The following is a 72,089-nucleotide window of genomic DNA, read 5'->3' on the forward strand; positions in this document are numbered from 1 at the left end:
CCTGATGGTGCCCACCATGCCCAGTGCACATAGGCTTACAAGAATTTCATTACATATCCAAGCACGATGCAAAGAGAACAAGCAAAAAATGCACAAGCAACACACATGGTACTGTATAGTATCCACATGGGCCAAAGCATTTAACAAATTGAACCAAGTGAGCCATTGAAATGGTCTCTTGGGGGGTACCCTGGTAACATATGGGTCCATGAGTCAACCATGCACTGCAGCTGCTCAATCCCAACTGGTGAACTCTCACCTGTCTTGTGTCAGCTATCCAGTAAAAAGAATAAAATATTCATTTGAACTGGAATGATGTTTAAGTAGTTTGAATGTATGAAACTTGTCCATTACAGAATGAATTCGCTGTGTGTTTAAATCTAGTGAGAAAAAGCTTCTGTCTCTGTGCATGACTGTTTCTGTTTAAATATTAATCTTGGCCACATGACGGCAGTAGATGTTTAGGAATGACAAAATAATTTCAAAGAGTAAAAATCCAGGGTGCCAACTAAAAGAAACATTGTACAGGAAATATAGACCAGGGATTTAAAACATGTAGCTAATAGCTGGAAAAAATTGAGCTATTTAGGAAACCTTTCTTCTCTGTGATGGATATCTAAATATGCTGACTAGACATGTTTTTCATGAAAGACATTTCCTCTCTATTAATTATGATTTTTGAGATATGAAACGGCTGTACATTAAAAAAAAAAAGAAAGAAACTCAGTTTTGCAGCTTTAAACCAGTTCGAACCACCTTTGTAAAACGCTGAATGTGAAATCATGCAACAAATAGTGGGGATAAAAAAAAAATGTTTCCAGATTCTGGCTTGCCATGCAGCTCTCTGTACAGTGTTAAACAACAAACAACTGTTATCTGTACTGACAGGCTGTGTTTGAGTAATGGCACCGCTGAATCCCACACTGAACCACAGGACAGAGGAAGGGAGGGAGAAAGAGAGACAGCAAGGGAGAGTGAGGGACCTTAGTGTGCTGGCTTTAGTAAGACACCTATTTAAAGGGGGAGAAACACCTTGGGCGTGTGGTTATGCGCACATTTGTGGGTCCATGTCTGTGTGTAGAGTGTATATGATTCTAGATTGGCAGCCTCCTGTCACAGTCTCTGCCTGATAGGTTATTTAATTCTGCTAGTCTTTGAACATGTGGGCTGGATCGTCTGACAGAATGATTCTTTACCTGTCACAGCACTCGAGGTGTGATGGGTAATCTGACCACACCTGCACTCACAAACACATCCATACACACACACTCATAGACACTCATATACTACCATAATATTGCTCTGCTGCTGTGCAGAGATGCTGTTGTAATGCCCCAGTGGCTCAGTGACAGTCTGTCAATCAATCACCCTCATCCCACCCCGACTCACCTGTAAATGAGTGTCTGTCCGTCTCCAGGGCCGCGATAGGCTGATTGGCTCTGTCAGTCACAGTGTCAGGCACATGTAGATCAATGGGAACCATTCAGTACAGTGCCCTGTAGATTCAAACAGATTTCTCCACAGTCATGCACTGCTGATGGCAGATGTCACTGAAGATGGAGCCAGCTTCAGTGAGCTTCTGATGAATGCGTGGGTACTGGGGAGCTGACCGAGAATGGCGTGCATGTATCAAGAGAAATAAATATGGATATGACCAAATATAACAAAAACAAAAAGCATGAATGAAAATGACCAAGACAAATGAAGCTGTACAGAAACACAAAAATATGTCCAACAAGAAAGCTTAAACAAAACCATGTCACATGCTGTATATACAGTAATATAACATAAATCAAATCAGGTTTTCAAAATGCTGTATATATGCACAGATTGTGCTGGGATGGGTCTGTGCAAAATATTCTGATTGCATGATTGTATTAGTTCATGTATGAGCAGATAAATTAATCACATTAATAAACTAATATATTTTTCTCATTAAATGTGTTCAGCACCACTGCTAGCACTCAGTGTAACAACAGAAAAAGTGACAAGTTTCCAAGGTCAAATTGTTCTGTTTTTATCACCTACTGTATAAGATGGCATTTAATAATGAATGTGCCATATTTATAGAAATGTGTTCAGATGTTCAAATGCTGACTCATGGTAAATGGTGGTGAGTACACAGAAATGTAATGACATAGGTGCAGAACAGAAGCTGAGGCACTATTCCAAAGCATAAGCTTGCAAAATATTAACTCAGTACAGTTTGTAGGCAACAGCCTCCAACAAACACCTGCTTTGTCAGCCGTGCCATGTATTATTCTACAGTCCAAATAAAGCACACAGTGGAGCTGAGCTGAGGTTCAAGGTGCTCTGTAACAGTATCAGCTTCTCATAGGAACAATGGCATAGGCATTTTCTGAGTTGTTGTGCACATCCTAATTTGTCATTATAATTAGAGTCAACTTAAAGTGTGAAGTGACACCAGTGGTTGAAGACACCAATGAGGTAAAAGAACTGATGTCACAATCTAGAAAGCTTTATACCAAAAACTTTACTTAGATAAAGGAACAAAGTATCACCATCTAAACGTAAAATATCATGCTGAGTCATTATGATAAGTATTATATTATTAGTGTAAATATTATAATGCAGTGGTGGAAGAAGTATTCAGATTCCTTACTTAATTAAAAGTAACAATACCACAGCATAAAACTACTCTGTGACAAGTCAAAGTCCTGCAGTCAAAATGTTAATTAATTAAAATTACAAAAGTATTAGCATGAAAACATACTTAACTGTATTAAAAGTAAAAGCAGTCATTATGTAGAATGGCACATTTAGCATTAATGTATTTGATTAAAATTCTTAAAGTGTTATTGTGTTCATCACTCTGATGTTGCAGCTGGTAAAGGAGGAGTCAGTTTTAACCAGCTTATCTGCTTATAATTTGAATTACTGCTGGGTAACAAATGAATTTTCCACCAGAGATCAATAAAGTCTCATAATCATACTGCATTTATTAAATTAACTGAAAAGTAACTAGCAACTAAAGTTATAAAATAAATGTAATGAGGTATAAAAGTACAATATTTGCCTCTAAAATGTAGTGAAAGCGAAGTATGAAGTAGCACAAAATTAAACTATTCAAGTTACAGTATGTTCAGATACCTGGAAATTGTACTTAAGCATAATATTGGGTAATCTCAGTCTACAGGTTTGTACTGTTTGTACTATATTTATATAAATTACTGCCTCATATTTTTTTGTACTTGCCTCAAAATATGGTCTACTCTGTCCTTTCTTACTTGCATATAAACACTGGAGTGTTTTAAGGTGCTGTTTATAGAGATTTACTGGAGATTCGTTCACAGATACTGTAGTCTACAGAGAACTGGAGCTCCATTCATTTTTCAAAATTGCCTTTGTTCCATTAGCTCTGGCAAAAAAAAAAAATTTTTCCACAGATGGGTTCCTTTCACTATTATTTCTCTGCAAAGCTTTTAGATTTCTGTTCATATTCTAAACAAAATTGATATTTACTACCGAGTTTGACAATAAAACATGGGCATCTCTAAATTCAGAACACTTATTTTGATTAGTATTTTTCACGTATGTTTTTATACAGTTTCCTACTGTTTTTATTGTAGTTCAGAAGCAGTTGGACTTTGTCATTGTTTCTAAAAAACATTCACCTGCTGGATGCTACCAAATAGGTTTATATGTGGTTTTCAGTCCTCAGCTACTGTAAGCCACCAAGGCTCACATCAAATGACCAAAAAATTATTCAACACCTCAAGGTTAAGTTACTAAACCCAGAGACTTGGGCTTCATGCTGTGTGCACAGTGAATTTCTCTCTTTTTTTTTCTTTCTTGCACTCAGGATAAAAATCAATGAGTCTCAGTCCGGTGAGATATTAGCTGCTTTTCCAATTCATTTATGATTTGCAACACTTGATGCCATAAGACTGCATGATACTCTGAGATACTGAAGCGATAGTTGCCCCAGCTTGCACTGTCACCACATATATTTCATCATTTATTCTGAGCAATCACTTTTACTCAGAATCTCTGAAGTTGAGGCTTTTGTTCAAGGGCGATGTTAATTTAATCAAAGCTTTTCTTTAACTGTTACTGTATGTATTCAACTTGACTACAAAAGCTGTGTTAACACCAAGTAAATCTGGGCAAAGACAGCTGCTGTGACATAAATCAATCTGTTCCAGAAATGTTTAATCAAATTGGAGCAATTTTTCTTGAAGTAAAATGAGCGTGCTGCTTAACTGGCTGTATCTGTATATAGCTCAGATAGTAAATAAGTAGTTGCTTGGGGCTCTTAATTAAGGCTCTTAATTAGCAGAACCATAACATAACATTCCTTAGAGTGAATAAAGAAATATGTTAATGCAATAGACGCCAGCATGATAAAATCTGCAGCAGTGCTTAATGGACGTTATCGGCATATCTGGAACATGTCTTTGACTAATCTGGATATTTGTTTGAAACTACCTGTTGAATACTACGCCGTATTCAGCAGTGTGTTGTATTTGTGACTGCAGTAGTGCGTGGGAGGGTTATACAACCTCGCCATTTTGAAAAGTACATTTTTCATTTCTTTTATTATGACCCAGCTATATCAAGCTACTGTACCCATCAGATTTCATGTATTTTTAACCATACAGTCTGAGATGACAGTAATATAAACCTTCTGTGTCTAATTTAAAGCTGCATTAATCAATATTTTTTTATAAACAGCAGCTAAAATGGTTATAATGTATGAATGTGAATGGGTTTGTTTGTAGTGATAAACCCACATAGAATTATCAGCTAATCCCGCTCAGTTCCCCTCAGCTCTATGGACCCTTCTAGCATCTGACCTTCATTGTTTTTGTAGTACTGATCAAATCATATGAGATTTCAGGTCCCCAGAAACAGGACTCCAAATTAATGCAAATGTTGCTCCATGTCTGCTGCATCACCTTAGATGTATAGTATGTAAAACATGAGACACGCTCAGCTAAAAAGCTCTAATGAAAGAAATTTAAAATTACATGCCGATTTAATGTAGGAAAATGAAAAGTGAAACTATCCTCTAAAAATAATACAATTTAATCTACAGCTAAAAGAATCGTAAAGCACTGCACTATGCAGCAATGAAACATATTAAAAATCAGGTTGCAGAGCTTCCTCTGGTGACTCAGGTGACTCACTCTGGTAAACACCAGACAGGGTTTGTTGCCACAGGCTTATACAGTATGTGATGGTTGTAGGTGGAAACCTCATCATAAATATGTCTGAGTTGCCATGTGGTGCACATTATGAGGTCATCTGCCTTGAAGCAATGGATGACAGATTCACACCAGCTGAACTGTGCCCCTGAAGAAACTCTTACAGTATGTGAATCACTAGTTTAGACCCAATCTCTATTCTCCATTTGGACTAATTGCCCTACTTGGCCTAATCACACAAACATGGATGAATACTAAACATCAAACCCCTCCTTTTCTGTCCTTCCCCTTCTTGCTCTCTCTTCTTAGCCTACACATCCAGCCTGTTTCCTTACTGGTACCTTTTATGCTCTTACCCACTCAACACTCTGCTCTTCCTCTCTTTTGGATGCTTTCTCCTTTCCTTTCATACTTACTCCAGCTCCTTGCTTGTTTTTAAGAGGGAGAGAGGGAGACTGACTGGCCACTTCAGGGACCAAAGGCATGAGGTAATCTAGGCAGAACTGTAGGCCTCCTTTGTCCCACATCTCAAGACTTCCCACAGATCCATGTGGGAAAGTAAGACCACCGGTCTGCATTCAGAGGGAAACACTGGACTGGATAATCATGTTGACAGGTGAAGAGGAGTTCTTTTGTATTTGCAGAGGAAAACATGGTATAAAAATGTTTTGTTGTTGAGCACCCTTGAAAGAGCTGCTGCTTGCCAGTTCTGCCACAGCTAGTATGTGAGTGATGAGAACTCCAGTGGGCATGTTTTTAGCTTGGCTACAGCAACACAAGACAAATGTAATGTAAAAAGAAACAATGAAAACAAGTAACCGTTGCCCAGTGCCCTTGCTTGTAAGCAGTGTAAAAAAATCTCAAATTGAAAGATGTGCCTAGATCAAAGTGTAGGACTGTGTTTTGAATACATAAAACTGTATCTTTTCCTTCAATTCTACTCAAGCAATGCTCTCTTTGTACTTCCTTTGCTCCTATTCAGTGCAACACTTTATTGAGTGTTGTCGTATATTAATGCGCCCTGATGTGGAAGCTGCACAAAACACTTCCAATATCAGTCCTTTTTTTCCTGTTTCTTTCTCATCCCTGAAAGTCATTATTTTACAGAAAAATTTACACTGACTTAAGTCAAATTAGGTCTCCAGAGAGGAGTAAATAAGATGCTCTGGTTGCCCTCCTATGTTTGTTGCTCTATCTGCAGACAAATGTCCCCGCATCCTAAAGCACATACAGAGGTGTTGCTGGCAGCTCTCAGCTATGCCTCATGCCTATTGCATCACTTCTACTAAGTCGGTTTAATCTTCATTAAAAGTAAATAAAAGCAGCAAGCATCTGGTCAGCAGGTCTGTGTTGAGACAGTAGCTTCTTTCAGATGTCTGCAGCTTAGATATTTGAATCAGTTGGGGAAATACAAGACAGTCTGCTGAATTCAAAATTGGGTACTGGGAGAATAGACAGATATATGATATTGAATGCTAAATATTTTGAATATGATATGAATTAAGCACAAAGGAATAAATTGAGTGGGGTGAAACTAGAAGGATTTGATGTGTCCGTACCACATCATGCCTGCTATATGAGATCATCCATGTCTCTCTAATTTATTTCAAATTAAAATTTTCACTATATCCCTATCCACATCCTCAGCCAGAGGAGTTACTGAGTCCCATTATCACTGATTATAATACACCAGACTACAATCACTGTGACGCATGACATAATATTTTCCATAAGCATAATTATACTGTACTACTGACTAAGCCACAAAGCTTTCTTTAACAGTCTGCTGCTATTATTCTAATTTATATCATGAAACATCTATGTTTTTTTGTTGACACAGCTTAAGTCTAATAAGTCTAGGTCCATCTCCTTCAAAGCTGTAGGACCTTTAGCAAGCTGGATCACAGCCACTGGGCCAAGGTACACAAAGAAATCGGGTCAATTTAGCAGGATCCTAAGGAAAAAGATGAATCACAATTGTAACTTATTTCTATGGGTTTAATGATAACACAATGTCTGGCATTGCAGCACATGGTAAACTGATAGATTCAGTGTTGTTTTCATGAACTATCAGATTTAGTAAAAATCTTGAGATATTTTGGCATCATTTAAAACTGTGGTTCACAATCATAACCAGCACTGGAAATAAATGGCAGGAAAATTCTGCTACGCAAAATTTCCCGGGCTTGTTTCCAGTCTTTGTTTTTGTCCTTATGAAAAAGTATATTGTGTTACCCCTTTTGGCCTCTATAAATTGTTAAAAGAAACTACAAAGTAGCCTTGGGCTCACTGACAAATGATTTCAAAAAGAGATCTCTTTACTACGTGGTCACAAGTATGAGAACCTCTGATTTCAGGTAAAGAATAGAAAGATTTATTTTATCACAATATCACAGTCCTCTAATGTCTCTTACTTTTCATAACAGCAGAGCAGGACTTTTATCTTTGATGATCCCTCATGTGATTCCCCATCTTGGCTAAGTCTCACTTGAAAAAGAAATCTTGATCTTAAGGGGACTTCCAGGTAAAACAAAGGTTAAATAAATCAAATTTAAAAGAAATGTTAATGAGAGAAATATAAAGTTACACTTTGAACTTTAAGTGACATGTTGAGGGAAGACTTAATGGTGTTTTTGCATTAGGCAGATTAAACCAGTTTCATTTTTTACTTATAGCCTGTCAGTGTTAAACAGAATACACTATAACCCTCAAAGTAAATCACATGAAAATACGGTAGATGCTGCCACTTCTGTAGCTGACCAAATATATTCATCTTTTCCATGCAAGTGTACATATATGTGCATGCTCTGTCCTAATCTCCTGTATCACCAAAAGATGGTGTCACCCCTCCCCATTCTCATCTGTTAATCTGGAGCCTTATCATCATGTTCCAGCAAGAGTGCTGACACACTAAATCCCAGTCAGGGTTGTTTTAATGTCAGTTTGAGGTCATTTCACCGGGTATAGTGTCATGGAACTCCTGCTTGCCCAGTAGTTGCCTGGCGTCACTCACCTCAATCATGGGCGAATTTACGATCCGAGGAGGAATGGTCTCCCGTATGCTACTGAGCCTCTCCCTGTGTTCAGTCTGCTAATCCCCCCAGGAGATGGGGAGCAGCAGACCATGGTAATATGGATGGAGAGAAAGAACGAAGGAGAAGCTGGTGAAGCCGGTGGAGAGAGAGGAGGGGAGATGGGAGGAGACGAGAGCATCAGTGTCAGCAGTGAAGGTGGCCCTAACAAATCAGTGACAGTGGGGTAGAAAACTCAGCCACAGCACTTTCCTGAGGTGTCTGCTATCAGATAAGCTGAGAGATTTTGTTAAGACTTCATATTTAGAGCGTGGCTTAAGCTGTGAGACGAAGTCTTAACTGTGGTGATGCCAATGTCACATTGTGCCTGCTATGCTCCATTTGTCAAACAGAATTTTATCTGCATTTTTACAGCCATAATACTGCATGCCGTTGCTGAATTATCCAAGACCACACGCAGCTACAACGCTGATTTGATGATCCCCGCTTCTATGTGCAACTGATGCAACTTGTATGAAGCACCCCTCCTTAACATTTCCACAGTTATCACTAATATTCAGCTAGTGGCAGAGGCAACTGTTCTCATCCACAAGAAAATGTCACTTTGTGTCACTAAATTAGGGCCTGAGTGCATCCAAATTAAGTCAAGCACATATCACATCCTTGCATGACTTCGATTCACTTTTCCCGGTACAGTTGTCATCATCATTAACAACAATAGCTGTAGATTGTCATAAAGAGGTTTCAGAGAGAGAGTCATCAAGCCAAGCTTTAATCATTCTCCACATGTCTGTTAGTAATAATGCTGCCTATAAACAGCTACATTACAGTATAATCATCATTATGCAGCTCCTGTGGATCAGGATTTTGAGTGCTATTAGACACTATGCTCTCTTTAATATAGAGCTGTTGTAAGACTCTAAAACAGAGAGACAGGGTGTCTTTATGTGATTCAGGTGGGGCTCCCGGTGCTGAGGTCTGTCTGTTCACTGAGAAAGGTTTGGTCCTGGTCCATTCCTGTCTGTAATACATTATTTTTTTGACACCAATACCTGAACAAACTCTTGGGGAATTATTTATTATTACAAAATGTTGTGTACACAAACTTTTTTTTTTTTTTGCGCATCTTAATATATGATGACTGCTGTTTTGAGACATTCTAAAATGGCAGTGATCATACCAAACCTTGATTTGCTGTTGTACTAATTAGGACTTGAAATATGCACAGATTACCTTGCACAAGAATTGTCATTGTTAAAAGCTAACTTGAACTAACAATATGTTCATCTCATTGCTAACTTTGATCAATATGAATAAAAATTCTGAATGGGTACAAACGTGTGATAATCACCATTCAGAGGAATATTTATTTTTGACTTCAGTATAAAGTGATGAGTGCCACTCAAGTGTATATACCTATTCATTCATTCATTCATTCATTTTCTACCGCTTAGTCCCTGAACGGGGTCACGGGGGTATCATACAAACTCCACACAGAAAGGTCCCGGGTGGGGCCCAAACTGTGAGGCAACGGTGCTAACCATTGCGCCACCGTGATGCCCATGTATTTACCTATTTGTAATTAAATCTTCTTAGGTTTAATTAATAGCTACAAATTCAAGGTACAGTATTAAATAATTACACTAAATGTCACAAAGTTATAAATAGGTTTAGTATATGTAGTATATGTATTCCATGTATTCCTAGGTCAAACCAATGGCGCATTTCACAATGATGAAGAGTTCTCGCCTTTCCCTCCAAGTTGTTGATGCCAGCTGCGAGAGTGTTGCAAGTGTAATAATAATAATAATAATAATAATAATAATAAGCATAATAATAATAAGTATAATAATAATAAATGTTTTTGCGAAAAAGGTTTCAAAACAGACTTAATGTAAAATGTGTAGCTCTATAGATCAATATGATAAAGAAATGCCGAAAATGACTGAAATAACGTATAATACAAGGTCTCAGTAAAGTATACTGCTCTTTCTACTGCTTTATATGCAAACAGTCACACACATGCTAATGTTTTCTCAACACACAGAAGCACCCACTGATGTTTAAATCTATTGCATGTTGTTTCACTTGTGTTCCCTGTCAGGTGAGGTTTACGCTGGTCATCTTTTCTTAAATTGCTCTTTAGCTTCCTGGCAATGGCCCACTTCCTCCACATGCTTGAGGCCAGTTGAAGGTTTCCCTGTAAATGAACAAGCAAGACAGGGCTTGAAGTGACGGATGTGCAGCATGCGTCAGAGGTAGACAAATTGATTTTTTCGGGTGGATAGTTCTGGTATAGTCGCTGCCTTGGGCAAGAGAAGGAACAAGAGATATGTCAGAGGCACTTGGCCAAATGGGCCCAAGAAACGAGAGGACATGTAGGCTCAGCTCTGAGGTGGTGGTACTGATGCCTGTCTGTGTGAGGTCTTATTGGAGAAAGCTTCCAGTTATCAGTGAACACTTCTATGTTTTGCATTTGCTAAAGAGGAAATGTTGTGTATAGCTGTGTCTCTGGCCTTTATTTCGCCTCGAGTGCCTTGTCTTCTGTGGTTGGCAAAGGGGTTGATGAGAACCTTGAGACCATATAAAAAGTGAAGATGGAGGTTGTAAAACAATAGCAGTAAGGTAAAAAATACTAAAATGTTCCTTAAACTGAGAGGAACAGAATGACTGGAAGATAATTATCTAGATTTGTCCCTAGGAGTGGCATCTTTTACATTTCAGTTACCAATTTGACTCATGTTTTATATTTAAATATTGATGCTTGCATCTTTAAAGAGTATGAAAATTAGAAAATATGATACCTATACCGGATATAATTCCAACCTCATAGACCGGGTGTGCTTTAGTTCATAACATTTGATTATATGGTTTGTGAACTATTGAAAAGTAACTGTGGAGCCAATTCCACTATGTCACCCTTCCTGTAGGATTACAACTGCTTGGCAAGGTACAGAAAGTCGAGAGTTCAAAAAATGTCACTCCAGTGGCGATGTTTGGGTAATTAAAGCTAGCAATTATAGCTTTTGTAATCAGCACTCTCAGTGAACTGGTGCACTAGGATTAATGTACAGAGTTAAATTTTAAATTGCTGGATACATGCTCTGTCAAAGAATGTTTTTAAAATCAGCTTGAAGAAAAATGGAGTGACTTACAGTACAGGAAACAATGGAGGGTGATGAAGAATGATGGAGAGGATGGAAGCTGAGTGTTTGCCTAGATCTATCTATGCAGCATATCCATGTTTTTTTTTTTGTGTGTGTGCCCTTGTGTTTCCATGTCTACATGATAACATGTAATTCATCATTACAACAAAGGAGAGAACAGAACGTGTCTAAATCTGGTTTCTAAAAACATAACCAATACATCATGATATATCCAGGCTTTCACCATATGGCTTGGAGGAGCTGTGATGCATCACGTCATCTCACTAACAACACTCCAGTGTGTCCAGGCCATGAGAGAGTCCTCCTTAATGGCTAGAGTGATAATGCATAATAAAGACACATAAAAGTGAGATTTAACTTTCTCTATATGGTGCATCCCAAATAGATGTGTCTGCAGACCTTGGCCAAGGGGAGTCCTAGCAGAAAATAATGTTGTGTCTGTGTTTCCAATAAAACAAAACAGTAAATTATTTACAGCAAGCCACTGAGTGCATACCCACCTCATTTGTATTCCTGTCACCACAGTGATAGATGTGACATCATGGTGATGAATGAAAGCGTAGGGATTTTAAAAAGCACTTCCTCTGAAGCCCAAGGACAGATGGTTATTTTTTATGAGAGCTGCAGAATAATCAAACCAAATGAGCAGGACCATTTTGGTAGACAGATTTGCCAGACATGAAGGTGGCTGTGTAAATGTTTTCTTCACAAGGTTTGAATAGTCACATCAGAATAAAAAGCAATATAAAGTGAAGTTAGAAACTGTAATGACATTCATGTGGGATGATTGATTAGACATTTTGATTACAGTCGGCTATGTATTGGGAAGTCACAAATCCCTGAAGTTCTCCACTATGTTAGAAACCGAGCTGAAGTAAATTCATTTCTCCACCTGCTATATTCAACTTAAACTGCATCTCTGACCTCAGCTTTTTTTTAGCAGATTTTTCCCCTTTTTGTTAGCTGTGATGTGATTCCATACAAATTAGTTCTTTCAAAACCAAGGTCAGCATATGGGTCTTAAAAAAATAAATTGCCTCTGAAAGCTTTCCCAGCAGATGGCGGCCATCTTGGCCTATCAGTGCACAGGTTTGATTTTTGAGCTGAGTTGTGCTCCATCTCAGCCTCCCTTTACTGGCTGATTGAACACAGGTGTAATGGCTGAATTACAGTCTCACTGTTAGACATTAACTCCCTATATCTGGACTGAAATAGTCATTACTGATGACACCCATTGTAATTGCTAATTTTACGCCCCAGCAGGCACATTTTCCACTAGTCTTCTCCCCATTCAACTCCTCTTTCTTTTCTATACCAGTCCAGGCTTAAGTTACTCACCCCTCTCTCACTATATCCCAGTCATAAGAGCAGCTTATACATGTCTTTTTTACTGAGATGTCAGTCAACAACCTCATGGGTAAAACTGCAAAGAACACAAAAATTTCTCAGCCCCTTTTTGTGTCTCTTCTCACATACAACTGTCTAAATGGTAAGAGTAAGCATTCATCAACTTTCTGTACATGCTTATCATCAGCATGTGCTCAGAAAAACACCCTGGCTACTTCATGAGCCTACTGCTCACATTTAAACACATGGCCTTACACTCACATGAGTAATTAAAAGTTTCCATTCAACTGTTTTCAGCTAAAAGAAGAAGACTTCAGCTCAACATCCACACACAAAGGGAGAAATAGGAACAAAATTAAGAACAAAAACAATCGAACTGTTGAACCATGCAAATGAATTATGCCCCTGTCTCTGTTGTATTACAAATATTTACATTTATTTGCTAACTACTGAGGAGAAAATACTGGTAGGGTTGGAAAAATACAACCAAAGTCCGACTCGCTTTGTTGTAATGAGCTGAAAAGAAAAATCATTTCCTGAATGATGAATTGAAAATGATAAGTTTCTCAGACATGTCAAAGAATATTACAGACTTCCTCAGTGTCAGAGGATTCAGGAATTAGAAACTAGTCATGAGTTTACACTCACCTATTGAACCTATTGAAGCTATTTGATAAAATCAATGGAGACGTTTAACTGCCCTTTCAAACCACGTTTCATACTGAATTTGGCTGTGGCAGGGGGAAGCATGTACACTAGCTGGCAGTGGTTTCACTCGGGTCCTGAGGCATACAATATAAAGGAATATGCAAAGAAGCTCACTTGATCTAGTATTTCCTAAAATTAGAGTGACTATTTTCAATGCTTCTTTTTAGTACAAAGGAGCAAAGAACACATTGTCTTCTGAGAAAATTTGCTTTCTGCAGTCTACCATCAGTTAATATAATGGTCATTTAATGGGCAAGGCTGTGTTTACTTGATTCAACATTTTTAATGTCTACAGGTACATGTCAGCATATCCCCACTTGCAGTAACACAGCAGGAAAAAATTGTATAAACTGCTGTTTTTTCTTTTTTGAATTACTTCTCACTTGCAATCAAACAGGGCTCTTAAATGATACATCACTGTCAACTCTGGCATCCACCTTCCCAGTATTCCTCATGTCACTCATAATTGTACATAGGTTACCTATTTCGCTTAATCATTTGTGTAATTCCCAGATGATTCTCCTCTCTGTCCCCCATAACCAACAATGTGACATTAAACCCATCATTATCATATTGTGCTGTGGATGGTGGATGTACCATACCATTGAGTACAAAGGGGCTGCTCTTAAAAAGTACAGAAATAACCTCTGCATTTCACAAGTCCTGTTGTTACTGCTACTGATACTAATAAGCCCAAGAGATTTAATTTGTTTTAAACAGCCATGCAGGCACTAGAAGAACATGCAAACTCCACACAAAAAGGACCACGAGGTTCGAACCCAGAACCTGCTTGTCATGAGGTGACAACGGTTACTACTGCACCACCATGCTGCCCCATGTTCATCTTATTTATTAAATAAACCGAGTAATCACTTGTTAAACTGTATTAGTAATTTGTAGGAGACACAACTGTATAAATATCCAGTTGGCACTATTCACTGTCTTTTCTACTGCTAGCTGCCAATTTAAAAGACTTTATAGAAAGCCAGCAAAATTCAAACTACATCTTCAATATATTAGTTCACATGTCAGAGTGACAACATAGGGACATCGATATGCAGGAGTGTTAGTAACGGACAGCTCTTTTCAGCAAGGTCAGTGTGACTTCTGAACTTGGCGACTAACAGAGTGCTGATAGAAGACAGATGATAGGCAGAAAACGTATAAACACATTTTCATACTGAGAAAACAAAAACAGTGACTGCAGGTGCTAAAATTAACCCCCGTGCTTAAACCAAAGGGAGCAAAAGTCTGGATCTTGGATTGGCACCACATGCTCATCTGCATTTGCAGTGAGGTCAGCGCTGCTCACCAGGGGGAACACACACGCCAAGATGAAGCATGGGTGGGTGGACCGCCCTTGAACGAGATGGCATGTGGCCATAGATAGGACATAGCTGTTGAGGATAAGAAGTATGGTGCTAAAAACAAGAGGTGTTTACTTAAACAGATAAAAGAGTTTGTTTGGAAAGGCCGGATAAGGAGAACAAATTCAATTTAGATATGAAGAGAAAATTTATCAGCTTAGAAAACAAAAAAATCTTAAGAGGAGGTCTAGTAAGAAAAACGTATGACCAAAGCATTTAAGAAGAAAGGAGAGTTTCTTCTTGCTCATTACCTTTGCTGGTATACCATTTTAATGATTTCCTGTATCCTTACTGAACTGTGTATTGATTGCATAATGCACTCTCATAGTTTCTCTGAGCCTTTGGCCTAATGATAATATGGAAGTTGACAGAAAGCAGAAGCTATAAATTTATTTAGTTCACCTTTAACTACGTGTCAGTAATGTTTACTTTATCCGGTGAAATGACAATATTAACATCAAAACTAAGAAGATAAATGCTTAGATGTCATCTTGCTTTGATGTGAAATGGTAAAATGAATGGTTAAGTGACAAAAATTAATATAAAAACACACATAATTGACTTTGATGGTGACACACGAAACAGACAACATTTGAATGACTTTGAGATGGTCGTTATTCGGTCTTGATTCAGTTTTCCTTTATCATTATGTCCAAGTGACCTACTTACTGAAAAAAAATCTATTCATAATATATTAGTATACTGTATAATAATTCAATTTTCAAATGGAACAAGGCAGAAAATAACAAGGTCATATTAGATGGAGAATAAATGATACTCATTAAAGCCGCTATCTAGAAACCTGTGTGCCTGCGTGCACTCAAAATATGAGCATCTACTGAGCATCATTACTGAGAGACAATGCTCACATCATCATGACAGGTGAACACCCTCAAAAAATGCAAAGAGGTGTTTATTATAAGGTACAAATGACAAAGTGACATACAAGAAGAAGCGTTGTCTGTGAAATAAAGCTAAGTAAAATAATATATTTTTATATTATTTTTCAGTGACCTTAAATATGTTGGATTACATTCTTCTTCTTGTTACTTATTCTTTAGCAGCTTCAGTGCCTCCAGAGCAAGTAAGGGTGAGTGTCTTGACAAAAAAACACTTGAGTGGCGTGACTGCAACCAAGGGTAGAACAGATCTCATTACCAGCGCTGTTATTACTTTAGTTACACGGCTTCTTTATGGCACATTTTGCAGGTGGAAGTGCTATCTGAATTCTGTAGTTCAATTGCCACCTAGATTTTTATAGTAGTATTGTCCTCTTTGGAAGCGAACGAACTGCAGCATAGCGTAGCAGCACTGAACAAACTGCATTCATTCAAATACTTTAGAGTCATGAGGCACAGACTCTTCTCTCATCAGGCACTCTCATATAAAGTTTAAAGCTTCTACAATATAAACAAAGCAAAAATACTTGATGATAACAGGGAACTGTTAGAATATTCCAAGGCAGTAACAATACTTACATGTTAGTTTGAAATGGACACAGTTGCCACTCTGGATCATTTCACTTGACCCTCTTTGCTTACAGACATGTGCTTCTTCTGAAACTGCCTACATCTCAACTTTGTGGCATTTTTTTTTCTTGCTTTTTCTACTTAATGACTAAATTTAACTGATTGCACAGAGGTGATCGACTGAGGTGATTAACAAGGGAACAAGAGCCGAAATGGCAGCAGCTAATGAGGCTCACTGGGACTCGGAGGGAAAGGCTCTGTTGCTGCTCCAACAACAACTTCAGCAAACAACATGCTGACTCATCCAATGACACAGAAACAGGGTTCTTACCACCTCTTTTACTGCATTCTTCACATTTAAATACATGGCAAAGTATTACACGCAGTCTGAAACTGCACATGCACAAACTAATATTTGAAAAATCAACAGTTTCCTTTCTCCCTCTGGTCAAACTTCATCTTCAGCTCTCCACCTTTCCCTTCACCCTTTGATAGAGGGACTGAGGGCTGTGCTGGCTGACTTCCATACTGCCTCTGGGAGAATGAGGCTCTGAATGAGTCTGGCAGATGTGTGTGTCTCGTGGGTTTCAACCTCCTGTGGTGAACACTCGCTGGTCCAGCTGTTAACCTCTCTTCTGCTGCCACTCGAAAGACAAATACCTTCACATAGACCAGGGCAATAAAATTTACATCGGCTACATGCATTCCACATCAGTTAGACATCCTGAATCTCTCTACACTGGTCTTTTAGCCTTGCTGAGCGACATGTGGATAGATGTATATCTGAGAAAGGACAGGCTTCTCACAACCTGTGCATGTGCAAATGACAAACAGGTCACTTGTTTAATTACACAAAGCTTTGGATTTGGAGTAAGCTGTTAAAAAGAGAGGAAGGGATTCATTATTTACTGCAATCTGAATCATGCATTTGTTGACAGACACCTGAAGGTATCTGAAACAGCCTATTGATTTGAACATGGGCTGGGAACAGATTTATACTTTGATTTCCTAGAGTAAACACAATGTGTTTAGATAAGGATGTAAACCAAAGCCCAGCCTGTTGACTCCATTTGTCATATATATTCTCTGTTCGATAACTCAATAAAGTGTTTGAGACAGCAGCTGCTGAGGGAGGAACTTCAAGGCGAGCATGTCTCAGTTAATGTATTTCTGTCAGCAGGATGAAGGGACCGAGAGACAGAGGACGAGAAGGATGGGTAGATGGAGGCAAGAGGTATCTCTGCATTGCTATTTACACCGCGGACCTTCTTTTTCTTTCTGAATCCCCCTCTTTTCTCCCTTCTTCTTCATTCTTTCTTTCTCAACCCAGCCATTAGAGTTTGTATCATTAAAAGATATATGCTTGCTACTTTTCAAAAAACATCCTGCATTTATAGTCCTATTCAACAGGAACACTAACTATGGTGGCAGTGAAGGTCATAAATCATAATAAAGTGTCATTCTCCAATTATGTTCTGTTTGTCTCATAATGGCTTGTTTCATTGATTGCAGAAAACTAACAGAGTTCTTGTTGACACACATGTACTGTATATCAAACAAGTTTTCCAAATTGGTTTTGTCTCTGTTCCCTTCCTCCGGTTTTCAATTTCAGCTTGTACCCATTGGGTTTTGAACATCAAACATGAATGCTTAGAAGTCCATAACTTTCGGCTGTGACGCACATCTTACATACCTGTTTTGCTTTCCGGAAACCATAAAACATCATTGGGGTTTTGTTGGCTGAATTAGTTTGTCATGAAAGAGACAACCTGTCATCCAGGCCCACCAGCTTTATAAACTATATCTCTTTGTCGTATTCACAACTTTTATTGTCTGTATATCAGACAAAGTCTTGGTCAATTGCTTCCTGAGAGATTATAAAGATATGACAGCCCATCACAGCTGTTTATTACATTACCTCACATTTGATCTCTCTAATCTCTCATAGGAGAAATACGGGGGGAGTATCTGAGATTAATGTACTGACAACCCAGCAAACCTCAGATTCTCCCATCCTCATGAATATGGATGAATAAACCCACCAGGAGAGTATACACAGCCAGCTTTAATGCTTTAATGTGCATTATGGCAATAATAAGAGAGATGCTACTGAGATCACATAAATTTTCCAGTCTCATCATAAATAACAGGTTACATGTAGTTTACTTAGATAAATAATAGTCAGATGGATGTGAAGGATGGGGCGCCTACAAGCACTCATGTTTAGGAGATTTTTCCAGCCACATGAACTTCAGCTGCTCACAAATCTGTACAGCATGTACATATGCCACGTGCGTGTGCAGGAGAAATAAAAATGCTAGGGCAATCACATCTCCAGAAAATGTCATTGACTCCCATTACACCCACAAAGCCCTCCATGCCATTACACCACAGGGCAAATTAGTCACTATGAAGATGAATGGGTCCACGAAAGAACAATAACTTACCATTTGGCATGAAAGCCATAGGAGAGGAGGTGCACAGGCCTGAATTCCTCAGCAAAACATCTTGAATACTTGACAAATGTCTTCATGGTGGATTCCTTCCTTGCACACATGACCACCAAAGCATGTGGACACATGGTAAGACACATAAGCACACACAAATGACAGTACATCATCACCACACACACTGTATCATTCATCGGTGTGAACACACACGTGCACTTGCACACATTCACATACACACATTCCATATCCTATTCATCCAACTGTATGTTGAGCCATACATTATCATTGTTTTGACACCAGACCATTAGTTACAGTTTCTCATACAGCTATCAGATGACGAGTCCTGGCTGGAAATGTTCTACATCACACCGACAAAGGTGATGCCAACCAAAGGGTCTTTCACACACACACACACACACACACACACACACAGAAAAAAGCACACATTCACGTTTACATTTAGATGGAATTTGGTGTAATATATAATATTTAGTTTTCCCAATTCTGTAATTGGTCATCTTGAACTTTTAAAGTAGTAGTAGTAAGCTCTGCTTCATCATAATAGAGAATTATACCCAATATTTTTTAAAAGACAGACATGGAAAGGTGCAGCACTTGCCTGAGTGTGCTGCTTTGACCATGTGTGTGCACGGTGTAGGGAGGGTGAGGATTTACTGGTCTTAGCCATGTGCTGTACAGAGCATATCAGGTTTAGGTGAGGTAGGTTTGCAGGGGCAGGACCATTCAGCTGCCTTCCTCTGCCGTCTGTCAGTGAAAGATGCATCCGTAACGAGGTGACGACAGACAAACTACGTAATGGGAACCCAACCTGTGAGACAAGCCATTAATCTCGGTAAGGCAGAGCTGACCGGTGGACCTGGTCTGCTCACTGTAACAGTAATGGTAACATTAGGATTTCATACCTCCCTGACTCCTTCCAGGCATGTCCTGTGTTCTGGCTTTTTGAACAGAACACTACCTGATTTCCCCAAGGATCCAAGCTAAAAGATCATCTCTGGTTTTGTACAAATGAAGCCTCTAAGAATAGGACAATTGAAATAGGTCAGGTCACAGGACCATTAAACAATTCTTTGTCAAACTATAAATGTAGCACATAGCAACTAAAGTTTATTTGGGTCACAGTGTGGCAGAACTTGTTCACATGCATTTCTCTCGGTGTTCTGGTTTTCTCCTGCAATCCATAAACATATAAGTCAGGTGAACTGGAGACTTGTGCATTAGGCATGCATTTTTAATGATCTGTTCATTTTATTGTATGCTGAGATAGGCACTATCATGTCATTGTCTTAAAAAATAAATTAACTGTTTAAGCAGTTCTGTCAGTGATCCAACTACAGCTGCAGTATCTCATGATGCACTTTATTCCGAATTGTAATGGATAGGTGTGATTCTTGCAAAAGCCATGGCCAAAACTATTATATTATAGTTCACTTTGGGAGAGATAGTGGAGTCAGTCATAGTTGTGATGACTGCCTGAAAATTTCAGACTTGTGCTGAGATATGCTATTTTAATTAATAGTTCCAAAAGATATGGTTAAAGCACAAAAATAATTAAGAAAGACTGCTTACATTTAGTCGTTGTTTCATTAGTTAGTCTGTTTTTAAACACAATTTTATTAACTCAGAATCAAAAGGTAAAAACAAACTTTCCTGTAGTAAATCCAATAACAATCAATCTTTTAATATATAATTTGATTGATTTATGATTCCTTTTTATTGTTTGAAAGGCCGAAAGAAAGTTGGGGGCAAATGTTCATGGATTTCAATGCTGCTCGTTTTAAAAAGGAGGTTCATCTGAATCGAATGGCCTACTTGTTGAATAATCCAACGCACCTTTCCGTACCTTGGCGGTTCACGGCCTGCTCACGCTTTTCCCTGCTGTAGACTCACTACGCGGACACTAACTCCGCACTGGCGCTGCTGCTTTTAATGGAGCATGTCCTAAGTTATCTGGCCTTTCAAAAGCCCGAACATGTTTCTTCGGGAGGAGGAAGTGATCTGCGTCCCATGCAGTCCACTGCTGCTGCACTCCTTTCCTTCATTACCATCACCGAAGTGCCATCAAACGTCACTATAACCAGAAACCAACTTTCCAGTCTGATTGTCATCCAGGAAACCTCTCCCACAGGGCGACACACCGCGGACCATTCCTTCACTTCAACAAGGTAAATCCATGCTTCTTCTGCTAAGTTACTGCTATATGCTGAGTAGATGTCACGCTTATTTCCTGCGTGTTGTGTTTCTGTGCTTGGCTGATGCTGCAGGCTGTTTGAAGGCTTTCCTGTGAATCTGTTTGTCCTGGTGATGTCCAGACTGATACTGTGGGGATAGAGTTTTGATGCATTTCTCTAGCCACATTGTGATGCTTTTATGATGGTGATTCACTTGTAAAGAATATTTCATGCCTGAATATTACAGTAATAGTCTATGTGTTATGGGCTGAAAATGTTTTGTGGCATGTTTTGTTCTTGGTTGTTGTTTGTGGTGTTTCATATCGGCCCTGTTCATTTTCATTTTCTCTAGTAGAGTTCAGTATATTGTGCTATATTTGGCTTGCATACAGCACACTGTTACTGTATGTACTTGTAATTTTGGCTTCTTCAGAAGCCTTATTATGGCTTTTGCATCTCCTAGGCAGTCATATGGCATTTTCTCCACATACTTCAGATTTTGTTGGCGTTTGTATGCTCCAAGTATGGGAATAGGTTCATTTCTTATTCTGCTGCTGAATCTTAATAGTGAAATGTTCCTGAAAAGGTACGTTCTGCAGATGAACCCTTTCAAGGCTTTTGGGAGTGGCCTTGTCATTGTACGTTTCTTGTTTTATAATGTGAGTTCATCATTTATGAATGTGCTCCTCACAAACAGAGGTTAAATGATCTTGTTTTAAGAGGTTCAAGGGTAACGGCAAACCAATTGCCTTTGAATTCTTTTGTATTAGTTTCTGAATCTCTCCAGGTAAACATTCATCTAGATCGCTGTGGAGCTTTTATGAGTGCCAAACCAACCCACAAGACCTTCTGTACCAAAAATAGAGCCGGTATAATTCAGCAAACAAAACAGAACAGAAGAATAGCACACGGCACAGCACCTCTGCCAGCAGGGCGACAGGGCATGGGCTGCGATGATTGATGATGAGAGAGAGGAGCGTCCCCTCTTCGCTGTAATAAAGGGCTAAAGGAGCGAGGAGAGGTGAATATAAGGATTAAATGAAGCCATGAAGGTGCAGCGGCATAGCCACCATCTGAGATAGACACTGTTTTATTTACACTTTAGATACGGCTCATTAAACATAAAGCACATCTCGTCCACCTCTGCTACAGCACGAGGGAGCGAAAGCATGTGTTAGTGTAGAAAGTATGTATTTAAATATCTGCATGGTACACTATGCATACATATGGACAGTTGGAGGAGCAGGAATACTGTTACAGGAGTTTCACTTAGGGTTTAGATTGGGAGGACTGGATGGCCCTTTCCTTTTGTTTACTTATCTTTATATTATTTGAGTTTTATATTGCTGCATAGTTCTTCTACACCACAAAGACTTGACAGAAGATTTGAGGACTGAAACATTAGTTCAGTGAGTGCAAGTGATGGACAATGTGCTGGATTTTTTTCACATCACATCTTTAAAATAAAATCATCATCTTTTCTAGGGAAAGTGTCCATTTCAGTGAGGAAAGAAATGTGTTCATAAGCCAGTTGGAAAGTCTTGTTACATCTAAACTATTTTATGAAAAAGGATTTAGTAAACATAGCTAAATTGTAGATATACAAGTATAGTCCTGCAGCATGTAAAACTGAAATGGTAATGATGTTAATAAAGAAAAATCTTCAGTGTTTTCTGGTCACATGGAGGCAGTGGAAACAAATTGGAAAGACAGCACTGACATGTCGCCACCTTTTAAAGTTGATATGTTGAACTTGTTAGCAAACAGCTGCTTATTTACACAGCCAGCGGTTATGGAGCAATACTGTCATCCATTTGAAGTTGTGTTTCTGATACTTCATGAATGTAAGCCCAGTAATCAGCCCCTTTTAGCTTTGTTTTTGGATGCTACCAACTCCAGAGGGAAATATCTGGCTCTTTAACTGCTAAATGCTTCACTGTGTTCACCAGCTAGTCGCTGACTGTGTCTGTCTGCTGTCTTGTAGCGTGCAATGGGTTTTTGGAGCCGTTTTTGGGGAAAAGAAAAGAACTGCTTGCTGTGGCTGACAGTGGTGCTATGATAAGCAGTGAGAGTGAGTCAGAACAGTAAAGATGCAGGTCAGACAGTTAAACAATGAGCTGAAGCTCTCTATAAGGCTCCATAAATGCCAATGGGACCTGAAAATTTCAGTGACTATTATCTGTGTATTATCAGAATGCACCTATAGTTATAATTAAGTTAAAATAATTATCAGAACAAGCAATGCCTTTCACTCTCACATTGTTTTCACAGTTAATGATACGTTAATATACAAATGAAAAATATGGTGCCTTAAGTTTAGAGTAGTTTGAAACAGGTTTGGCATGACACACTCAACTGCTTGGATCCAGGAGTTTTTCATGGATAAAAAGATGTACTTGTCATCATTTTATGGGCCTAATATTGTGGATTGCATGCTTGTTGTCAGGGTTTGGAAGGTTACTTTCGAAATATAAGAGGTCACAGATTACTAGTTGCCCTGTTAAAAATGTTACAAGTAATGTAACTATTTTAATTATTTCATCAAAGTAATATCATTTATTACTTTGATTACTTTTTAAACCGGGCAATAAAGCTGAAGCGTCCTAACATTAATTTAACCTAGGCAGTGTAAACCTCACAACAACGCTCAACTTATTACTTTCAAACTTTTATTTAAGGTCTTTCAAAACAGCTTCAGTTACATAATATATTACTGTTGAAACATGTAGGCTACTGAACGGGCACCAAGCAAAACCCTTTTCAGATGACAGAAGGAAAATACTGTTGAATTTCCAGCACTGAATAGTGTTCATGTCTGACAACATGACCACCCGCCTCGACATTGTCGGCTGGTCACAGGCAGACTGCTTGGAACAGTGTGTGTTAATGTGAGTGACAGAAGATAGAAGGTGCAAAGTCAAACAAGAAAACCAATCAACTGCAAGATTTAAAATATAATGCATGCTGCCAAATGACTGGAGTCTATCTAGATGTAAATACAGTTCCTTGTTAGTCTTCCTACCCTGATGGTGTTGCCAATATGAGGGCTAATGCGAGAGTATACTCTGCATGCGTGTGTGTGTGTGTGTGTGTGTGTGTGTGTGTGTGTGTGTGTGTGTGTGTGTGTGAAGTTCAGAGAGACTAAGCAGTTCTACAGATTCTCATATCTCAGTTTTAGAAGAATCCTGTTCTTGCCCTTCTAGTATGTGTGTGATCATTATCATAGACTGTTGATAATTCTTTGCATTGTATAATATCCTTTCACTAAGCCTGGCCATTTTATTCTGTTTGTTACTTCTGTTTTGTCAAATTAGATTGATTTCCCCCCTCGGAGTTTGCTGTTAATTAGAACCATTGAAACAGATGGGATTTAATTCTTTTACGTAAATTTTGCAGCTCGGCCAAATTGCTGTGGCCACATCTTGCTCCATGGTTGATCTTCACAGCTTGAGCCCACGGCTGAGATAGCAGACGTTTGACTACTGGCTCAGTCTGATAGTGATCACTTGTTTATCTGCAACACTGTTTCTTCCTTTTAGTTCAGTAAAAAGACAAAGCATTGTATTGTAACACTGAACCAGAGCAAGGAGTCTATCAATAGAATTTACATTTTCCAAAACACTCTGAAAAAAAATGATACTTGTTCTACCAGTTATTCCACAAACGATGTGTTCATCCCAAAAAATGACCGAGGAGATCTGATTTGATAAGACTGTCAAAGTTGCAACGTGTTTTGCTGCTGTTTTCCTCCCAGTTGCTCAATTTTTTCAAGGTGGTTTTCTGACATCTCCCTCTGCTTGACTCCCATGTTGTTGTTTTTTTTTTTTTTGTCCATGCTTTACTGTATGTGCATGTGTCTCATCGGCTGTGGCACAAAGTCGTATATTAGCAGTGATCGGCTCTTTGACAGATGGCATGTCCTCACTTCTAAACTGCCTGATATTGGCTGGTGGCTGTGACTGGACAGTCATCGTAAACGTGCCATATGTTGCAATATGCTGCACAGATTGAGGCAGGGGGAAAGGGTATTTAAGGGCACAGCGTGGCAAGATGAAACATTCATAGAAGGGCTGAGCATATGTTCATATCATCTTCACTTTATTTCAGGAACTCAGACTCTACCCCAAGAGAGGAGCAGTTGTTTTAGCATAAGGGATAAACTCTGTACAAGAGTGAGAGCATAAAAGGTACTGTTTTATGCGTCGACTCTTTCAGGTCACAACAGTAACAGATATTAACGCATGGCCCAAGGCCATCCTGTTACTCATAAGATTTAGGAACTTCAATCACATAGCAGTTAAGTGGAAATTATCACTGACACATTATCTGATACTGCTTATAATTTCTATATCATAAATCTGAAGGCTCCAGTCTGAGCCGTGGTTGATTTTTAGCTTTGAAAGGCAATTTTTGACCATTTCTCACAATCGGAAAGTGCAACCAAGAGAGGATCTTCTCTCCAGACCTGCAAATAGTTCCTTTCCTCACTGTGAATGAATTTTTCTCTGTGGTTTGACAGGTGATGCAGCAGAAGAGAGCAAATGATAGAGAGAAGGGGGGATAGAGACAGAGAAGGAGAGAGAGAGTCTGTGTATGGCAAAGTGGCTGCAGGTGTCAAGCCTCTTGAAATTGGTTACCTTCCCTCCTGGAGATGGTGTATGTGGGTGTCTGCAAATGCTCATAGAGGCACACGCTTGCCTGAGTTTTGTGCATTTGACTCGCTAAGGGCAGTAGTGTAATGATTCGTCTTTGGCATCCCTTGAGTGAACACAGACTGTCACCCACCTAACCACAGGAATAACACATTAAAGAAGATAGGCGAATAGGATGCGAATGTGAGATGGAGGGAGAATAGCCTTTCTGACACCGCACTGTATCAAACTTGCAGCTGTAGCCTGGGGACAAAGCCAGCCCTGCAGAGACAAGTGCTTGTGAAAAGTTAAAGTGACATTTCAGTTTGGTGGGTTGATGCTGAACCAAGTGCCAGGGCAAGGATGGATCAGTGCCTCCCACCAGGCCAGATGGACAGTTCTACAAAGAGAAAATGGAGAAAAGACTGGTTATTCCATCTACTACAAGGGCTCTACTGTATGTGCAAAGAGTATAATAAACCAATTGCAGCTCCTGCAGTGAACTTGATATTATTAGCTCTTTATGTGAATAGAACAGACAGTGAAGTTAGAACAATAAATGCCTTTCAATCACTCTGTCTCTCCCTGAGTTGAAACGCCACTCATAAATGAGTGCTAGGGGCAACACTGAGCGCTGATCACTCAAACTCTGTTTGACCAGTGATCCGTAGTCTTGTTACGTTTAGATGTATGCCAATGAATTCTGACATATGGCACATCCCAAGTTTTGACACAATGATATTTTGAAGTAGTTCACCAACCAAATAACTTTGAATTAATTCAGCAGCTAATTGGACTGAATAGACAAATGCGACTTGTCGTCTCCATTGTCAAAATTGTGATTAAAAAACAGAATAACCAGTTGTTAGATTTATTGCTTATTCATTTTCTGTCTATCAATTAATAATTTTATCTCTAAACATTTTAGTGCTGAAAAGAAAGCAGGGCAGAATCCCTAAACAGAAAAAGTATTTGCACTGAACAGCTGTCACCATACAGTCTAAAACTGTGTGCTTCTTTGTCTAAATGCATGTGCATTGCAAAGACAATCCATGTCCCTCCAACGTAAAAGCTAAATTGTATAGCCTGATTGGTTGATAGCCAGGATTCCGGTAAAATGACGATGCTGGTTTATTTTACTCAGTCAAAACAAAATCCATTTTGGCATTGAGAAGAAATCTTATGTAAATCTTTTCCCACTAGAGAAAAAGTTTGAAAACCACATAAGCAAGCATTGCTTCTATTGACCCGGACAGGCACTCGGAGTTCCTGGCCACGTGCCACGCATTACTGCTTCTCCATCACCGACCAGAGCACTGCTGGGAGATACTTGTTGTTCACCCACCCTGGCAACCAATTAAAAAACAGCTGGAGTTTTGCAGAGCCATTGAAGATAAGGGCCATTCTCCGGGGTGCAGCATTCGCATAACTACACCACGTTTTCCTCAAGGGATAATCAAGAGCCAACAGTAATACCATGCAAATCAGAGTGAAAGGAAGAGCTCTCCTCAAACTGGTATATGCTTTCAGAGATCAAGTAGTGCTAGATCTTGGCCTTTATTTTCGTTGTGGTAGCTGCTATTAATAGGCACAATGTTGCATCGTATTAGCATGTTATTAAATCAAAGCAATATACAGATCACATTTGAATTTAGTCAAGGATATAAACAAGTGCAGTACAGTTTGACATGTGTATCTGAACAAAGCATACTGCTACACAGACCATGGTGCTAGAGCCATAGCATACTTGGTCTGCGAAGACTGAACTTTTAACACACTTACAATTCCTTTTGGGCCTTGACTGTTACTTAAGGAGACCCTGCTAGACAAGCCATCAGGGAAACTCTCATACAACCGGCAGCTGGCTCAGCAGTGCACACTGGTGATTAGAACAACCACATTAATGATGATTGCGGCTCTCTTGGGGTCATGGTGTTTGCATTACATCTGCAGAGCTTTGTGCACACAGTCACCTCATAGGACTTATAACAAGACAATATATTGGAGGTAATAAGGTAGTTTTAATGTTTAATGTCAGCTGCTGTAAAGGCATGCTTTGGTTTAAGCCAGTTAGGTTTAGCTCAGTTCATGCTGTTAGGAATTGCTGAGTTGTTCAGGATTTTGTTATTTAGAGAGAACAGTGTGTAGCCTGTTTAAAAATTAATTGTTTGATTAATTGATTCATTTTTAAGATGTCATTTTTTAATGGTCTCTTATCCACAGTAGTTTTCCTCACTTTTGTAAAACGCTGACATTTAGAGAAACAAACTTTATCTTCCTATATATTACATAAATCATAATTCTATTTCTGTTTGACATTTAAAGAGTTTGTTTACATATTAATCAAATGATCACATTTTTTGTGTTTGACAGAATGTTGGATTCTAAAATGTTGACTTGTTTCAGGGCTGCCCCCCCAAGAGTCGACTAGTTAAATCATTAGTCAGGAGACCTGTCAGTCTACTGAGACTATTCTAGTTAGACCTTTGTTTTTAGTTTATTATATATTTTTTTTTTATTAGCCAGTGTGCATTACAATAGAAGGTTGCCCTAGCCCTGGTTGTTTGTCTTCTTCTCCTCCTCACTTTGGTGTGCCAAGCAGAGATTTGCTCAGTGCTTCCCCCGGTGGTTGGGGGAAGCACATTACCATCTTCTTTAAAGTATAACACACAGCTTGTGTTTCTGCAAAATGCATCCATAAGAAAGGGACTAGGAAGCTAACAAAACTCTGCTGGGAAACGGTTTCAATGCAGAGTTATAAATCAGAGGCATCAGAAATATATATTCTTAATTAGTGCAAGTTGGCACGCATCTAACGTAACAATATGCACTCTGGTTAACTGATGAGAGAAGCTTAAACTTGTTGGTAAACTAGGCTATAACCATGTCTTAGAATAAGAAAAATGCCCATAAGAGCACTGTGTCAACAGAAATACAAGTGTGCTACCTGCCTCATTATTCCGACAAATCCATATGGCAACCTGCGATTATATATTGTCACTTTAAATAGGTCACAATTTAATAGTCGAGTACAGTCCTACTTATTATTCTGGCTGTTTTTTTTCCCCATCTGTATTTGTTTGGATTTTGGATTCTGGAATGAACCTGAATTTAAGTAGCCAAAAATGTTGAGGTTGTTCTCCAGGAAGTTGTGCTCCCAAGGTCAGACTGTCCTGTTTCCTATGGCAGTACAATATCTATAGGACAAACCTGTATGTTGCATTCTGTTTCTCAGTGTACATAGGAAACAGGTGTATGCTTTATGAAGTTTTTCAGCGACTTTATCTCCTTTTGGATTTCCTTCTTCCAGCCAGACAGATTGGAATCATTTGAGGTCAGGCCGCCAGGAGTTCACAATGCAGAGGTCTGCAGCTCAGACACAATCTCTGATCCCTGATAACATCTCTCCACTCTCTGCTCTGGTGTTCCCTTCATCTTTCTCTTTCTGTTTTCCTTCTCTTCTTCTTCTTCTTCTTCTTCTTCTTCTTCCTCTTCTTCTCTGGATTCTCCAAAGCCTTTTAGCAGCTTAATATTTCAGATAAATAATTTTTGGATGCACAGGTGGTAAGGGGTCAAAATGGTCACCAGCTATCACAGAGCTGGGCTCACTCCCAGGTAGTGGTACTTCCAACTTGGTTGTGCATTCTAGCAAACATAATTAGCAGTTTTTTGCAAGTGGGAATGTCAGTGAGGGATCACGTCCTTGTTGCTTGGTCAGTGTGGCTGCACAGAGAAGTGGGATCTCAGGGTGATAACGTGAGTCTTAATTTGGAAGCTTGATTGATTTGATTTGGAAGTGACTACCATGGCCAGGTTTGTTATGGTAAATGGGCTTGTACTTGACGCCCTTTACAATGTTTTGTCCATTCACCCACATCGATGACTCATTCACATGCAGAGAGAACATGGGGTCAGTGTCTTGCACTTTGATATGTGGACTGGAAAACCAAGCAGACCGCCAACCCCACTGTTAGGGGACGCCCCGCTCTACCTCCTGAGCCACAGCTGTCCCAAATCATCTTGTTCAAATGCCACAGACATGAATGTGCTTAAATGTTTGTATAAATTTGTGAGTCAACATTTTGTGCTTGTCTGTATATTTGTGAGGACATACCATGTTTTGTGTGTTTGTGTGTGTGTGTACACGCAAGAGTCTAATAGTGTCTCTCTAATCCTGGGTTTATCTGCTGGTCACCGAGGTGGGACCCGCACCAAGACGTCAGTCATCTGGCTGGCCAACCAAAACCACTTTATTTCTACTGTCACTGAAAGCCATTTGGAGGGGTGGAGATTTATTTGGGCTTTCTTATCTCTGCAGTCCAGTCAGGAATCACATAGCTGAACCCGTGTATCTTTTCCACCCTCTGGATAGAGTGAGGGTAAAAGAGCCCTAAAGGCTAAAAGTCCTTCATGAATATGTTCAATGAATCTGCAGCATATGTCTGATAACATAAAAAGGAATCTACTGCACTCCAAACCCAAATTGCTTACAATAAATAACACATTTCTGTCTAGGGAAAATATGCTGCATACTTACCTCTGTATTTATTCCAGTATAGTGGTTGAAAGTTGAAGTGGTTAAAATGGCAACTGTACTGCAGAGATAGTGACCATTGCATAAGCTCCTGCCATTTCCTGATTATGACCATAAACAAATTAATGTATTGGGGTATGATCCATTTAATATAAATGGGCATTAGTTGTCATTATGCTGACTCATTAATGTTACATAGTGGTCTTCCCATTTCCACTTTCTCCCATTGACACTCGGTGGGATTGTGACTGGGGACTATGGAGAACATTTGAGCTAAATCACTATGATGCTCACAGAATTTTTGTGATCCTATGTAATTTTGAGAAGCAACACCATCTCGCTGAACAAGGTCTACATGCTGTGGATGTGAAGAGATCCTGTCATTAACCTCTGACCTGATCCTGTCATTGACCTCATTAGGACAATATCTGGAATATAGCTGACTTGATTGTAGTTGATTATAGTGCAAGTCTTTGTAAATGCTAGACAATAGAAAGTAGTAGTTACAGACTGCTATCTACATGTCAGTAGATAGCAACAGGAAAAAAATGGCATGGAGGGACGGAAAGAGGAAAGAGGGAACGGGGGGGAAAAATAAAACACTGAAACAGCATGTTTCCATTTTAGCGGGCAGTTAGAGTGGGTTTGCAACAAGCATGCATCAGGCCAGTTAAGAGGTTAGGCCTGGCAAGTCATTACTGTCAGAGCTAATGTAGAGAGATGAGGAGAGGGACCAGGGAGCTAAGCGCTCACTAATGAATGAACACACTACTAAGTTCAACAATTATATGCCCATGTAAATGTAAAGATAACACACCAACACAAACACATGGCTGCTGAGCTCCCTAAATTTAACCATTCAATTAAGTGTTATTTGTACATTGCCAAATCACAACAAAAATCATCTCAGGGCACTTTACATAGTAAGGGCTAGACTTGACTATTATTTTTATTATTATTATTGAGAAAAACCCAACAAATCCCTCTAGAGCAAGCACTTGGCGACAGTGGGGAGGAAAAACTCCCTTTAATGGAAGAAACCTCCGACAGAACCTGGCTCTTGGTGGGCGGCCTTCTGCCTCGACCGGTTGGGGTGAGTGGAGAGAGAAATGAAAAGAAAACCAGTGAGACACAACAAACACAACAACAAACCATCAAACACTGGGCAGGTTAATGTGGCTGGTGACAGAAATCAACAGAAATGTGGAGCTCCGGAGCCAGGGCTACCTGCAGAAAGGTACAGGGAGAGAGAGAGGACACACTATGGGAGAGAGGAGACACACAGTTAGTGACATGCAAGTCATTAATGATAAGGCACTATGAGGTCTTTAAGATACAATGGAGCCTTGTCATTAAGGGCTTTGAATGTTAGGAGAAGGATTTTACTGTGTATTCTATTCTGAACTTTACAGGGAGCCAGTGGAAAGAAGCTAATATGGGAGAAATGTGATCTCTTGCCAGTTCCTGTCAGTAATCTGGCTGCAGCATTTTGGATTAGCTGAAGGTATTTTAGGGAATTACTTGGACATCCTGATAGTAAAGAGTTACAGTAGTCCAGCCTGGAAGTAACAAATGCATGGACCAGTTTTTCAGCATCACTTTGAGACAGGATGCTCCTGATTTTTGCAATATTGCGCAGGTGAAAGAAGGCAGTGCTGGGATACTTGGTTTATGTCTGATTGAAAGGACATATCCTGGTCAGAAATGACTCCAAGGTTCCTCACAGTAGTACTGGAGGCCAGGGCTGTGCCATCTAGAGAGGTTATATGGTTAGACAGCATACTGTGTCTCTAAGGTTTTCAGGCCCAAGTACAATAACGGTTTTGTCGGAATTTAGAAGTAAGAATTTGCAGGTCATCCAGGCCTTTATGTATTGTGTGTTATGTATTATTTATGTGTTAAAAGTAGGCTTGAGAACAGGTCTAGCCACGTTCAGACTTGGATTAGTTTTTGCAGGCAGTTAATAAAAGAAAAGACTTTGTTCAGCTCCAAAATTGGAAGTATTAAGTGTCTTTCAAGGTGGAAATGAGGAAAGATTTTAGGGAAGTGACTTAGCATACATTGCTTTGATTTGGGATTGTAATTCTATTTTTACTAAGTCAGAGCGTGAAAAATAAACTGAACTTGTTTAGGTTGCAGTCTTGCATAGTTCATTAGAATGTATATTTCTTCGGCTACATTCTGTTTCCTATTAAATACTGGCACACTACCTGGCTTTACAAAGTGTAGCTTTATTTCTAATAATACTTTATTTCTGCATACACAGTGGTTTTGCTCACTTCCATGCTAAATTCCAGGATTAAGACTAATAATTTCAGTAAAAGATGTATCTTTGTTTGTTATTTTGACCATAATATCCATGGTGCACGGCGCAACATTCAAGTGAGGTAATCACTTAACAAGAGAATATTTGCCCTTATTTTTGTTGTATTATAGTCTTAAAAATTTGCCATGTTTCTTTGTTTTATATCATTGTAAATGTAATTTATTTGCAATTTAGACCATTGGTCAGAAAAAATAAGAAATGTAAAGACATTTTCTTAGGCACATTTTACATTTTCTGAAAGGTTTAAAAGGAATTATTGACAGAGTAATGGCCAAAATAATGATTAGTTTTTCATTTTGTGCTAAATGACACACTTAATGATTAATTTGGGCCTGGCTGTTGCTTTTTGGACTTTTTTTTTGTTTCTTGCCATTTGAGCAATTTCTTATAGAGTTGACTAGGCAGATGTTAACACTGCTTTAGTAAATGCATTTAAGTGCTGTGTGTGACTATGTCTGAATGTGCAAACACAAACTAGTTGAAACTGTATCACATAAGTTCTGATTTCAACTGGCAGGAAAGATCAAAGTTAAGTCTTCATTTAATGTATGTTTACAATTTATTTTATTTTGTTTCACTTACAGTAGATTAAAAATGGTCTTTGGGCATCACAGGTATTTTGATGCTTATATTTTCATAGATATACTGTATGTGTTTATTTACTGTATCTCTGTATATAGCAATATACACATACTGTATAGTAGGGTAAATGCGTGTGCTACTGCTGCAGGATAAGCTTGTGAAATTGACAACACAATTATACATGTATTACATCTTTCTTGCAAAAGGCTGAAAATCTGTCTTAAAGAATCCCTTCAAATGTGCTCACACACACACACACAAACATTCCTACAGTGGTGGATGAAGTACTCAAATCCTTTACTTAGCAATACAAGTGTAAAAATACTCTGTTACAAGTTAAAGTCCCGCATTGAAAATGTTACTTAAGTAAAAGCACAAAAGTATTAGCTTTAAAACATACTTAAAGTACTAAAAGTAAAAGTACTCATTGTGCAAAATGGCACATTTCACATTCCTGTATATCATATTATAATTACTGATGCATTATTGTGTATATCACATCTAATGTTGCAGCTGGTAAAAAAAAAAAAGAGGGGGGGGTAGTTTAACTTAATTTTTGTATTAATCTGGTTCTGAAAAGTAACTAAAGTTATAAAATAAATGTAGTGGAGTAAAAAGTACAATATTTGTCTCTAAAATGTAGTGAAGTCAAAGTATGAAGTAACAGAAAGTGAAAATACTCAAAGAAAAGACAATACTTGAGTAAATGTACTTAGTTTTTTTCCACCACTGCATTCATAAACCTATAAAAAATAAACAGAACAGCACACAACTGAATATATGTTTCACTTTGCAAAGCAGACATCACTCAACTACGTATTTATGATAAATATGCAATTCCACAAGACAACCTAGTCTTGTACAAAGGATTTGGGATGTGAGTTGCCTCTTTTCAAACAAACACAACAAGCCCAAATGCTCTAATCAGTCCCAGCAGTCCAACACATGCTTGTTTAACCTCAGAAGAGTGAGCTGTACTTACTCGTTTCAGTTGCTGTGGGGCATTACTCTAGCAAGAGACCATGGACCACCAACACTGACACTCACACTCTTGGCAGTCTCAGCTGTCCACCAATCACGGGTGTTTACCACCGCCTGCCTCATGATGTCATCTCTGCTCGCACTGCCAATCTAATAACCACCATAGACCATGGAATGTGGATGTGTGTGAAGAATTCCACATGTCAGAGTAAACTATTGTGCCTAATGGTTCTGCAGTTGGAATGAGGGATAGTGAAGCATGCGGTCCATGCATCGAAAGGTCAGAGCAATAAATGACTCTGATGGGTTTCATTTTTTCCTTTAGTCTGTTTTTTTATGATCATCTTTATACACAGCCGTCACTTATCAAAGCTTAGAAAACAATCAGGTTACAGGAGGAATTTCAGGGAGGCGTGAGGGATCTGTCCCTAAAGTCGGTAGAGAACCTGACAGGCAGGCTAAGATAAAAGTAAAACAAAGGAGCGGTGTCGCCAAAACTTTTTTCTTATTACTTCATATCTCATCTTTCAAAGAAAAGGTTAATGATTATATTCCTACTGGGACATATTTTTCATATCTGCTTGAAGAGATAAGCCTTCTTTAAACATGGCATGTTAATCGAAACAGTACAAATGTAATGCAGCTTTGGCTGTGTAGCATAAAGAATAAAGACTGATTTGTAGTTTGAGTTCATATGCAGAGTCCCTATAACAGGCCTCTAGGAGAAATCCCCTCATTCATCATAATACCTTTAGGCCTCTTCTGCATTGCATTTTCTTCTGCATTGCATTTTTGTTTTCTCTTGTTCATTGGGCGCATTCTGCATTTACAACTCATCTGACTGTTTGTATGAATTTTTCAAGAGCACTGTATTAAATATATACATCATCTATACGTCTGTAAGTCCTTGAGAGTGCAGTATTCATTTTTTAGAATGGTCTCTTAGTCTGAGAATTTAAAAATTTCATTAGTTTCATAAGAACTATTATTAATCAATGACACAATTTATAGTTTAGGTCACTTTCGAAGTAGAATGGAATGAGTTCATTTTGGTGCAGGGCTGTGCTGAGTGTGATGTAATGTGCAGGAAAATGAAACGGAGCAAATGCAGTAGTGTGGAAATGGTTTCAGAAAACATCCCCCACCATGGCCTTTTTGGGATTCCACATGCAGAGAGAGAAGCCAAAATTAACTGAAAGTAAGGTCCATCAGTAGAAAATGATGAATGCTCCTTTGCTATTACAATGTCAATTTATATTTTGTCTTGCTGAGTACAAAAGCAACGCAAAAGGACAGCCAGTATGACTGGAGAGGGCGATGATGACAGATGGAGAACAAATGAGCAAGAAAAAGAGCAAGAGAGCAAATTGTTGGATAGTAAAGATGCTACAGTCTATAGAAAGAGCAAGAAATAGATAAAATGACAAAGCACAAAGTTAAATGACAATCAATAGGAGGAAATATTCCAAATATAAATCATTTGCTCATATCAAGATGAAGCAGAGAGAGGGAGCAAAGAGAGGAGAGAGATAGCCCAGTTGGTTCTTCATCCATCATCTGTTTGGATTAGATGTCAGCTTGAGACTGGGAACATTTGCTGATTAATATTCAGTACAAGGTAGAGGACGCAGAGCGATGTTGGATGAATTAGCCAGCTTTCCTCTGAGATTTTCAGATTTACTGCTCTCTTCAAACAGCCAAACAATTGTGCTGGAAGAGTTTTAGGAACCAAAAATGTGGGGTATTGTGCAGAGATTTATCACAGCACATTACTATAACAACGTAAATGTTTGTCGCTGGCTGAACATGCAGGATGAAGGTAATGACCCGTGCCTTGTGCACTGCAGGTGTGGGTCTTGAATTTGGACAGAAACCTGCAGAAACTGAGGTGTCAGCAGAGTGGTGGTTTGATTGACCGACAGGGTCAGCATTTCTGTCACGTGCATCACCAACAGCCAGCCTGTACCACATCTCAGCAGAGATTTCATACTGCCCCAAAAATGGCACAGCAGACTCTCACTTTCAACCCACAGTTCCTCAGATAAATTTGTCATTCTTTACATTTCTTTTGGTTTGCTACTCACATGCACACATTTTCACAGTGTCAGGCTTTTGAATAAAAATTCTTAGATGTACTGTAGAACAGCAGCCACTGAACAATGATGGAAGACCTCGCGTGTCAGCCTTGGCATCTGTAGGCTAGATTTGTTTGCCTTGTGTTGTCATTATTTAGCTTTGCTGTTAAGGTTTGTGCAGTGAGGAACATGAACTTGCAATATTGTGCATGTCACCTTTGTTCTCACGGAAGGTCAAAATGTGTCATGCATTTCACAACACTTTTTTGAACACCTGTGCCAAGTTATTCTGTAATCATTTTCAGTGCTTGACCTTTTGTGCCCAAATACAATAGGAAATGAATGGAAAAATATTAGAGACAATTGTCAGCTGTGCATGCAAAAAGTGTGCATGGATGTGATATAACTCTTGCAAATAATTAGAACCTAAAGCATTTTTGCATATAATTAAGCCACTAATACTGACCAATTATAAACCTGAGAAATATTGTACCTTAATGAATATTTGGAAATAAATCTTGCTCCAAAGGACATAAAGATTTTTAAAGGGTCAGTTCACTAAAATTACAAATGGTTCTTAAACCTCAGGGATAGCAATGTAGATAGTTTCTGGTACATGCATCTGAGATTTCTGCCACCAGTCCAAAACAATGGAGGCGGCGTCTGTTTATTGTATTCAACTATTGAAAACTGACATTTAAAATGTTCAGAATTTCTGTTACCCTGGTTAACCCATGGAATGTAATGTCAGCAGTTTTTCTGGAACACAATGAGTAACAGGGACATTGTTCTGGAAAGAGACATTGCACATTTTTTCCATGCTTTGACCTCAGTTATCTTGGCATGGGGCAAAAATCTCAAAAAGATGTTCAAAACCTGGAAAATTACACCAGAACTCTCTCATTTGATACAACTAGACAGAGCTTTTTTAAATATTTATTTGAGCAAACTGTCCCTTTCAGCTACACATTTAAATGTCTCTTTAAAACCATGCAGCATAAAAATACAGAAATATCTTGAGCATACATACTGTGTTCATTTCCATGTGACAGTCTAGCTTAATTGCTCTCACTTCATTCATCTAATCTAAATGTAGTCATGTTTTATGCCATTACAGTCAGTAACTAAATGTAACAGGCAACGTCAACAGGTCTCCAGGTGTTGTGCAAAAAACAGTTTATTTTTAAAGAAATTTTCCTACCCTATTAGTTTAAAACCTTACAACCTGCTGTGTGTGCCAGGTGTTCACTGAGACAGGAGACATTCTGTTTGACTCGGTATATGGTGGATAGAGGAGACAAATTGGCACGCAAACAGGGGCAAAGCTAGGGGAGTCGAGGGTACTGGCTTTGCCTTCACTGCCATGCTTCTAAATGCATACAGCTGGACTATCTCAGTTTTCAATTCCCATTTGAGGTAAATACAGAGCAAAGCAGATGGAGATATGACTGCCTAAATTAGACTAGGCTGTCCAAATAATGTATGACCTCACACAAGCTTTTAGGGGGTCATTCAAACTTATGCTAAATGTTGTTCTAGGCAACTTTACACCCATTTCCCCACATACAGCCAGACACATGCATTGAAAAACACAAGGGCACACAGAAAACACACAGATGTGTGCTCATATACCACACTTTTTGTTTTATCACTGGTTTTCAGCTGATTTCCAGCTTCATGTTTCTGTTGCTTTCTGATGTCTGTGTAGCATTCAGTATACTGTCTACTATAGGAAAAGATCTGGAGTGTTGGATACCATATCACACTGTCAACAAGTTGCTGCTCACAAACGTCTGGCTGTTTTGCAGATGACAGTTGACTGTGTGCAGAAATAATATGCCTTTCATTATTGTTAACCGAAGGTTAAGGCAGTGTGTTAAAAGGTCACTGGTTAAAATTTTGAGAGAAATCTCAGATGGAAGATAACAAGCACTGTCGTGATTTTTATTTGACAGCAGCTCCTGAGCAAGGGATCTGACCTTCCAACTGCTGCAGCACAGATACTCTGCTGCCACTAGATGTAAGATTGTTGTTGCCCAGTGAGAAAGAGTCCAACTGTATGGGTGTGTTGCAAGGTGAGGCTCCAAAAAAAGCAGACATGCTGAGCTGGCTTTCTTGGACAGATTAAAGCAGACTGTTTCAATAAAGGAAGATTTGAGCTGCACCACATCAGTGAAAGAGCACTCTCTGGAAAACAGGAAGAATGATGTTGATAAAGATGGGGTGATACTTTTTTCTTTAATAAAGCCAGAGAAAAACAGGCCATTATCACTGACTTATTACTCTAAGATGTAAGATACTGCCAAACCTTTATCATAAAGACTTGGAGGAGCTGAGCGCTTCGCCCTACGGTTATTTGTTCCAGAAGCTTTAAATGGAGGAAGGAAGAATGGCAGCTTTTGCTGTTTGGGGTGCGTTGAGGAAGTGAGCATATCTTATTACAAAGCAATGCTTTTCTCTCAATGTTAGTCTGTATCTCCTGCAGCTGTTTGTCTTCCTTATTGTCGATCCACCTGCTGGTGCCGGGCACATTCTGCCTGTTGCTTTCTTTCCAGCTCAGGGTTTTTGCTACTTGTTTCCTTCTCTTTTGAGGGGGGAAAGGGGGGAGAGGGGGTGACATAGCCATAAATAAGGTACAATTTAAAGAAGGGAAAATCAATAGCAGGGCATTAGGCCTTTTATTTGGAGTCTTACAAGGCCATCCTCTCTGTAATGTGCTGAGAAATTAGACATACTGCTGATTCATGGAGTACCATACTCTGTGCGTGTGCTTAATAAGGTATATGTCAGACATCAAAGCATAAAACACAGAAACAGTCCAACTTGCGTCAGAGCATCAGCAACCTTATTCACCCCTGGAAGCACATGCACACCATAGCACAGCTTGTAAGGCTGAGGCAGAGTTATTATGTCCAAGATATCCAATTTACTGTAAGTGCAGGCTTTGACCTGCATTTATTAAAGCTATTTAATGGCCATAGAATATGAGGACACACTGTTTCTAGTAAGACTGGCTCATCTTGCTCCCCTAATTTGTCTTTTTTTTATTTTTTATAACTGCTATGTATGTGTATGGACACAAACGTAGCCTATATAAGCGTATACGCACCATGAGGGTTGACTCTGGTGTTTCTCTCTGTGCTGTTGATGGCACACAGCTTCAGGCCTCAGGCAGGAGAAACCCGCCAACAGAGTTTAGCACTAGATTAGCTTTATTTATATATACTAAATTAGCCTTTAATTACCACAAATAAAATCACCTGGCTAGTGAGATTTCCTCTTCTCGTGGGAATGGCTAAAAAGTTGACCTCTGGGAGAACTCCGAATAAGTGGTTTGCCATGTGCAGCTTCACTCGCCTCATAGCCACCGGCCTAATTGCCATTTTATTCTTCATTATTTGCAGTTTCAAGGTGCTTGTTGTGAGTGTCCTTGGTTAAAAGTGATCCATTGTAAAACTGGTGTAAGGTCAAATTCACAGCTGTCATTTCCCCATGATTCATTGGGTCATCATCCAGCCATCCCATAATAATAATAATAATAATAATTTTGCTGGTATGATATCCAATTATATCCCCAAATAATTTGCAGACACTTTGTGTAAGAATGGCATTCATTACTGTCTTCACGAGACGATCAACTTACCTCATAAGTGGGTAATTTCTAAGCACAGATTTAAAAGTCACACCCAAAAATGTCAGTCTTGAGACACGGAACATCGGTTGTGCTTTCCATTCTGTCAAGGGCATTACAGAAGGATGCAATCACACAGGCAGGAAATTCAGTTTGAAATGAGTTATAGCCTGCAGAGCACTATAAATCATACCCCCAAACTCCACACTCTCTCAGTTTCCCACACACACACATGCTACAGCAGCCGTCAGCGCACGAGCAGGCATATGGGTGGGCATACAGGGTGTGTATGCTCACACAAACACCACAGTTCAGACATGTACACACACTCGCCCGTGTTCTGTGTTAAGTATGCAAAAGTAAGGAAAGAACAAATACTACACCCAAATTATCCTCAGTATAAAATACTACTAACACAGAGTAACTCGTGTAATTGACACAGTTTCCCGTTTCCACACCGTTTAAATATGTGGAGAGAGAGTCAGTTTCAGAGGAACCACTAAAAGACTGATCAGTGATTAGAGCCAACGGCACATCTGCACGGCCACTAATTTGAAGTGCTTATTGAGCGTCTTTTTGGGAGAAGTTGGCAAACAGTACGTTCATTTTAAAAAGTAGCTTGTGTTGTACCTGCTCTCCACTGAACGTCAGCGGTATAGTGAGTGTTTTGTGGTTACTCTTTTTAATGAGAGAGAATTTTGCAATTACTATTTATGGTAGCAGTGGCTGTAATTGCTTTCCTCGGCTCATATCGTGATCATTATCATCACTCCTCTGTCATTCATTTCAGCTATGAATATATATTAGACTGGTTTACTCTGTGGGACTGATTGGAAAAGCTTCTGTGTGGCCAGGAGTGAAGAAACGAGATAGATAAAGGGGGATAGTGATGGCAATAGATTTAGTGCGGTCACCTCTTTCTCTTCAGTGTTGGGATAAAAGCAAATCAATAGAACGTGGAAGTTTCATTCCATAGTAGGGGAACCACAGAGGCACAGCTGCCCTTTAGTTTACCATTCAGCCCCTGAAAGACAGATGTGTGTGAACTAAGACACCACATACTGTTGGGTTTTCTGATCTAATATCCAAAATGTTCTGTAAATCATTTTGGTTACTGTCTAATTTACTAGGATCAGTAAGAATGTAAATCTTCTTCACCATAATACTGTTTGCTGTCACAATAATTACAGTGAATATTCATCTAATTCTGAAAAGTAATCCAGTTAGATATGCTTTATAATATCTTTTATTTTGGCTCTAATTGTCTATAATTACCTCTAATGGATTCTTTAAGACCTGACAAAGAAGATAAATGAAGTGACTTGCCTATATGTGATGCAAATTTTATCTACCACTAAATGTTGTGTGAAGTGCATGTCTTATACTATATACACACTCTGTGTGGTCTATTTCACTACATATTGGAATAGACGTATGTACGTACAGTAACAACACAACTCTTCTTGGCTTGTAAAACACTGTCATACAACAGCCCCAATTAGGCGTCCTGCAAGGGCGTAATATGAACCCCTTATTGTAGCTAGGTGTTGTTGGTGGTTAGAAGACAGTGGGAATTAAAATGTGCACTGTTGTTGAAGGTTGTTTCAGTGAGCAGCACAACACACAGTGCATATAATCAGCAACACTGTAATACTGCTTGCATATAAATTTTTAATCATTTTTAGCATGCTGTGCAACAAACACCTTTATTTTTTCAGGAAGAAAATGTTTAGGCTTTTATTTTGGATTTTAACAAGGTATGACAAGAAAGTAGATTTTACTACAGGAAACAGAACCCAAATGACTTTGGAAAATTCAACCAAGGGAGTCTTTTGTCTTGCCAGCAGGCTCTGGATGCAGGATGAATCTGGTGATCATATATGCTGTTAAAACAAAAAAAGCTAATTACTTGTATTCATGATCCTCAACTCACTGGGCTTAACTAACATAGTCACTGGAAAAAACGGGAATCGAGGCAGAATTACTGGCTTCCACTTGGACCTGTTATATTTACTCTATTTATATGGATATAGCTGTTGATAGATGTGTGTATATATTTGTTTGTTTATTTATACAGGACGGTGCACATTAATCATCACTGATGTTAATAACATCAGTGTAAATGTACCGGGGTTAGCTCACCAGCTAATTTGCACCTGTAGTCTCGACCTACTGTAATAAAAAATGACAAATAATAAACAGCATTTGCATGTTCAAAACAAGGGGACATTAAACATTACACACAAGCTAATGACTACATTTCTCACTAGATTTTAACCATATTTGAAGTTTAGTTTTAAAAGTGCAGCTCCTTACTTCCATTGGTACAGTGTTTCAGAGAGTTGTTGCTCTCACAGAAAAGGCTGATTGTTCAATTTTGCTGTGTCTTAATGGAACCTCTGGAAACTACCCTTGTCATTTGGGATGTACTATCCTTTTAGTTTAATGAAATGGCTCAGAGATGGAGATTCCAGGCCATGAAGAATTTTGAAAATAAGACAAAAATCCACATGCTTTTTAAAACTTTCCATGTTATGTGTAAGTGATACAACAACAATGTAACGTAGTGATTAGGTTAGTGTTTGTTATAGAGTGACTCTTTTGGCTTTAATATGGAGACTCCAGTTTTTATGTCTGATCTACAAAACATTTGCCCATTATCAACATAACATTTGATATGATCCTCTCCAGCTTATTGACTGTAAATATAATTGTGTTCATTTTCATGTTTGAAGATAGTTGAGATAAAGAGAAAAACACCAGTAGTACATTTTCTATTTCAGGCTTTTGTCTCATAGCTCATACATCACCAAACCATGACATGACAGAAATCAGAAGCAGTTTTCCATCTGATGGAAACTTGTGGAGGAAGTGTGCAACCTTGGTGGCTTGGCATAACACACCAAGCAATAGAGTCAGGTCACGTCCTTATCCAAAACTCCATGCAGAAGACCTGATCTCTCTTCCAGATGTAGAACCATAATGTAAAGCCCAACAGCAGATAAGGGTCGGTGGGAGGTGGGGGGTCGGCTCATCGATCAATTTCAAACTGGAAGTGACTGCCAGGGTCAGGGAAGCATCTCATTATCTGTGATGCTAAAGACCCTCCACCTCCTCACCTGCACTACCAATAAAGCAATAAAATTAAAACCTCTCTTATTTGTAAAACTTATTGTCAGTGGCATTGCAGCGTGAGCAGACCACAAATAAGACAAACTGACACAATTAGAATTTAAATATATATAACAGTTTGTTGAAAAAGAAATTCAATTGAGGCTGAAATGATTAGTCTATGAATTGATAATCCAAAAAAAGTAGCCTGCATCTGCATTTGAAAACTCAATTAAATGTTTTTTTTTTTAAATCATGCAACAATAAACAACATTTAAAGAAATTAAAATAAAATACTGGCACAGCTTGATTCACAGCTTTTCCCCTTTATATAATTGTAAATTGAATATCTTTGGCCTTTCAATTGTTAGATGGACAAAGCATATTTGAAGACATATTTTAGTATTTTCTGACATTTCATAGACTAAATTATTAATCAGTTCTTCAGAAAAATGGATTAATCGATGATAAAAATCATTAGTCACAGCCCACACCGAGTCAATAAATTTAAACTCAAAATTAAGACTCTCAGTCTTGTGGAGTTAAAATGCTATTCACATGCACAAGTGCACAATTCATTTCCTCCAGAAGTGTACAGCATGCTTTAGGTTTTCTGCATGTCATACTGTTTTCAATTAGGCTCTGAAAAGTCTTCTGCAGTGGTCAATCACAGCCACCTATTATTTCATTAAGCACCATTAACTGTGGAACACTGGGCTGAAAAGTTCAAAGCTTTTACCATTTAGAGCACTGTTAAATGTGTTCTACATGCCAGTTTACCACTGATTGTTTTAATGCATCCTTGACATCCATCAGCAGAATATAGAATTACATTGATCTGATATCAGTCAGACCATGTAGGATCCATTTGGGTGTTATTCCTAGGGGCTTATATAAACACATCGTGTCTTATGTCAAACCTGAACATGTTTTCTGAGACGATCAAGTTAAGTAGTATCAAATTAATTTGAAAAGATTTTCTTCTGTGGGAACCCCCCTCAGTGGAATACCAGGAGTATGTGACCTTCCATCAGCGGTGGGTTCTCTGGTGTGTTTGTTCAGCCCTATCGTTTTCTGTCCAAAATGGAAAAAATAAAAAAAAAGAAGCTCTCCTAAGATCCAAAGTAATCTTGCGGCCTGTCCTCTCTGATACTTATCAGAGATGGAAACATGTTTCCAGTTAATTCAGACCAGGATACGGTGGACAGGAGGAGGAGGGAGAACAGGTCCCACGCATACACATAAATACCGTACAGAAACATGATCTAAAAGCTTATTAATTTCTGTGAGGAAAAAACACGCAGGACCAAACATTCAGCCTTGTGTTAATTTAACCGTGAATCTATTGGAAGAGGATACTCATCTCTTTGCAGCGTAATAAAAGCCATCTTACTGTAGCTTAAGAGATGTTATCCTGCATTCTCTTTTTTTCAATTTATCATTGTCTAACAAGCTTAGGTCATGGGGTGTCACTGACTTTGGAGATATGTCTATTCAACAATTTCATGGCATCACTCTAGCATGAAAAAGCAGACAAGGCATAAATCATAACCATATGGATTGAATTTAGGAGAAGCTGTGACTGGAGCATTATTGTACTTGGAATTCATCTGTGGGATGTGCTGTGAAATAAACATATTGTAGAATTAAATTAACCTTAAACTTAGGACTATAAAGCCAAGTAGACCATGTTCTGAAAAGCTCAACTAAACCTAGTACAAGAAATAATGTGCATCAAACACAGGAAAGGTCATTGGCACCACATGTGGTGTCTGTTTTGGTTTCAAGATGTGGAATGAAACGGAGGGAAGCAGAAAAGAGAAAGATGCACAGAGGGAGGTCCGGTGAAAGCCAGAGCAGAACATTCTTCTGCCTCATGGGGGAGACAAAATGTGGTTTAACATCATGTCCTCTCCCCTTTACAATATGCAAGGGCAGGAAAATTCAACTACCATTCAGTTCCTCTGCACCCACCCACCCTCTTAGATAGATACTGATGTCACAAAGAGGTGTGACTCCTTACTCAATCTGTCGTCTGTGGGATAATGTGGAATTTGTAAGAGGTCAGTGCCACAGGCTGCCATCCTGCCATCTCAAATGACAATGGATGATGCTAATAGCAGAAGGAGCCATAAAAACTTATCAGATTAGAGACACAATGAAACTGTGACATATTACTGCTGGCTAAACAGCACAATGGGAAAAGTCTGTGATAGCGTTTTGCAGTTTTACTGCTGTTTTATTGCTTGCTCTTGTTTATATTTCACAGGTAATCTCTGGGCTTCACACCAGTTCTCCCTGCTCTTTGTTTATTCCTTCCCTGCCTGTAGGTTCCATTTGTTTGTATGATTACTTTGGAATGAACATGCTTTCATGCTCTTCTATTGGTATGCATTTGTCTGCCTGAAACATAAATGGCATCCCCACAACGTTCATGTGTGTTGTTGATGATCTCGCTCCGTTTGTCTGCAGCTGCTAACCAGCTCCAGCTCTGCCTTCAGCTGCCTCCCATTTTATCATGCAGGCTCTAATCAAAGCCAGGTCCGCCTGGACACACACACAATGCATGCATATGTCGGTGCACACATGCAGACATATAAACAAGAGTGCACCCACATGCATATCTCTCACGCCCTCTAATATGGTTTCAATCGTCTCTCTGAGCTTCAGAAATGGTAACAGTATTCTGTTTTGACCAATAAAACATTTTGCCCACAGGGACATTTGTGTATGTATGTAAAACTGGGTGAACAACATAATTTTAGCTTTTACCGGCTGAGCCAAACAGTGAGTACAGCGTTCTTTAACGTTTTTGTAAAAGCTGCCCATAGTTGTAGCAAACAGCTTGTCCCATGTGCATTACAAGATTATTTACAAGAAGGCTGCCTGGGGTGTCTATATAATTTTCAGGCTTTTGGTAGGCCATCCGTTACGATATGAATTCACGGCACTATGTAGAAGGAGTCTAAAGTGGGGGGAAAATTCTCTACTTGGAATAAAGGATGAGATATTGTAGTACATTAAAATGCCTCGGACATTTAGCTGCTCATTATTAGACAAGCTAAATAAATATCCAGTATCAGGTTTTAGCTTATTTAATGTTGAGAGGTTTAGGATGTATAAATTTAAGACCAGTTCCAGCACCCTCTGTGCTACATGACAGTACATCTCCTGCCCTGTGAAGGGAGTTTCAGCATTTACTCACACTGGCCAGGAGGTTGTTGGGGTCAACCTTTCTCCTGTTGGCAGATTCAGAGGCCCAACTACAGAACAGGCAGGCAACAGATTTTTATCTTCCCTTCTGGAGAGCACCTGGATTAGTCATACACACATGCACACACACTACCCTGCACTGGAATGAATGAGAGGCCAATTCAGACCTTTGACTGCCCACAGTACACATGTGAAATGAAGTAAAGAAAGTACGAGGTGGGGAACATACAGTAGTTCCTCATCAATAACTGTTGTGTTTCTGTTAAATTGCCAACATTTTATTTTATTTTTTTGCAGCTTTGCTAATAAGGCCTAATTGAATGAAAGTGAACAGAATGTGAGTGATTATAGGGAGAACAATAAAAGTACTTCTCACATTTACTGTGGATATAGTTTCCAGCAGACAGGTCATTTACAGCTTTTAAGGCCATGAGAGCTCATCGTACTCATTTAGACGCAGTTTTAAATCCTTGTCCATTAAATGAGCATTAAATTTGAATGATGTTACAAATTTAAGGTGGGGCATATTCTTCTTTCTTTATATTACTGACTCTCCGACACAGTTGTTAATGTTTTTCTAATATTGCAGCTACTGGAAATCTTTCCGCTCACAGAAATACCTTACTTTAATGTTGAAATGACTAGATATTCCTCTTTAAATATTTATGACCACTTAAACTCTTGCTGCTTGAGATGGCCTGTTTTTTTTTTTGTTTTTTTTTAGGATTTTACTGCTTGTTTTTATGTTTGGCATTGGCAGAAATCTCTAGAGATACCTACATATAATGCATTGACTATACTGTATTTCACAGTGACAACTGTGTTATGTCCTCACATAAATGAGTAAAGTGTAAATCACGATACAGTATGTTAAACCAAATAAAAGTGGACACAGGCTATTCTTTTGGCTTTAATGTTCTATATAATAAACTGTACAGACAAATCTAAAGTAGATACACTTTTACACCCATTCCCAAATCATGACATTTAATTCATATTTCACCTTTCATTTCTGTGTCACACTTAATCTATGTGTGTAGTATATATGCTTTATTCAATTCTATATATATATGCATTGTTCCTCACTAACGCCACCTCACTCTACTAGAGTACAGGGTGGGGATGTGATGAAAACATATATTTGGACGTCTGCAAAATATGTATTTTGAGGATTTGCATGCACCAGCTTAGTTAATCTTAAAGCTTCATGTTATTCTTTTGTCAGCGTGTAACTTACTTTTGTTCAGGTTTTATTTGTTCAGTGCCAGCTATGTATCCATCAACTAATTCTGATATTAAGAATTGAGAAAAATGCCTCTTGGCTGCAAGGAGTGAAGGGTTGTTTGGATAATAAAAAGTATTTAAGAGAAGGAGCTGGCGTCCCAGTGATCTCAATTTGAAAGCCATTACACAGACATTAATGTTTATTTATTGAAAGATATAGCCATAAATCCCTCGTTAATAACACAGAGCAAGTGCTATATAATAATACACATGTGTTTATGGGATACTGCATTGACCATAGACCACGCAGGCATAGGTGTGTGTGCATGTGTGAGTAGGAACTCCATATAGACACTCCCTACCTCCCGACACTAACAAGACTGTAGATATGGGCCAGGGGTGAGGGAGGTTTAGCTGTTTACTTAAGCCTTGACTTTATTGGGTGGCAGGAGTTGCCTCCCATTTTCACACCATTACTCTTTTGGAAGGTTTCTTCCTTCTGAGATTCTGTTTTCACAATTTTGTTCTAAATTTATTCTTAGGAACATTTTTGTGGCTGTGATTTGGCAAACATCAAGGTGTATTGGGAGCTTTCTGAGAATAATGCTCTCACCACCTTTTTTTTTTTTTACTAAGTAAACAAGACATTGAACTATTATACCCTATAATGAGTCATATCATATGCTTGAATAGTTTCCACAGTACCCAAGGTCCAATATGCACAGGGATTAATAAGTATAAAAAACTGTCTATTTTGCTACTTTAAATCAAAAGTCCTCATTCACATGGGAAGTGATGCATTTTACATTACTGGCAGTGGCTTGGTTGGTTAAACAGGAGGCAAAGAACTATACAGTGTGCAGTGATAAACCAAAGCTGACAATGAGTGAACAGACAAAGATTGTCTCTTGGAGAGGCATTTGTGGACAGCAAACTATTGCATTTAAATAAAATAAACACACATTTTATATACAAACAACTCAGACACACTCCAGGTTTACAATGCCAGTTAAGCTGTAAATTCAAGTATAGCAATGCTTTAAATTACTTTCAAACATTCTCACTCATGGTGGATCAAGGTTGTGAAATGTAGTAAAACGGTTTTAAAGTGTGGTGTCAACAGGTGAGAACTGAAAAACAGCTGTAGCAATGGGCCTTTACCAGGATGATTATAATCATCTTGCTGGCTGTGGAGATGCAGTATGTGCATTTGATGCATGCTGGGTGTTTATGTCATACCCTGGATGCAATATTTTGCTAGTCAATTTTAGATCAGTGCTTACAAGAACTAAATAAGAGTAAATTCTTGAAGCAGCATAAAATAATCACAGTATTTAAAGAACAACATGACCAATTTAATGCCTCATGACAGATATCCATTTATATGAATTGAAACCTGAAATGATGACTTTTTAATGGAAAAGCAGCAAATACTGCTCTTGAACTGTGAACTTATCATTGGAAACATCAATATTTAATGCATGAGTTTAATTTGACAGACAGTTTGCACGCAGTTAAATGTACGCCTCTTGTGTATCATTTTACATTCAGCATATTCGTTACATTAATGCCTCATCTGGACCCGGTTATTTACTTTCACCTCTAGTTCAAGTTGGAGACGTTTTTGGCCAGCTGGAGTCTCTCTCTCTCTCTCTCTCTCTCTCTCTCTCTCTTTCTCTCTCGTGTGTGTGTGTGTGTGTGTCTGTTGTACAGTGTTATTTGCACATATGATGGAAATGTTTGCACAAAGTAGAACACTTACTGTATAAACTTCAGGAAATACAAATACTGTCATTTGAAGTCTGTTTTCAAATAATTGTATTATTCTTGGCAGATTGAGTTCCTAAATAGATGGACGTTTTATAGCATCAAGGGAAAGTATCAAATCATAAAAGAAAAATTTTCTCATCTGTGTTTGGGTTTATGAGAAATCGGGACTATAGAAATGTATCTTGACTACAGAAGTAGCGTGGCAGGACAGGATGTGTGAGGGAGGATATGAACAGTCTGCCACTGACCGTATTCAAGGCATCATGCCGGGCTGTCTGTTTGATAGCAGACCTAGATGTGAGAAATAGAATTTAACACAAACAAAAAAGGCTCAACAGTGCTGCTGTACAGCATTAGGATAAAGATCAATATTGTTTTCAACCAGTGATTTCACTACTGAAAATTCACTTTCATTACAAGCTGTACTTAAAAGAGGCCATATGAAGGCAGTTTAAAGCCAGCTGTTTATTACTGTATTCTTGGGGAGGTAACAGATGAAGAGACTAACAAAATACACAATTATAACCTGTGGACCTGTGATGCATATTATGTTGTCTGTATCCTCTATGTGTTTTATGATATGTCAAATTGTGTTTACTCCACTTCCTTGCTTTATAAGCATTAAATTTTATCAGCTGTAAACAAAATCACCCCTTGTTTGGGCTTCAAGAGAGCATTATGTTTGTATATGCAAAGGTTTTTATTGTGTAGTCTGGCTTCTGTTATATGTAGTCTTGATTAAAATGTAATGGGATCATTATTATGACCTCATTTCTTCCTGATAAACTTGTTTTATGGTTTGATCTTTCCACAGCAAGCTCATCTTAGTTATTAACGGTCTTCTAAAGGATAAAAATGTAGGTGCATCCAGCCTGTCCTCATTCCCAGGGCATCAAATAGTGATGATATGTCAAGTACCTAACAGTGTTCTGTAATGAAAACCCAGAGTGTCTTATATGGATGCCAAAGGCACCCTTTAGCATCAGTATGAGACGCAAAAGGTACTTGACAAAACATCAGCATTTGACACCTGGGAATAAGAACACTTTGGTGCATCAGTCTAAGTGAAAGTAGGGACAATAGCGTACTAAACTTAAAGCTGTGGCTATGTGTTTGTATCTCTCTGGGTATGTTTTTATATTACGTGTCATATCAGCTTAATTGCATAATAAAAATTAGTTTGATTACAGGTAGAATGTATTCTTGATCAGGTCAAGTCAATTTTTATTTGTATAGCCCAATATCATAAATCACAAATTTCCCTCAAGGAGCTTTACAATCTGTGCAGCACTACAGTGCATACAGCATTTTTACTTTAAAGCCACTTATCTAACCCCTGGATAAATTAATACATCTGTTACACAGAAAAAAAAGAAATGTATTCCAACTTAACCATGAGGCTATGGCTCAGTTGCAGATACTATAGGAAGACATGTGAGAGGCAATGGGTGTAGGAGCTTTACAAGCCAGAGAAGTCCTGTCAACTTGCAACAGTTTGTGAAACGTATAACCTTCTTCAACAACAATTTCACTGAAAGGTGTTGCCTTCCTGCATTATTTAAATATGGAGACAGATTATTGTCATTCTGACTACAATATTTAACTAGATTATCAGTGTTTTTCTTGGTATTCTCTGAGTGATATCATCCTTAATGAGTGCCACCAACAGAGATCCATCCGTCTCAGTTTCTGAAATGCATCACCAATACAGCAATATTCCATCTGTTCTGTTTTTGATTTGATTCTAAAGTTTTGCAGACTTTCACTTGAGTACACTGAAGGTTGAAACATCTGTACCTGTCTAAGCTCCTCACTGAACTGATAAAGCAACTTTGGCACATGTAGTCATTTCTACCAGAAATTATGATTGCATGGCCCTCTTTGTGGCCAGCTCACCTCATTTCTGTCCTTACATCAGCAAAGGTAAATTAAAGTGTGAACTATGGAAACTATTCTGATTTCTGTCAGGATCCTGTAACCTATTGTGTCCTTACATTTGTTCCCTGATTGATTTTGATTATGTTATTAATAGTTTCTCAAACTAATCAATTCTAACCTTTTAACATCTGTCAGTTGTAGAACTTTCAAATCACGCCTTTCTTGTCCTTAATGATTTTAAATGTGGGGTTTCCACTTTTGTATATTAGTTTCCCAGTGAATAAAAATATACCAACAGTAAATTATAACAAAAACCCAAGCAGTGCATTGAACAATATTAGAAAATTTCATCAAATTGTGTAGGCTGCCATGGGACGAGCATTGAATATTCTTGGTTTCAGTTCAAGAACTAATCAGTGATCAGTAACTCAGGCACTCTTGGCCATGTGTATCCAACTAGCTCCTTACATGCAACTACAGAATTCTTATTATTTCTTCTCATGCAGATGCCGAACATGCATATTGGTTGTTACAGTAGGTGAACATTTGCATACTGTATATTTGCCTCAGAGTGCTTCACAATCTCTACATCCTGCAGTACCCTCTATTCTTAGACCCTCAATTCAGATAAAGAAAATACAACATTTAACTGAAAATGCCACACCAGCCAGATTTAGTCATTGCCAGTCCTTGAGGTCAGCTCGGTGCCTCAGGGTCCAGAGTTTGTATAGCTGTGATAAACTCTGAAGGGAAAATGTGCCATCATGCATATTGCTAAATGTGTCCCACTAATGCCTACACACCAGAGCATGTTTGTAACACTGAATGAAGGTCATAATGCTTCCGTTGCATTCACTGGCATTGTCATTTTTTCCAGAAGCCATGGGTAGGCAGGGAGAGGTGAGAGTAGGAGTAGGAGACTCTATTTACTGGAAGTAGAACACACTCCTGCAGATGTACATAGCTCAAAAAGTAATCAGGACCAAAGCACTGAAGGCCATTTTTAGTCCAGTACAAACCCTTTTGATTTAGATTGCTTAGGTCCTCAGGCAGGGCCCTCTTGGCAGTTCAAAAACAAAAATGGATCATACTGTTGCTGTCAGAGCCATTTGGACAAACCTCCTGTATGAGGAGCTAAAATGGACAAACACAGCATTGTCCTTTAAATAAAATACTATCTATGATTTACTTTAGGATTTAGAGTGAAGATTAGTGAAAACATTTCTGTACGGTGTTTACTGTGTCCTTCCTTCTATACACATGCTCACCACCTACCCCATTTGGCAAGACTGTCTGTGTAACGTATTAGACTTTCCAGGTATGAGCATACTTAAATTAATCTCTCCTAATAACTTTTAATATTGTCACATTAACTTATTCCATTAGCAAGTTTTATTACTTATTTGACCAATTTAGAAGCAGGGTATTCCATTATATTTTGTCATTATGCTTCAGTTATTAAATTAACAGTCACTAGAGTCCATTAATACTCTAATTAGCAATTTTATTAACAGTTGTCTGATCACAGGTGGTATCTGGTTCACTATTTTGTGCTTTGACCTTTGAAGCATTTATATACATACATCAGTGCCTTAGTCAAGACTGTAACTCGGGGCAGTGGTGGCCTGAAGGTTAGTGAAGCAAGCTTGTGACTGGAAGGTCATCAGGTCAATTAATCTAGTCCAACTGAATCTGGATAGGACAGGTGACAAAGCAGCACTGACCCCACCCTCATCAACACCACTGTGGTGCCCTTGAGCAAGGCCCTTACCTAACTCCATCTGCTCTAGTGGAGCTGCTCAGTGGCCAGCAGGTCAGCCTGGGTAGCTTCCAGATGGGAAAGAGAGGGGGCCTCTCAGTGGACATACAGTACCCTGACTAAATAAACTTTTGATGAAAATAAAATAATAATTAAAAAAAAAACTTTTTGATGGGTGAAGTAAATCCCAATTCCCTTACGTGCATCTACGTTTCTCTCACTTGTGTCTTTTCCTTTAACTCCATCTGCTCTAGTGGAGCTGCTCAGTGGCCAGCAGGTCAGCCTGGGTAGCTTCCAGATGGGAAAGAGACGGGGCCTCTCAGTGGACATACAGTACCCTGACTAAATAAACTTTTGATGAAAATAAAATAATAATTAAAAAAAAAACTTTTTGATGGGTGAAGTAAATCCCAATTCCCTTACGTGCATCTACGTTTCTCTCACTTGTGTCTTTTCCTTGTGTCTTAGCACTGCCCATGTAAGATTCAAGAAAAAAATGTGAGAAGAGAGGAATAAAGGAAACCTGTTTATTAGCCATAAGACATCCTTTCCTCTGATCTGTCATCTGAAACCTGGGTAGCTTCCAGATGGGAAAGAGAGGGGGCCTCTCAGTGGACATACAGTACCCTGACTAAATAAACTTTTGATGAAAATAAAATAATAATTAAAAAAAAAACTTTTTGATGGGTGAAGTAAATCCCAATTCCCTTACGTGCATCTACGTTTCTCTCACTTGTGTCTTTTCCTTGTGTCTTAGCACTGCCCATGTAAGATTCAAGAAAAAAATGTGAGAAGAGAGGAATAAAGGAAACCTGTTTATTAGCCATAAGACATCCTTTCCTCTGATCTGTCATCTGAAACATCCAATCACAAACTGATTTCCAAAAAGTGGTGTGTTGGTCAACAAAAGACTTCTGCGAAGGATTCTCTCAAGTATCCTCACTCATGGCTCCTTAGACAGACTCCTAGCTCCTTGATCCTCACTCCTCAGAGCAGGATAAAGAGCTTTGGGATGTCCTTCAAGATGGCGGACCAGAACAACTTCTGGGTCTAATGAGGATTGAGGAGCGAGAAAAGATCAAATATGGGAATTGGGATTTATCCAAGGAATAAAATATATACTTAATTCAAAATGCCTCTTCTGCTTTTATAAGTCATTATACTACAAGGTTCAGAGTGTATAACATAGAATAAAATTTTGTTTCTCTTACCTCCAGGTGCAAGAACATAAAACAGTACACATAACAACATATATACTGAATGTTCATCAGAGCACACCTTCCTGCAGGTTTGAGCATGTAAGCTACACAATGGACCCCTCCTCATTAACTTTAACCCACCAGATTTTCCTACTGTAGCTGTCAGAGGATTTAAACCCTCTGGTCTTATGATCACATCCTAATATAACAATAAGGCTTATGTTGGCTTGAGTTATTCCCCTGGCATGGTCCTGATAGAGACTATGCTTACACAGTCTGTTAGGCAATTAGACATACTTAGTCTTAATGTCTTTGGTTGATAGCCACCAAGAAATTGTTTCATTTATTTAATCAACACCATTAAAGTCTGAATTTTAATGAACTACAAGCTATGGGTTTTTTTTCTTAAAATTGAGTTATGTACATATTTATGATCTTTGAGTATTACTTGTTTTTGAGGTGAATTTTACAAATAGCTGTCTAGGGCTACATACCTGAGAAAAAAACTGAGCATAAAATTTTGCTAGATGCATAAAATTGTTAATGCTCAAATATTGAAACTGTATTTTACATTGACAGAAACCTGTAATTCAAAAATACTAAACTGCTACACTGTTAACAATACATGAATGAAAGCCTCAAGGACGTGCACTAGTCCTATGCAAACGCTAGCACACCTCTTTGGAATGGATTGTGGCACTAAGGATCTCCACTCTGTGCACTGATCTATTAGTACTGACCCTGAGAGTGGAAAACAAGACCACTCATATGGAATATTGATGCAAATGAGACAGTGTGCTGGGTGATTTGTGCTGCACATGCTTCCTCATTGATTGTTTATTACAGCTGCACACTAAAAAAAAAGAGCTTCATCCATTCCCCACTAGTAATGAGTTTTTACATGCAGACTCAATTCTGGGTCTCGGCATTTCAAATGGGCTCTCTCTGAAAAAGACAAAGATTGAGTAGCAATCATAGCTTATTATGTGAATGCGCTGCAGGACTGTAGAGAAAACGAGGCTGATGCTAGATGGAGGATGGGAGACAGAGGAAGGGGAGGTTGATGGAGGCGTGACCAGTATAAGGTGCAGCTGGGGACCTTTGCCTCAAGCTACCATCTAGCCTCCCTCAGCCTATAGGGCAAGTACTGGATCAATGATGGCACTGTATCACGTGGTGGCAAAGACAAATGTGCTTCCGTTAAAATGCAGACAGGAATCCTGGTGCGTGTACACTAATGAGCTGTGCTGCCGCATGATGTTGTGGTGATTACCGTCTTTTCTGGACATTGATCCCAGCAGGGTAAAAACAGGAAGGTATGAGGAAGGTGCCCTACCAGAAACACCAGCAGCAATAGAACATGGCACACTACCCTGGCTTTGCAGCAGGAAATTGAAGGTCTTTTAAGAGATGGTCTCTCAAGCTACTGCAGATTTTAATTTGATTATTGTTTCTTCTGTTGGATGAATGTAAATCCCGGCATGGAAATGGGAATTATTCACAGCTGCTTTTGCTAAGGAGGTTTGGGCTCCTGCCTATAAGTGAAAAGCAAAAGATGGGTTCTGTCCTGACAGGTAATAATAATAAAGCCAAGTGCCCCTTGCCCCCCCCAGGACCCACTCTACAGCCAGATGTGTTTTGACTGAGCTAATGAAAATTTGTCAGGTAAATTTGATATGTTGGCCTTGACAGCTGGGCCTGTGGAAGTGTAGTGTAGGTCTAAATTCATAGAGGCTCCATTAAAGTGGATATACTGCCTGTACCGATCAATACCCTAACACAAGTAAAAACAGCATAGTTTTTATTGATGAGGAACTGTTTGGACTTATAGCGAGGCTCTCAATAGACACTTGAAAAGAGATTAGTCTTTATCACACTATGTGTAATTGTGGTTTGGTGTGCCATTGCTTAAATACACAAGCATAACTTTAAGGGATTAGAAAGTTCCCAAATGATATCTGAGGCAATTATGGAAAAGCTTTTAAAATAAAACAGTAAAAGATAAAAATTAAATCATATCTGTGGGGAGACTGTTGGAGAAGCAATGAGCACTAGGATACATTAGTGAAATAATGGTTTATAAACAGAATGACACAGAAATAGTCATACTATAAATTGTAATTTACAGTTTAAAAGAAAAGGATTTCAGCAAAATATGGTTTTCCATTAAATAAATTTCCTTGCTTTTGATTAGCATAAAAAATTTACATGTAGGAATTTTCTGTTTTTCTGTATTGTTTTTTTTTATGTCTTGGAATTTAAGCTGTCAAACAAGGGACCAATGAAACTAGAATTTTTTTGGGGTGTGTATTGTGTACATTGACAGTAACATGGACAGTAGGAAGGCAGAGCTGCTGAATCAAATGAGCTTTGCATGTTTTGCTGGGGAGACACAACAGGCCTGTTGTACAGTCTGTCATTTGCAATCTGGTCGATCAGCAATGAATAGCCTGTTCCGCAGGGCTGCCTCCAGAGAATGGGAGCTCATACAGCTCTGAAGCCTAAAACAACAGAGGAGAATCTTTCATATTGTCTCTCTGGGTATAAATTTACATTTCTAATTTCTCTGGCGTTTAGCAGGCAACCCCACAGGCCAATACAGATGTCTCTGGCAATGACCTACCTCTTCATTAATATGTATGCTGACAACCAACCAAAAAGAATAATAAAATTACTCTTCTCCAGTTACAGTTTCTCTGGGCTTCCAGAGCACCAGGGAGAGCAATAAGCTGTCCATGTGTACATCATGAATTCCCTTCTCTCCTCATCTTCCTGCTTCTTCTCCCCCATCCATCTGGACCAAGTGGGGTGGTCGGCTCTTATTAAGAGGCATTTAAAGAGGATCCTTTACCCTGCTTCTCCTTTAATGTAATTGTTAAAGTATCAGAGCTCACATCATGCCATGTCACAGAGGAAACCTCTTTTGTTGGAAAAGAGGAAACAGTGATGTGATTGTTCAGTGTTTTTCTTTTTTCTTCGGTCACATCTTCGACAAGTTAACCTCTTTAATTAAGAGTACTTAGCTGTGTGGGCCCGGATGGGGCAGGAAGCGATTGTTGAGACCCTGCCAAGCTGGATTGGGTTTCTCGTCGGCCCATGCTCCCAGCCAAGGCTGAATGGGAGGCTAGCTTGTCAGCAGATGCTGTGCTCAGGGATCAGTGTCTCTCTGTTAGGTTATAAGAGCCCTTTTCCTCAAGACAAGAGACAGGGGGAAAAAACACTGAGGACAAGTAAAGGGTGTAGTGGTGAAGCAAGGATGAAGAGAAAGTTGTACTGTGAGATATGCGCTCTGATGTTAGAAATTTAATACTTGGCATAGTCTGTCAGTTTGTTTCTGGCCCAGTGAGCATGTCAGCACAGTATTGTCCCCTCTTGGGATATCATCAGTAAGAGTGCAGTATAATAAAATCTTAAGTGTGACACAAGCCAGTCACTTAGCATGAGAGAAGGAATTTGCTCTAAGTGAACTAAGTGTTGTTCAGCGGTGAACACTGTTTTAATTGTACTTACAGGTCCACTGGGCCAAGATCAACGAAAACTGTTAGAGAAATTCAATGTTCCAGTTTAACACTGTGGCTAATGTGTTGAGTTGATCGAACTTAACGTGGCTGTCAAAAATAAATAAGAATACTCTGCATCCATAAAAGATGTGTGGAGCTGTTTTGAATTTTTCATCTCACATAAGTCTCACATAATGGATCACAGTTCTATGTTCAGTTCCGGCAATAATAAGATCCAGCCTGCTGTGTTCGCATGGTAATTTCATCCAGTTTTTAACCTTAAACGAATACATACGTCATGTGGTTTACATGCTGTATCTGTATTAGTGTCTCCAGAGCTCCAAGAAAGACGCCTCTAATTTCAGTTTTTTGATATCCTCAGTATGCTTTATGCTTGTGGTGACATGGAATGTTCAAAGGGAACAACCCCATAATCTCCATGTTTTGCAGACACAAGAGTGAGACAACTGTAGAACTAATTTCAGTATAATATACAGACACAGTATAAGGAACACAACTAAAGAAGCAAACATTTCTAATTGGTACAAACCTACAGTATATGGTAACATAATTTATGTAACTGTATCAGTGAGTTCTCTTTAAAAAAATACAAAAATTTAGTAAAACATTGGTTTACATCAGACAATGTAATTTTTGCTTTGTATTAATATTTTCATCTACATTTCATCTTTCAGCCTTTATATTTTATTATGTATAAATCATTTTATTATTTGTACTGATGCGATATTGATGAAAACCTCTATCACAGTTTATGTACATTTTTGTGATTCTGTGCCTGTAGTAGCCAAAAGGTAGATAATGTAGTTCATGGTTAGTATCATCATATTTCTTTTTTATTGTCTTTTTTCTTTTTTATTTCTTTTCCATTTGTGTTAGTAGTAAAATGTTTAAGATTCTTGTTTCATGAAGCCTTTCACTGCAATTTATTTCTAGAGTTTTAAAGATTACTGTTTATTCATGTAGAGGTGATGTGTGTGTGTGTGTGTGTGTGTGTGTGTGTGTGTGTGTGTGTACAGAGTTTTCATGAAGCCTTTCACTGCAATTTATTTCTAGAGTTTTAAAGATTACTGTTTATTCATGTAGAGGTGATGTGTGTGTGTGTGTGTGTGTGTGTGTGTGTGTGTGTGTGTGTGTGCACATAGTGTGAGCCTGTGTGTGGTGCTCCTGACTCCCAGGTGCCCTGGACTGACAATGTGCCTTATCCATTATCTCTTTAATGGTGACTTCTTCTTTGCCTTAGCACACTGTGAACTGAACCTGGCTTCCCTCTAAGTGTATCGGTGAACTGAAACACACCCATATAGAGTTTCCTTGTCATTAAATAACATGTACACAAACCAGGGTCTACAAGAGTTCAAAGTTCTTGGGTGTCCTAAGCCAGAGTGGAACGATGGGCTTATTTTAGTCTAAATTACTTTAAATGGCTTTAAAATTACATCCTCAGATGTCTAGACTCTTTAAAAGGGTACCATAATGCATATAAGATAATAACATCCATTAACATCTATGTATGTGTGTCATGAAGTCTCAGCTAGAGCCATATCTTTATCTTTAAAAAGGAAAAAATGTGTTGACGGTAGTATTTAAAAATTGCACCTGCAGATGTTACCTAAGTGTTTCCTGTACATTTTTCTGTGATCTCAGGGTGATTACAAATGAAATGGATGACTGTGTCTAATTGGCTATTCTCTTTGATCTGGTATCAATCTCTACCATATGAGTTGTGGTTTTTGTTGAAGGGAAAATTAAGAAGGATGGCAACCTCATTTCCCAAGTATACCACAAGGTTCAAGCGTACATAGCCTGTGGTCAGTGCCTTTTTGTACTTCCTCATTGTGTCTGTCTACTACCCTCTTCTTTTCCTCCTCCACTCGGTTCCTGAAACTCTCTCAGGAATATAATTACCCTGCAGGGCCATTGAAGTTTTGACCTTTAGGACCTTTGAAGCTAAAGGTGGTGGCCTCGTTCATATCTCACATATTAACAACTAACCACATCCAACATGACACGCATGTCGGCACTCTTTGGTGAACTTACTACCTTATTCTGTTCCTTTGCTTTATTTTATTTATTCACGACAATGTGACCTTGGGGTAATGAGCAAAGATAAAATTAAAAGCATGCCTCTGTTTTTTTTTTCTCTGCACCTACAACAGACTTTCCATTGTTATAGAGTTGAGTCTCCCTATCCAATATGCACATCGATATTTTTGCATCTTGAGATGTTTAGTGGCATTGTCAACAGCAGCAGCAGAAGCAACTCAATTGAAATGGAAAAGTATTCTGAAATCAGAAAAGGGCTAGCTGCCTGCGAAAGTACTCAGACTCATCTGGAGCTGTTGGCCACAGCACAGGGGAATTCAAACCCCACCTGTAACTCATTATACCCAGGCGCAGCACTACGCACATCCACATTTTGATCTTTCTCCATTTCATCTGAAGTAAGTTCCATGAAAAAGAGCAGCAAATTCAGGGCGTTAGTGTGTTAGGCGCGGCGGCCGACACAGCTGCCTTCACCAACTTCCTTTCCCCTCTGTTAGCTAACCCCCGACTGTGGAAGATTAGAGACATATTGCATCTTGGGACTCTGGCTTCAGTGTATTGAGAAAAAGACAAGCAACATTCACCATAACTAGTCTGTAGATTTTGTGCTGATTTTGTGTTTATTTTACAGTTAAAGCAAAGGATTGAAACCAGGAAACAGCAGCGGGTTGGTATTTGATGTTTTTCTTTTCATATTGTTCACAAGGATGGGGTAGTTGCATTTGGCTGCGGATACTTGTGTTGAAATTGTGACCATTTAAAATGCACATCTTGTTCATCTCTACAGTGCTATTCTGTAATGAACATTGCAGTATGAGATCATCTATAAGATTTACAGAGACACATTATAAAAGCCGCTCTTAATTCACTTCGTTATAAATCGCACACTTGCGTCATTTAATATTTTATTAAGGTAAGCTGTTACAGTAATAAGCAAAACGCAAAGCTCAAGTATCCTCTATAATTACCATTTTATATTTTTCCAACATACCTTCTAAATCTCTGTGGAATCATTGCATTTTACAAATGCACAGAGCCCCGACATCAGGGGTTTCAGGTTTAGTTTCACTGTCAGAGAAATATAATGCTCAAAACTTGGCATTGCTGCTGTCTGGGCAGCATTCCAGAAAGGCCAAAAACGCTCCAAAATTTTCAATGTTGATCCTTCATTATGTAGTTTAGACACAACATTAACAAGGGAGCTGCTTGCCGCAGAGTCAGATGGATTGAGTTAAATAAAATGAGCCATATTAATATGATTATTATATAAAGAATTTATTGGGGGTTGCTTATAGGGTTTTGCTGAATACACTGGTATGCAAGGTTCTAGTTCACTCAGGTATGTTTAGCATTCAGCATATTCCTTACTGTAAAGCAAATTGCTTTTCCTGTCTTTATGTAAAATTAGTTTTCTGCAACAACTGGCTGACAAAGTAGCAATTTGCCACTAAAATGGTGCTTGTTGGGGATTTTTGTTTCCGTCATCAGCACAATTAGGCTCATTTATTTCTTCCATCTTCTGCTAACCAGCCATTTTCTTTTAGAGCTAATTCTATCTTCATATGAGTATGCCATTTTGTCAGGTTTAATTGGTAAGAGTACAAAACAATTTAATAATGACTTCTTCTAGTGGGAAGGTCACTACACCTGGGAAAATAACACTGTCCTGTTCTGGGGTTGCATGTTTTAATGGAGTACATAAGCATTTATTTATATTTTGCATTAGTAAATGCACTGATAACACAATAAGGTATTTTGGAGCTTGCCTACTTGGTTTCATTTTAATATAACCAAGAAACAAACAAACACACCTTTTTTTAATAGCTGGAGTCCTGTTGTCTGGTCCACTGTGCAGTAGTTGAATATTTAGCTAAATACAACGTAATGCAGGAATGTTTAAAATTATAATATACATTTGTTAACTGTGTAAGCAACTACTTTACATTAGTGAACAAACAGCACTACAACCTCAAATTTATAAGTGATAAAAAGATGGTTGTCGAAACAGCTCATGAGAGGTGTACATAGTGTGCTCTCAAACAACCAGGCCACATGCTCATCAACATCCAGCTCTTCATTTCTTACACTCCAATTGTGTTGTTGGAGGTCTTCCTCTATTTGCTGGTTGGAATGCTTAAATTTGGTGGAAGTAGTCTTTGGCTTGATGTAGTGGATATGTCTGTCCTGTAACCACTGGCTGAGCAAAAATGCCTGACTCTTCACATCCAAAATAATCCAAGGTCCACAGAATATTGTCTGAAAAATAAAATACAGTTTATAACAAATTACAAATGAATATACAGTTAGGCTCAGGCATTCTAACTCTAATTCTAAGTAAGCATTGTAAAGGTACAGTAGACTAAAGATTCAATGAAACAAAACAAGGTGCAGTGTCTGTAGCTGGCTGCACCTGAGGAGGTGAGGTCAAAGACTGTCTCCTGCTGCTTCGGTCACACCTTCCAGGTACAGTAGCACCCACTGCTTACATTCCAGCCACAGCCACAGCCACTAGATGGGATTAACTCAAAAAGAGTATAAGACCAGCCCACATAAACATTCTGGCTCCTACAGTGAGCATGCTGTCATCGACACACTTTGTAACTTCAGTAGCAAATGTAAAAATATCCATATTAACAAGACTGTTGACAACAAGAGCTGACTCTTGGAAATACATTTTCCTGAAATAAGTTGATTGATGATAACTGTAGGTGGTTCCTTGTGGGAACATCTACCATCTTTTGAAGGGTAATACACACAACTATATACACTGTATACAGCATAGACGGTAATGATGGCAGGAGGATGGTGACTTACAGAAAAGTTTGGATATGTCTTTCTGAACCTGGGTTCATTTCCCTGTTGGCACACCCTTGCAGCATATTCAAATCCTCTGTGAAGTTACTCATACTTTACCTAACCATTACAGGTTTTGCATTGGTATAAATACAATCTTTCATACTTAAAGCACTGATAAAGCATGTATTTGTCTGTGCATTTTTCTTATTTTATTAAGTAATGTGGAGCATTTTAAATGCAGTCATGGGAGAGCAGAGTTGGATTTATGCAAAACACAATGTTTGTGGATTAGACTAATGCTTCTTTTGTGTTTAATCAGCACCATATTTTAACTAGTTTATTTTAGACATGCACTTTGTGAGCAGACAAAATGCAGATAATAAAGAGTCAGTCCAGTGTTTATGCTTTTTTTTTTCTCCTTAGTTTGAATTTCTCCATATTTGTATTAAACACCTGGCCAGTACTTTGAATGTGCTGACATGCTTTCATTACTGAAAATCAAAGTGAAACAAACATGCCAGTGTTCCCCTCCAGACACCTTGTGTGACTGTCTTTCCCAGGAAGGATAGGGGCTGAATGAACTCCCTGTGGAGTTGCCAGAAGGAGAGCTCGACTCAGCAAGGCTAGGTGATCTTACCTGCCGACAGATGATAGCTGCATTGTTCTGTCTGACTCCTCTGTTTGAAAAGTCCTCTGGATTCAGTCGCAAATGCCCCTGCTGCTTTGATACAGTTGCCTGGATACCAAGTCCACCTGGACTAGCATATGGTCACAGCATGTCGCTCTTCATGTGAGACAACCGCTCAGCCAAAACAGTTTTTTCCTCCTTTTCTGGCTCCCTGAGTATCTTTCTATTGAAATCTTACTTTTTCTGTTCCACTGAAAATTATTTTCTTGTGATATAATGGTGGGAATAACATTGACAAAAATAACATGGTTATACAACAACAACACAGTTGCATTGCTAGAGGAAAGAAGTGGAAAATGTCATACAACTGCCCCCAGTTTGGAGCTGATACCCTCTCTCTCTCTCTCTCTCACGTCTTAATTCTCTCGCTGATGAGGTTGGCCTGTGTGTCTCCAGCTCTAATCACATTTGCAGATAGTCTGAGAATAGACATGTGTGGGGCTCGCCCTTCTTTTAAACACAGTCTGTGAAAGTTACAGTGACAGGCAGAGAGGTAGCTGTACAGAGTAATTATACACTGGATGATGGATGGGTCATAGTCAGTGACTGACAGGGGGGATATGGAGTAGGGTTACATTGCTTGGCCCCATTGAGACTTGCTTAAAGACGCACAAAACCAGGCAACTGAGATGAAAATCATTAGATGATCTACAGACTGTCAGGGATGACATGTAGCAGAGATCGCGTGGGCCCCGGAGCAAGTTTCATTGTAGAACAATAAGAGCCCAGTCACAGTAGAATGCATATCAATTCCTCTGGCTGGCTCACTGATGGAGATAACAGTTTGTGTCTGTATATGATAAAGTGCTTTATATAACTCAGACTCTGGACAAGTTAGTTATTGTATCATAATAAATGTCTGTTCTAGGTAATAAATTATAAAGTTGAATATTCTAGCATTTTAGATTGCATTCAGGTTTTTTTCCCTTATGTTAAATTCTAACACAGTGTAAATGAATGAATAAATACATTTGACACCGAACAACCAGCAGCACTAGTGACTGTGATGACATGCTTATTGTCACTTCAGAGACCTTTTCATACATTGACACGTCTCTTTGAATGTCAGAACAGCAGAGTCCAGATACTAGTAAATAGTTTTTTGACCCTCAATATTTTAATAATGAATATGAAACTGAAACAATTATGTCACCATTGAGTAAGTTTGCTCTGTTTTTCTCTGGTCAAAAGAAATTCCAACTGATGTGACTTTGCGGTGTAGACCTAATTTATTAGACTTTTTGTGTGAACTTGCTTTATGAGATTTCTACACATGGACTTGGACTCAGCACGGGGTTTAGTGAGCGCTGCTGTAGAGAGTGATGAGAGATGAGATCAGAGGTCAGCCTTACATATGGTGGAGTCTGTAGATGGCTCAGGTGAGACAACAGATGCAGACACCTGCAGGTTCAGCACACCCACCACTGTGGGACCGATGTCAGCACAACTACTCACTGATCAGATCAGATTTATGGAAAAAAGGTTTTGGAGCAGCACTAAGACAGGTTTGCACTGCAGTAGCACTGTTGCCTAGAACTCTACTATAAATTGAATCAATGTTAAAAATGCGCTCGCTTTTAAAGATCTTATACCAGTAATATTTTGGAAATTCAATTCTGTTTGCACTGTCAGCATTCCTCAAAACATCAGCTATGCCAAAAAATTGCCACTGGCCTGTTTTTGGTCCTGTGTAAGTGTCTGCAAAAGAAGTGATGCTTCCAGAATGTTGGGGTCTTTTTAATGCTTCCTTTTTGCTAGAATACACACATACACAAATTAGTCTAAATTAGTCTCAGACAAGATTTTCTGCACTCACCTTTGTTAAACTGGACAATTTTAAGGAGACTGTCTAAAAACTGACAATGACAGCTTCTTTAAAATGTTATTATTAGTCAGACTTTTGTTTTATCTCACACTTTTCTATAAAAGTCTCCAAACATTTGTCTTTGGGTGGTCGCAGCTCATGAAGCAGCTGGATGAATAAAACATGACTTGGGTGCATCGTTTAGAAGATTCTGCATCAGATCCGGTCTGTGCTCAGCTTGAATAATGTAGATAGGTCCCATTGAAAAGGTCATTGTATATTACCTTTCATTTTGTGCTTTAATGTGTTTTCTCCAAACAGGTGGAAATCTAGTGCAAACAATGTAACGTCACCAGCACTCTACAAAGCCGCCCATGCAAAACTGGATATGGAAAAAGTTGGTACTGTAGCATCTCAATGTACAGTGACTGCCGGCTTGTCTTTACTCACTAAAACAAAGATGGGAAATGGAGTTACATTTGGATGTGAATGTAAAATACTCAAAGACGTCAGTGTTCATGTAAGCAGCAATTACAAGTTGTCAGAGTTTTCTTAGTCTTTAGAAATCATCACATTTTCTTATGAATTGCTCATCTGATCTCATCAGTGATATTGGCTGCTGATAGTGTACTAAAATGATTATATAACATTTAGGTTTAAATAATTACTGTCAACCTTCCTTATTTCAGATAATGATTCCCAGTGTGCCACTGTATGTCATCTTTATGAACTTGTGCCATGGATGCCAACGCCACTTTCATTGCACTAAATTAAATAGTCATTTCAAAAATTGTAATGGGCTGCAATTAGTTAATTACAAAAGCAAGAGCAATTAGGAAGTGATGCAAACAATGCATCGTGACTGTAAACAGCCAAGGGAGTTCTCCTCTTGTCAACACTGATTTATTCAGCTAAACTCTAAAGTTATTTGTCCCATGGAGAACAGTGCCTATGACAGCTCACGTGTCACTTACAATTTGCATCAGATCCAACCAGCAATAATATGTTATGATATTGACAGATTTTCTGGGTGGTGAAACGTGGCAGGCGGTCATTTAAGTAGTGATTTCTGGTCAAGTGGAAATGCCCCTTCTCATCTCTGTTACCTGTTGTTCTTTGATAAGAGGAGACCTTCAGCATCTTCACCAGTAGGTGTTTGACAGGTAATTAGCTGTTAATTTATTTGCTACTTTAAATCATGTGACAGTTTTGGTCAAGCATGGACCACAGGTCATAGTTAAGTCTGGATATCCTGTAAAAATGTCACCAAAACAGATTGGCTTGACGGTCTCCGCTGAGAGGGATAGAATAGCTGGAGGGGAGTGAGAGAGGGAGAGGAGTAGATATAGTCAAAGAACAGAAAGAGGGACAGATAAGAGCACATGAGCCAAGAGTGAAGAGATTGGCTATGGGCAAATTCACAGCAGCCTGACGCTTCCAGACAAAGCGTCAAAGCCTGGTGAAAATGTGTTACAAAATGAATTTGTTGCTAGAGATGCAGTAGAAGTGGACTTGAGTTTTACTGATAGCAATTTCTCACAGGTTTAGGAGAGAAGCCCATCCAGACCACAACACAGCTGCCATGGAAATAACTTGAATGAGGAATTTCTGGCAAGGGGGTGAGGCGGGATTACACATGTGCATGTTTAGTGCTTTTCAGTTAACAAGTCTAATTATGAGGATTGATACTATACTAATGTAAGCTTAACTTCTTTACATCTCCTTACTCCTCCTGCCACCCATCCCTGATACACACCGAACACACATAGAAAGTTTTAATTAGATTCTATACATTAATTTTTCTTTTTTCCCGAAAGCCAATAGAAGTCTTCAGTATTCATTTATTTCAGGTAATTGAAAAGGATGTGATTAAACCAGCGGAATATCAGATACCGGGCCTCTAAAGGAAGTTGGCTTCTACAGTCACTTAATAGGCTTTCTATTGATCGTTATTTTGACTAATGCTGATCGATCTTGTCTCTGGGTCTATACCCCTCACTCTGCTCAGATGGCTGGAGTCTTGTCAGTTATCTGTTTCCCCTCCATTGGGCTGTCCTGTCAGCTTTTAGCTAACCTCTATCACCAGCATTATCTGTGCCTCTCCCTTTCAATATTCATCTCTTCCTTTCACACCCCATATTACCGGACAGGATGGCCCGTCTGCTGAACGGCCAGTATAGTGGCTGTCTCAACCAATTAGGGTTCAGGTACCTGCAGGTACTGTACAGTGTTTATTAATTGTACAGTATAAGCCTGCTTAGCATTGCTCATATCCTGGTTACGAATATAACAAAATTAAACCAAAAAGCATTCAAAAGGAGGCTTGGTATGAGGTTTACACAAGTTTTAAATATAAAATATAGTCTGTAAAGGCTGAATGATAAGTGAAGTGATACTGTCTGTACTGTACAGTGTTATAACAACAATATAATAATAAATGTAAAGATATATCATTATGTCTAGAGATACCCTTAAGTCAATTTAGAGTTTTATACTGTGTACTGTAACTATATACTTGAGGTTTTTCCTGCTATAATACTATATGATAAATATGAGTCAAAGAGCCATTGGAAATAATTCACAATGTACCATTTTGCATTTCACCTTTTGCAACAGGTATGTAAGCTGTCAACCCTTAACATTAAGAGAAAATATAGATCCTGTGATCCTTGGGCTGCTCCATAATAAAATCTCTCACATTTGTTTTTATTCTTTGTGGGGACTTTATGTTGACTTATATTATTTCCTGGAGACTCACCCTAACCTTAAGTTTAACCAACCATAACCATGACTTGTCTGACTTATGCTAACCTTAGGCCACAGAAGGAAGAGATTTGGGGAGCATGAGCAAAACCTTGGACCTTACCACAAGAGACCGCTCGTTTCTTTTTTTCCTGTCATCAGTCAAAGTTAGCCTCTTTTAACCCTTGTGCTCTGTTCGGGTTCATTACATTTTGCTAACCCTAAGTACAACTAAATGCAAGCTTTTTGCATGCAATCCCAACTGTGCCATATCAGAAAATAAGTGATGGTAATGAGTGAATTTGTCCTGCTGATTCACTGCTTAAAAATCCTTTGATAAAGTGAGGACCAGCCTAAATGTCCTTGCTTTACAAAAATGTCCTCACTCTCATGGTCTAAACCTCACATTGGTTCGCACAAAGATATAAGTACAAAAGCACAAACACGTAGCCACTTTTATCTCTCTCATCCCCATTGCTCTCTCTTTCTCTCAGTAATGGAAAAATCCTTTTTCAGTCCACTTTTGTATTTAATCAGCATGTCTTAAATGCTGCCAAGGACTGACCACTCATTTCCTACAGTATTTTTGGGATTAAATTGTTTTTAATCTTGGTGAAATAGCAAAATTACTCATGAAGTCCCATAATCAGTCTTTTGTTTGTGTCATGGTCAGCTACCCTTGTTAAAATGGTTAATGTCAGCTTTTTTCTTTCTGCAATAGCTAACACTTGTGCATAGGCATAGAAAGACCTGTGCACAAATAAACAACAGGCATGTTGACACACAGTGCTTAGTAATCCTGTGCATTCAAACATTGAACATATAGACATTAACCCTCTGGACACACATTCACCCACAAGTGTGCACATGCATGCACAAAGCTGGGAGGCGAATAACCATCTGGCTCCTGTTTTCTTGTGCTGTGTGATTTACACTCTGAGGCAGAAGGCTGAAACTTTAGCTTGACGTTGCACAGTGTGCTGCTCCAATCAGGGCCTCCATCTTCTGTTTATGGATCGCAGCTACCAGCTGTTAAGCACTTCCACTTGAACTATAGTCATTTCCTGGCAAAGTCGAAGGAGGCCAGATAGTCAAAGGTTCAGAGCCGACCCAGGAGGAACGAGAAATGTTACTTTCAGGTACTCAAAGAGTCGACCAATGGGCTGAGGAAACATAGTTCAACTAACATCGAGAATAGTGTTTCAGTTTTTGTCATTTTTTCAGCAAATGTGCTGCATTTATTTTGAACTGGCAGCTCTTTCTGGTCAAAGGTGAGGGCTTGTAATATTTTACAAGTGAAAGCTGACACAAGTAATAGTGCAGGATTATTTCCAAAATGAAATTGTGGTTTTTGTTCTGGCATTATATTTGATTGTGTTATTATTAAATATCCCTAACAAAAAAAAAAAAAGTGAAACCCCCTCAATATAATGCAATCCAACACCAGCCAAAACTTCATTCTCTGAAATTGCAATAGACTTTAATAAATTCCTTTCATCAAAAGTTTTCACAAAAGTAGTTGTCTGGTTTATTAGATTGTATTCAGTTGTATAGTGATTCTGTTTTTCTGGTCACAGTTTATTGTTGTAGTTGTGGTGTTATTAAAAAAAAAGTTTTACTTTTGTCAAATTGTGGTTATATTTTGGGGAAGATTAAATGATATTGCAGAAGGAAATCTTAGTAGATAGTATCATTTACTACTGAAAAACAATTTAAAAAGTTATTTTTCCATTAGGCTTTTGTGTATGAATGTACATGTGAGAGTTTGCTTCATTAATTGTCTTTGAGTATTTTAAGAACATATTGATTCAAACTTACTTAATTAGAATTATTGTTCCTGTAACAAAGTAAGGCTGTTCTTGATGCTGTGTTGTTCAGTTTTTGTTTTACTCATGATATTCCCTGTCACTGAAACCTAATTAAATCTCCTTGGTTTATTATTTTAAATTTTAGTCCAGACATAATATTGCTAAATTTGTTTTAACTGTGAATTTTATTTAATTAACATAGAGAGACATCATTTGAGAAGCAACAGTAACATATTAAACTCAGTTTACATGATCTGTGAGCAAGAATGATTGAATGTATGAATGTGATACGGTAAAATGAAAACATGAATATAATCATCATGAAAATAGGACCAACAATTGTTTGTATTTTTTTCAAGACTAGTTTATATGTAATACTTTTTTAGTTTTAAAAAGAATATAAACATGCATTTTTATGACAGCCTTTTTTCATCTAACAAAATTAAACAAAAAAAAAAGAGCCAAAAGTCTTAAATGTTGTATTTTTAAACACAAGCTGTGGTACCAGAAGGTTGCCAAAAGAAAAATACAGTTATGATTTTAAACAAAAAGTATCAGATTAAATAAAGAATAAACAAGATTATAAATCTGGCCAATGCAATGCCTGAATTTGGTGCTCAACATTTTCAGATGGTGACACATAAGTTTGGGTTACCCAGCCCTACATGTGAATGAACTGTGTAAGATAATTTCACTTTTTTGCTTCTCATGGTTGAAATGTTTTAGCTCTAGCTTTATTATACTAATGAAGCCTGAAAGAAGATGAGCATGTGCAACCACAAACGATCTCTCAGTATGTGCTGCTAATCCCTCAGTGTCTATAGCAGATTTAATAAATAGTATGTCTGTATATGTTTCTAAACATGCTTTACTGTGAGGGCAAAGAAATTACATTCAGTCCTTGTCTCATATTCTCAGATACTCAGCAAAACACAAATCCTAGATTTAGTTTCCTTTACACTTCATGCATGGCAAAGGTCACATATTATTTGGAGCACTAAGGGTGGGCACACACTTAACGACTGGCTGAAACCTTCTAAGACTGGACAGGCCACATTTAAACTTTCCACCGAACAGCTTTTTAGTCCTTGACAGTCGGGAAGGAGCATACACCTAACGACTGAGTAAACACTGTGGACAATACACTGTGGATGTCTGTACTGCCTGAAGCTCTGGCAGTAAATCCCATGAGATCACACCAGTTCTTGCGTGTCCTTGTACCAAAACAAATATGGATGCAACTGGCGTGCCTTGTTTATATCTATCCATGTTTTACACTTGGGAATGACAAAAAAAGAGGGAAAAAGCACAGGGTTTGAGTGAGATCTTGGATGGAGGGGCATGGACAATGTGGACTGCACAGCTGAAATGTATCAGTCCTGTTGCAGTAATGTGTCTTTGATTTAATGTTAAAATTGTAACATTAAAGGCGTTCACTGTCCCAACACATTTGAGTCTGTTTTTCATCCACTTCAATTGTCCGGTGCACTTTCACCCTACAGTTTTTTTTAATCACCATTGTTGAAACTTTACAGTTGCCTTTTGTTTATTTACTGGAATGTCTCCATTAAGGTGACATGTATGTGATGTCAACAGGCGCCAATGTCAGTTGTAATTATGAAACATTTAAAAAAGATCTTTATGGGAATGACTGGCATCAAGTCGTTCTCAGGACTTAAGAATAGAATCTTTACTGTAAGGTCTCAACTTTGCTATGTAAAGTGCATTGAGAATTTTCTGGGTTGTGATTTGGCACTAAACAAATAAAATCAAATTGAAGTGAATATTGCACACTACACAACTGACCCAGACTGGGCCCTATTCGGTCTAGCTGGGTCCAATCAGTCTTTATGCCCAGATAACTTTCATAATTGGAGCAGCAGTTAAGAGTGTGCCGACCTTATGGTAACCTGAAGCCGCAGAATGATCTCCAGAAGTGGTAATATGGGTCTGTGTTTGCTAGGTACCCACTCATTGTGTTGGCGTTGTATGTCTGACAGTTCTACTTGAAACCAATCAGAGCTCTCTGGTTGGCTGCTTAAGAAGCACTTCCAGACTGAATGTGCATGATATTTCTGTTTCCCAAATAATTACCTCTGAAAATAACCAGAAAGGGAGAGAGAAAGTGAAAGTATATCCAGAGAAGAAAGACAGAGAAAAACAGGGGAATACAGGTATTATAAATGTCTGAGCGCACATTCACATGCAGTACATACAGTAATGAGTATTTAGTTTATAATTTTTACATGCACATTTCTCTTGAATTATCCTGATTAGAGATGTGAGATTAATAGCATAAAGGGACATTACTTGGAATGCACAGTGTACTGTCTGACCTGAGCCAGTTTTCTCCCCTGAATAATCTTCCAACATTATGATTCTGCACGTACTGTCAAATCAATGGCAACTCCTAACCTAACCTTGCATCTGATCTTAAATTACAATTAGAAGTATTCATTTATGAGAGTTCTGTGTGTTTGCTGTGATGGCAGGAGCACTCGCAAATCTTTCAAGGTTTATGGTGAGATATTGGAAGCACAAGGTCAAAAACGTGCATCTTTACAGTGAGCTGATTTCTAGCCCAGAACTCAACTCAGACTAAATGATGGCAGTTTTCTTAAATTCTACACAGAAGAAAAAAACACAGTGCTTCAACCTGGGATACACATAAAAATCAGTTGCAGAGCCATCATTCTTTTGATGCTGATTAGCATGTAAAAGCCCTCAAGTTGTTCCAGGACAACTAAACACTGAAATGGAAACCTTGTGTTATGCTGTAAGGACTGCAGTCTTGTGTTTCAAACAGAAATGCCATAATTGCTATAGTCTAGTATAGCTACAGTCAAGCATGCAGTTCCACAAGTTCTAAGCCC

The sequence above is a fragment of the Monopterus albus genome, unplaced genomic scaffold, assembly GCF_001952655.1.
Source record: "Monopterus albus unplaced genomic scaffold, M_albus_1.0 scaffold20.1, whole genome shotgun sequence".
Taxonomy (NCBI): domain Eukaryota; kingdom Metazoa; phylum Chordata; class Actinopteri; order Synbranchiformes; family Synbranchidae; genus Monopterus; species Monopterus albus.